The 72089-nt window shown below is 46.1% G+C and overlaps 2 protein-coding genes across 2 annotated transcripts; both read right to left on the bottom strand.

Moving 5' to 3' along the window:
• Positions 1-40691: 40691 nt before the first annotated feature.
• On the bottom strand, positions 40692-41246 carry LOC125518979 (uncharacterized). The gene has a single exon (XM_048683869.2). The coding sequence runs from the start codon at positions 41244-41246 to the stop codon at positions 40692-40694; it is 555 nt and encodes a 184-aa protein (XP_048539826.1).
• Positions 41247-41865: 619 nt separating this feature from the next.
• On the bottom strand, positions 41866-42516 carry LOC147960231 (uncharacterized). The gene is made up of 2 exons (XM_087535440.1): positions 42035-42516; positions 41866-42003 (listed from the first exon to the last, which is right to left on the bottom strand). The coding sequence occupies exons 1-2, from the start codon at positions 42488-42490 to the stop codon at positions 41866-41868; spliced, it is 594 nt and encodes a 197-aa protein (XP_087391566.1). The 5' UTR covers positions 42491-42516.
• Between the last annotated feature and the right edge of the window lie 29573 nt (positions 42517-72089).

A 72089-nucleotide genomic window follows, 5' to 3' on the forward strand; every position in this document is an offset into this window, starting at 1 on the left:
TGATATGCTCAAAATGAATCCTTATGCTAAGTACATGAAAGATATTGTTACAAATAAAAGAAAGATACCAGAAGCTGAAATTTCCACCATGCTTGCTAATTATACTTTTAAGGGTGGAATACCAAAGAAACTAGGAGATCCAGGAGTACCTACTATACCATGCTCCATTAAAAGAAACTATGTTAAAACTGCTTTATGTGATCTTGGAGCCGGTGTTAGTGTTATGCTTCTCTCTTTATATCGTAGACTTGACTTGAATAAGTTGACACCTACTAAAATATCTTTGCAAATGGCTGATAAATCAACTGCTATACCTGTCGGTATTTGTGAGGATGTGCCTGTTGTGGTTGCAAATGTTACTATTTTAACGGACTTTGTTATTCTTGATATTCCCGAGGACGATAGTATGTCTATTATTCTTGGAAGACCTTTTCTCAATACTGCAGGGACTGTTATTGATTGCAACAAAGGCAATGTCACTTTTCATGTTAATGGTAATGAGCATACGGTACACTTTCCGAGGAAACAACCTCAAGTTCATAGCAATTCTATCGGAAAAATTCCATCGATTATATTTGGAGGTTTTGAATTTCCTCTTCCTACTGTCAAGAAGAAATATGATATACTTATTATTGGGGATGTGCATATCCCCGTTGAGGTAACCTAGTGTTATTCGAAATTTCTCCGGTTTCATGTTAATCGGAATGAGTTTGTTAACAAGACTTGATCAACCTTGTTAGTGGATTCCTTTTGATGAGCATGAGATGGATGAAACTAGAAGCACAACCTTCTGTACCCTCTCTATACTTTCTGTTATTTAGTTGAAATAAAGTAAAAATAGTATTTTTCTGTCTGTTTCCTGATTTATCCGTGCAATATAAAAATATCCCGAAAATAAAAGTCCTCAGAATGACATGACAATTTAATATGATTTTTTCAGGAATATTTGAGGATTTATGGTGCAAAAATTACCGCGGGGGGAGCTACCACCTGGCCACGAGGGTGGAGGGCGCGCCCCCTGCCTCATGGGCCCACGGTGGCCCTCCTCCACTTATTCCTGCACCCACACACTTCATCTTCCTCCCACAAACACGAATATCCAGCTCAAGCACGAGTTCTAGCTCACTTTGCTGCCATTTTTGATCTCCTTGCTCAAAGCACCTCTCACAAAACTGCTTGGGGAGATTGTTCCTTGGTATGTGACTCCTCCATTGGTCCAATTAGTTTTTGTTCTAGTGCTTTATTCATTGAAATTTTTTGCTGCTTAGGTGACCCTGTTCTTGAGCTTGCATGTCAAATTTATATGGTCAAAAGTAGTTTTGATGCATGATATAGGCTCTAGGCACTTGTAGGAGCAGTTGCTATCAATATTATTGAGTTTGGTTTACTTTTATTTTGAAGTTACTAAAAATTTCAGAATTTTCCAGAAAATGATGACGAGACTATTGAGGGGCTCATCGAGCCAAAGCTCGACGGAAAAGGCACCGAAGCCTAAGTATAATTTGCCACGCACCGCGGAGGTTCGGGCGTGTGAATGGCCCTCCGATGATTTCTTGAGAGCAGCCGGTATTTATGAAGATTTTCATGAACTAGCTCAAAATGCAGCCCTCACTGCTTTCCTCCACGACCAATGCTATCAGTATCTCTTACTCACAAATACCTTTGTGCAAAACTTTCATTTCTATTCTAGGAACTCGCCACCTACGGTGGAATTTCATTTATATGATGAGCATAAGGAGATGTCATTCTATGATTTATGTCGGGTTTGTTTAGTCCCTTTTGAGGGAAATATAGAAGAACCACATCGTGATGATGTGGAGGGATTTATTGACACTATCACTATAGGGGAAACAAGGAAGGTTTCTGATGCACGAATCACTAGCATACACTTTCCTGTTTTACGTTATTTTGCATTATTTGCTAGTCGTTGCTTAATTGGTCGTGGAAACTGTGGAAACCTGAGTATCCCTGATATTATCATTTTTCACCACGGCTTATACGGTGATAACTCTTTTAGTATGGGCGGCATTATTGCTAAACGGTTAAGTCCGAACCGTACCAACGGCCCCATCTTTGGAGGCATCTATGCTACACGCCTAGCTGCACATTTTAACATACCTATTAGGCATTATGAGAAGGAAGAAAAGGTGCTGCCTCGTGTTTATTTAGATTATAAAAGTATGGTGGCACATGATTTTATTGTTAAGAATAGGGAAGGAGAGCTTAAATATCAATTGTTATTTAATAAACATCATCCTGAGACTATTACCTTGCCTGCTCCTTCTTTGTTTGATTTGACTGTAGGCACGTACCTTGTTCCGTTGGCGGCTATTCACGCGTACCGGAACCCTGCACCAGCCGAGGAGCTAGAGCCGAAACCACAATTTGATCCTTCACGACAGTCTAATTACCAGTGGGATCCGGAGATGATTGTTAGCCAGTGGCAATCGGAGCCTTCCTCATCCACATCACAGTACGACCCTAGCTACACCTACGGGTATCCGCCAGGCTATCCCTGGCAATAAACCAACTTAGGCCAAAAGCCTAAGCTTGGGGGAGTATGTATTTCTCACCAAAATTACATTTATGTTCACACACACTCATTGCTAGATGTCGGTGCTCATACTCTTTCACTGTAATATCCATGCTAGTTTATTTTTCTTTTTCCTGCTTTCTTCTTGTGTGTTTGTTAAACCTTAAGAAAAACCAAAAAAATTAGTAGTAGTTTACTTTTCTGCTGTAGAAGTAATTAAAAAGAAAACCCAAAAATATTTCCCGTTCTTCTTTTGCTTGTTGGGAGCTTTCCCGTGTAAATAGTTTTATTTCTTTTCTTTTCTTTGGGGGTCAGTAGGAGAAGACCATGATTAAATTGTTGAAGTGGCTCTTTTATGCAGTATTGTCAATTTAACCAACAGCCCATATTGCTTGTCTTCTCCTGTTTATTGAATGCTCGCAGATTCCAGCTTAGTCCAACGCACGTGCACTCTTATTATTATTCACATCGTTCGCTCGTGCAAGTGAAAGGCAATTATGATGATATATGATGGGCTGACTGAGATGAGAAAAGCTGGTATGAACTCGACCTCTTTTGTTTTTGTAAATATGATGAGTTCATCGTTCTTGATTCAGCTTGTTATGAATAAACATGTTTGCAATGACAATTAGAGATCATAGTTGCTTGTGCCATGCTTGATTAGCTATGAGTTATAAAGGTTTACCTTGCGTGCCAACATGCTATTGAGATGGTTATGATGTGGTATGATGGGGTGGTATCCTCCTTTGCATGATTTAAGTGACTTGACTTGGCACATGTTCACGCATGTAGTTGAAACAAATCAACATAGCCTTCACGATATTTATGTTCATGGTGGATTATATCCTACTCATGCTTGCATCCAATGTTTATTAATTTTAATGCATGTACATGGCTGTTGTCGCTCTCTAGTTGGTCGCTTCCCAGTATTTTGCTAGCCTTCACCTGTACTAAGCGGGAATACTGCTTGTGCATCCAATCCCTTAAACCCTAAAGTTATTCTAGATGAGTCCACTATACCTTCCTATATGCGGTATCTACCTGCCGTTCCAAGTAAATTTGTATGTGCCAAACTCTAAACCTTCAAATAAACATTCTGTTTTGTATGCTCGAATAGCTCATGTATCAACCAAGGCTGGCCTTATCTTCCATGTTAGGCGGGTTATTCTCAAGAGGAGTGGACTCCGCTCCTCACTCACGAGAAAATGGCTGGTCACCGGGATGCCCAATCCCATGCTTTATGCAAACTAAATCAAAATTAATTGCAAACAAAACTCCCACTGAGACCTAATGTATGTTGGAGGCACTCGTTCTTTCCAGCAAGCCATGGATTGATGCTTGTTGGTGGAGGGGGAGTATAAACTTTACCATTCTGTTTGGGAATTGCCTATAATGTGTGTAGCATGGAAGATATCGCCATCTCTTAGTTTCTATGTTGACAATGAAAGTATACCGCTCAAAATATTAATTATCTCTATTTCAAAACCGAGCTCTGGCACCTCTACAAATCCCTGCTTCCCTCTGCGAAGGGCCTATCTATTTACTTTTATGTTGAGTCATCACCCTCTTATTAAAAGCACTAGCTGGAGAGCGCAGCTGTCATTTGCATTCATCACTGTTAATTTATAGTGGGTGTGACTATGATTGGATCTCTTTCACCATGGATTACAATGTCTAGTCAGTCCTTGATCTGTAAAGGTGCTCTGCATTTATGTTTTGCGGTCTCAGAAAGGGCTAGCGAGATACCATCTTGTTATATCATATTATGATTGTTTTGAGAAAGTGTTGTCATCCGAGATTTATTATTATGGCTTGCTAGTTGATTATGCCATTGATATGGGTAATCATGAGACCTGAGAATTATTGCAAATGTGGTTAGTTATAATATTTGCTGAAAACTTGAATGCTAGCTTGACATATTTATAACAACAAGAGCAAACAGAGTTTGTAAAAGTTTTTCTTCATTTCTTTCAGTTTGTCAACTAAATTGCTTGAGGACAAGCAAGGGTTTAAGCTTGGGGGAGTTGATACATCTCCGTCGTATATACTTTTCCAAACACTTTTGCCCTTGTTTTGGACTCTAACTTGTATGATTTGAATGGAACTAACCCGGACTGACGCAGTTTTCAGCAGAATTGCCATGATGTTGTTTTATGTGCAGAAAACAAAAGTTCTCGGAATGACCTAAAACTCGACAGAATATCTTACAATAAATAATAAAAAATCCTCGCCAAAGATGGGCCCACACCCTGTCCACGAGGGTGGGGGGCGCCCCCCTAGGGCGCACCCCTACCTTGTGGGCCCCCTGGAGACCTTCTGACTCCAACTCCAACTCTATATATTTGCTTTCGGGAAGAAAAAAATAGAGGAGAAGAAATCACCGCGTTTTACGATACGGAGCCGCCGCCAAGCCCTAAAACCTCTCGGGAGGGTTGATCTGGAGTCCGTTCAGGGCTCCGGAGAGGGGGATTCGTCGTCGTCGTCATCATCAACCATCCTCCATCACCAATTTCATGATGCTCACCGCTGTGCGTGAGTAATTCCATCGTAGGCTTGCTGGACGGTGATGGGTTGGATGAGATTTATCATGTAATCGAGTTAGTTTTGTTAGGGTTTGATCCCTAGTATCCACTATGTTCTGAGATTGATGTTGCTATGACTTTGCTATGCTTAATGCTTGTCACTAGGGCCCGAGTGCCATGATTTCAGATCTGAACCTATTATGTTTTCATGAATATATGTGACTTCTTGATCCTATCTTGCAAGTCTATAGTCACCTATTATGTGTAATGATCCGGCAATCCCGAAGTGACAATAATCGGGACCACTCCCGGTGATGACCATAGTTTGAGGAGTTCATGTATTCACTATGTGCTAATGCTTTGTTACGGTTCTCTATTAAAAGGAGGCCTTAATATCCCTTAGTTTCCATTAGGACCCCGCTGCCACGGGAGGGTAGGACAAAAGATGTCATGCAAGTTCTTTTCCATAAGCACGTATGACTATATTCGGAATACATGCCTACATTACATTGATGAATTGGAGCTACTTCTGTCTCACCCTATGTTATGACTGTTACATGATGAACCGCATCCGGCATAATTATCCATCACTGATCCGATGCCTACGAGCTTTCCATATACTGGTTTACGCTTATTTACTTTCCCGTTGCTATTGTTACAATCACTACAAAATACCAAAAATATTACTTTGCTTTCATTACTCTTTTGTTACCGTTACCACCACTATCATATTACTTTGCTACTGAACACTTTGCTGCAGATACTAAGTTTCCAGGTGTGGTTGAATTGACAACTCAGCTGCTAATACTTGAGAATATTCTTTGGCTCCCCTTGTGTCGAATCAATAAATTTGGGTTGAATACTCTACCCTCGAAAGCTATTGCGATCCCCTATACTTGTGGGTTATCAAACAGCTCCGCCGGAGCTCTAGATTGGTTCCACCAAGGTTTCGCCTCGTGGCTGCGGAGTTTTGTCCTGAAAGCTTGCTTATGATTTTTTTCTCGACGAAAGACTCCATATAGCCCAAGATGGGAATCAGATGGCCACCAGGGGGCCCACGAGGCAGGGGGGCGCGCCCCCACCCTCGTGGATGGTGGGTGGCCCCCCTCTGGTACTTCTTTCGCCCAATATTTTTTATATATTCTGAAAATAATTCCCGTGGAGTTTCAGGACTTTTGGAGATGTGCGGAATAGGTCTCTAATATTTGCTCCTTTTCCAACCCAGAATTCCAGCTGCCGACATTCCCTCTCTTCATGTAAACCTTGTAAAATAAGAGAGAAAAGGCATAAGTATTGTGACATAATGTGTAATAACAGCCCAGAATGCAATAAATATCGATATAAAAGCATGATGCAAAATGGACGTATCAACTCCCCCAAGCTTAGACCTCACTTGTCCTCAAGCGAAAGCCGAAATCGAAAAATATGTCCACATGTTTAGAGATAGAGGTGTCGATAAAATAAAATACGGACATGAGGGCATCATGATCATTCTTAGAACAACAACATATATATTGTCATATGATCTCCTATGCTAAAGTAACAATTCAGAGGTCGGACGTATGTACCTTGGAAGTTGTCGCGGAAGGCGTCTTCTAAGTCCTGCCAGCTGATACGTCTCCGTCGTATCTACTTTTCCAAACACTTTTGCCCTTGTTTTGGACTCTAACTTGTATGATTTGAATGGAACTAACCCGGACTGATGCTGTTTTCAGCAGAATTGCCATGATGTTGTTTTATGTGCAAAAAACAAAAGTTCTCGGAATGACCTGAAACTCCACGGAATATCTTACAATAAATAATAAAAAAATCCTCGCCGAAGATGAAGACCAGGGGGCCCACACCCTGTCCACGAGGGTGTGCCCCCCCTAGGGCGCGCCCCCTACCTCGTGGGCCCCCTGGAGACCTTCCGACTCCAACTCTATATATTTGCTTTCGGGGAGAAAAAAATAGAGGAGAAGAAATCACCGCGTTTTACGATACGGAGCCGCCGCCAAGCCCTAAAACCTCTCGGGAGGGTTGATCTGGAGTCCGTTCAGGGCTCCGGAGAGGGGGATTCGTCGCCGTCGTCATCATCAACCATCCTCCATCACCAATTTCATGATGCTCACCGCTGTGCGTGAGTAATTCCATCGTAGGCTTGCTGGACGGTGATGGGTTGGATGAGATTTATCATGTAATCGAGTTAGTTTTGTTAGGGTTTGATCCCTAGTATCCACTATGTTCTGAGATTGATGTTGCTATGACTTTGCTATGCTTAATGCTTGTCACTAGGGCCCGAGTGCCATGATTTCAGATCTGAACCTATTATGTTTTCATGAATATATGTGACTTCTTGATCCTATCTTGCAAGTCTATAGTCACCTATTATGTGTAATGATCCGGCAATCCCGAAGTGACAATAATCGGGACCACTCCCGGTGATGACCATAGTTTGAGGAGTTCATGTATTCACTATGTGCTAATGCTTTGTTACGGTTCTCTATTAAAAGGAGGCCTTAATATCCCTTAGTTTCCATTAGGACCCCGCTGCCACGGGAGGGTAGGACAAAAGATGTCATGCAAGTTCTTTTCCATAAGCACGTATGACTATATTCGGAATACATGCCTACATTACATTGATGAATTGGAGCTACTTCTGTCTCACCCTATGTTATGACTGTTACATGATGAACCGCATCCGGCATAATTATCCATCACTGATCCGATGCCTACGAGCTTTCCATATACTGGTTTACGCTTATTTACTTTCCCGTTGCTATTGTTACAATCACTACAAAATACCAAAAATATTACTTTGCTTTCATTACTCTTTTGTTACCGTTACCACCACTATCATATTACTTTGCTACTGAACACTTTGCTGCAGATACTAAGTTTCCAGGTGTGGTTGAATTGACAACTCAGCTGCTAATACTTGAGAATATTCTTTGGCTCCCCTTGTGTCGAATCAATAAATTTGGGTTGAATACTCTACCCTCGAAAGCTGTTGCGATCCCCTATACTTGTGGGTTATCACCAGCTGCCAATTGAGTTTTCTGGCAGGCTGTTTAACCAGTGCCGAGCTGATCCCTTGAGTTTTAGCGTGAGGTATTTGATAGCATGAAGATCATCGCCGCAGGCCATATGAATATGGAGAATAGAGTCCTCATTCCATACCACAGGATCTGTTGTTCCATCGTATGATTCGATATTCACGGGTTTAAACCCTTCTGGGAATTCGTGCTGCATTACTTCATCAGTGAAGCAGAGGGGGTGTGCGGCGCCTCTATATCAGGCCAAGTCGCGACGTAGCTCAGATGGAGTCCGTCTGCGGTTTTCGGACCGGACGTGGTTATGCTTGTCACGTCCGGCTAGATAGCCATCGTCGCACGTCGGAGCACACCCCCGTGATCCGTAGATCGATCTGTTATGACCTGCTCTCTTTTCCAGGTCTTGCTGCAGGTCATATGTATATCCCCGAGCTGCTGTGTCCCTACCTTTACGGTGAGGTAGTATAGGCTGGTGTTCGGCTTGAGTTTCTGTTTTGTTCCGGCCATGAGGTGGTCGGTCAGCCGCATTACATGCTGATGGTACGGGCCCAAGTGCCTCGTCGTTGAATTGAGGTAGGAGTTTATGCTTTGGGTAACTTTTGGTTGGGCACTCGAGGCCGTATTCCTCGGCTGCCATGACATTACTCCACCTATCGTTAAGTAGGTCTTGATCAGCTTGAAGCTGCTGCCGCTTCTTTTTTCAGGCTCCTTGCAGTGGCAATTAGTCGGCGCTTAAAGCGCTCCTGCTCGAGGGTTCTTCAGGCACGATAAAGTCTTCGTCGCCAAGGCTCAACTCCTCCTCGGAGAGTGGAAGGTAATTACTGTCCCCCGAGTCTTTGTTTACGGCTTGTTCATCAGGGCTAACTTTCCCATCTTCCTGATCGTCCTGTGCGGAGGTTGGCTCGACGGGGTCTTCTTGGTCTTTGGCGTCGTCCGGAGTATTGTTGTCTCTCGTGCCGGTATCGCTGTCTTTTTCACGACGTGATTTAGAGCGGCGCCGCTGACATCGGTGCTTTGGCTGTATCTCAGGAGGTTTATCCTCGACCGGATCTTTATCGTTATCGCTGTTACCCTCTTTGGGTATATCCACCATGTACACGTCATACGAAGAGGTGGCCGTCCAGCGTCTGGTAAACAGCGGGCTTTTGGCCTGCTCTTCTCTGGCATCGTCGTCCATACCGTCGATATCTTCGGAGCCGTAATCGAGCATGTCAGTTAAATCCTCAACAATGGCTATGAAGTGGGTGGTGGGTGGGACGTAAAATTCCTTGCTCTCAGCCCCTGGTCCGGGCTGGGCGTAGTTCGGACGATGCTCCTCTATAATGACGAGGGATCACATCAAGTCCAGAGCCTCGCTTAAAGGCGAGGTTTGGCCAGGGAGAAAAGAGTCCGTGGAGTACGGCGGGAAGGAGACTCCTTGGCCGAGCTCACACGATGCTGACTCCGAGGGTTTGGAACCAGTGTCCGGAGAGGAGTCCTTCTTAATGATAGTTGCCAGCAACACTACTTCCTCCGGCTCTCCCGTATTGGGCTTAGTGGCCGCAGATAGTCCGGTGGGCTCAAGAATCCCGTCTTCGGACCTGACGATGCGCTCCGGATCTAAGGCCAGAGTGGAGGTTGGGGTCATGAACCCTTGGAAGATCAAGTCTCCTTGGATATCAGCAACATAGTCCAGATTTCCAAAACTAATCTGGTGACCTGGGGCGTAGCTATCAATCTTCTCTACATGGCCAAGCGAGTTCGCCCGCAGTGTGAAGCCGCCGAATATGAAGATCTGGACAGGGAGAAAAACCTCCTCTAGGGCAGTATTGTTGTAGATGATTGATGGAGCCATCGAACCTTCTGATGACGACACAACGGAACTCTCAATGAAAGTACCAATGTCGGTGTCAAAACAGACGGATCTCGAGTAGGGGGTCCCGAACTGTGCGTCTAGGGTCGATGGTAACAGGAGACAGGGGGCACGATGTTTACCCAGGTTCGGGCCCTCTTGATGGAGGTAATACCCTACTTCCTTCTTGATTGATCTTGATGAATATGAGGATTACAAGAGTTGATCTACCACGAGATTGTAACGGCTAAACCCTAGATGTCTAGCATGTATGATTGTGATTGCCTCTACGGACTAAACCCTCCGGTTTATATAGACATCGGAGGGGCCTATGGTTGTACAAAGGCGGTTTACAGAGGAAGGAATCTTCATATCTGAATGCCAAGCTTGCCTTCCACGCAAAGGAGAGTCCCATCCGGACACGGGAGGAATTCTTCTGTCTTGTATCTTCACAGCCCATCAGTCCAGCCCTGCGTCACATAGCCTGGGCACCCGAGGACCCCTTAATCCAGGACTCCCTCAATGCCCCGTGACCACATATATAAAGAAGGGGAGGGAAGAGGTGGTCAGCCCTAGGGGGCGCGCCAGTTGTGGGGAATACTACTAGGACTCCCCAGTCCAAGTAGGATTCCCCTCCTCTTTCCTATTCCTAGTAGGAGGAGGGAAGGGGGAAGAGGAGGAGAGAAGGAAAGGGGGCCGCCCCCCCCCCCCAAAACCTAGTCCAATTAGGTTTGGGCTAGGGGGACGCGCGCCACTCCCTGGCCGGCCTCCTCTCTTCCACCACTAGGCGCATGAGGCCCAATAACTTCCCGGGGGGGATCCGGTAACCCCCGGTACTCCGAAACGACCCGAACCATTCCGGTGTCCGAATGTAACCTTCAAATATATGAACATTTATGTCTCGACCATTTCGGTACTCCTCGTCATGTCTGTGATCTCATCCGGGACTCCGAACAACCTTCAGTCATCGAATCACATAACTCATAATACAAATCGTCATCGAACGTTAAGCGTGCGGACCCTATGGGTTTGAGAACTATGTAGACATGACCGAGACACATCTCCGGTCAATAACCAATAGCGGAACCTGGATGCTCATATTGGCTCCTACATATTATACGAAGATCTTTATCGGTCAAACCGCATAACAACATATATTGTTCCCTTTGTCATCGGTATGTTACTTGCCCGAGATTCGATTGCCAGTATCATCATACCTAGTTCAATCTCGTTACCGGCAAGTCTCTTTACTCGTTCTGTAATGCATCATCCCGTAACTAACTCATTAGTCACATTGCTTGCAAGGCTTATAGTGATGAGCATTACCGAGAGGGCCCAGAGATACCTCTCCGACATTCGGAGTGACAAATCCTATCTATGCCAACTCAACAAACACCATCGGAGACACCTGTAGAGCATCTTTATAATCACCCAGTTACGTTGTGACGTTTGATAGCACACTAAGTGTTCCTCCGGTATTCGGGAGTTGCATAATCTTATAGTCATAGGAACATGTATAAGTCATGAAGAAAGCAATAGCAATAAACTAAGTGATCATAGTGCTAAGCTAACGGATGGGTCTTGTCCATCACATCATTCTCTAATGATGTGATCCCATTCATCAAATGACAACACATGTCTATGGCTAGCAAACTTAACCATCTTTGATTAATGAGCTAGTCAAGTAGAGGCACACTAGGGACACTCTGTTTGTCTATGTATTCACACATGTACCAAGTTTCCGTTTAATACAATTCTAGCATGAATAATAAACATTTATCCTGATATAAGGAAATATAAATAACAACTTTATTATTGCCTCCAGGGCATATTTCCTTCAAAAATACCTTCTATGGTCATACACCCAATATAAATGGTTTATTGAATCTCGATCATAGTGATACACATATTCATAATATGGAAGCCAAAAGATGCAAAGCTAATAATGATAGTGCACCTTATTTGTGGCACTGCAGTTTAGGTCATGTTGGTGTAAAGCGCATGAAGAAACTCCTGTTGGGGAACGTTGCAGAAAACAAAAATTTTCCTACGGTTTCACCAAGATCCATGTATGAGTTCATCTAGCAACGAGTGGTTGGATGCATCTACGTACCTTGTAGATCGCGAGCGGAAGCATTCAAAGAACGGGAATGAGGGAGTCGTACTCGACGTGATCCAAATCACCGGAGATCCTAGCGCCGAACGGACGGCACCTCCGCGTTCAACACACGTACGGTCAGCGTAACGTCTCCTCCTTCTTGATCCAGCAAGGGGGAAGGAGAGGTTGAGGAAGATGGCTCCAGCAGCAGCACGACGGTGTGGTGGTGATGGAGCTGCAGTACTCCGGCAGGGCTTCGCCAAGCTCTATGGAAAAGGAGGAGGTGTTGGAGAGGGAGAGGGAGGCACCAATGGCGTAGGGTTAGAGGCCCTCCCTCCCCCCCACTATATATAGGGAGCCTAGGGGGGGCGCCGGCCCTAGGAGATGCAATCTCCTAGGGGGGCGCCGGCCAAGGGGTGGGGGCTTGCCCCCTAAGCAAGGGGGCGCCCCCCTTTAGGGTTTCCCCCACCCTAGGCGCATGGGCCCTAGGGGAAGTGGCGCCCCATCCCACTTTGGGCTGGATCCCTTCCCACTTCAGCCCATGGGGCCCTCCGGGATAGGTGGCCCCACCCGGTGGACCCCCGGGACCCTTCCGGTGGTCCCGGTACAATACCGGTGACCCCGAAATTTGTCCCGATAGCCGAAATAGCACTTCCTATATATAATTCTTTACCTCCGGACCATTCTGGAACTCCTCATGACATCCGGGATCTCATCCGGGACTCCGAACAACATTCGGGTTACTGCATATACATATCCCTACAACCCTAGCGTCACCGAACCTTAAGTGTGTAGACCCTACGGGTTCGGGAGACATGTAGACATGACCGAGATCGCTCTCCGGTCAATAACCAACAGCGGGATCTGGATACCCATGTTGGCTCCCACATGCTCCTCGATGATCTCATCGGATGAACCACGATGTCGAGGATTCAAGCAACCCTATATACAATTCCCTTCGTCAATCGGTATGTTACTTGCCCGAGATTCGATCATCGGTATCCCAATACCTCGTTCAATCTCGTTACCGGCAAGTCACTTTACTCGTACCGTAATGCATGATCCCGTGACCAGACACTTGGTCACTTTGAGCTCATAATGATGATGCATTACCGAGTGGGCCCAGTGATACCTCTCCGTCATACGGAGTGACAAATCCCAGTCTTGATCCGTGTCAACCCAACAGACACTTGCGGAGATACCCGTAGTATACCTTTATGGTCACCCAGTTACGTTGTGACGTTTGGTACACCCAAAGCACTCCTACGGTATCCGGGAGTTACACGATCTCATGGTCTAAGGAAAGGATACTTGACATTGGAAAACTCTAGCAAACGAACTATACGATCTTGTGCTATGTTTAGGATTGGGTCTTGTCCATCACATCATTCTCCTAATGATGTGATCTCGTTATCAATGACGTCCAATGTCCATAGTCAGGAAACCATGACTATCTGTTGATCAACGAGCTAGTCAACTAGAGGCTTACTAGGGACATGTTGGTGTCTATTATTCACACATGTATTACGATTTCCGGATAACACAATTATAGCATGAATAAAAGACAATTATCATGAACAAGGAAATATAATAATAATCCTTTTATTATTGCCTCCAGGGCATATTTCCAACAGTCTCCCACTTGCACCAGAGTCAATAATCTAGTTACATTGTGATGAATCGAACACCCATGGAATTCTGGTGTTGATCATGTTTTGCTCTAGGGAGAGGTTTAGTCAACGGATCTGCTACATTCAGGTCCGTATGTACTTTACAAATATCTATGTCTCCATCTTGAACATTTTCACGAATGGAGTTGAAGCGACGCTTGATGTGCCTTGTCTTCTTGTGAAACCTGGGCTCCTTGGCAAGTGCAATAGCTCCAGTGTTGTCACAGAAGAGCTTGATTGGCCCCGACGCATTGGGTATGACTCCTAGGTCGGTGATGAACTCCTTCACCCAGATTGCTTCATGCGCTGCCTCCGAGGCTGCCATGTACTCCGCTTCACATGTAGATCCCGCCACAACGCTCTGCTTGCAACTGCACCAGCTTACTGCCCCACCATTCAAAATATACACGTATCCGGTTTGTGACTTAGAGTCATCCAGATCTGTGTCGAAGCTAGCGTCGACGTAACCTTTTATGACAAGCTCTTCGTCACCTCCATAAACGAGAAACATTTCCTTAGTCCTTTTCAGGTACTTCAGGATATTCTTGACCGCTGTCCAGTGTTCCTTGCCGGGATTACTTTGGTACCTTCCTACCAAACTTACAGCAAGGTTTACATCAGGTCTGGTACACAGCATGGCATACATAATAGAACCTATGGCTGAGGCATAGGGGATGACACTCATCTCTTCTATATCTTCTGCCATGGTCGGACATTGAGCTGAGCTCAATTTCACACCTTGTAACATGGGTAAGAACCCCTTCTTAGACTGATCCATATTGAACTTCTTCAATATCTTATCAAGGTATGTGCTTTGTGAAAGACCTATGAGGCGTCTCGATCTATCTCTATAGATCTTGATGCCTAATATATAAGCAGCTTCTCCAGGGTCCTTCATTGAAAAACTTTTATTCAAGTAGGCCTTAGTGCTGTCCAAGAGTTCTATATCATTTCCCATCAAAAGTATGTCATCTACATATAATATGAGAAATGCTACAGAGCTCCCACTCACTTTCTTGTAAACGCAGGCTTCTCCATAAGTCTGTGTAAACCCAAACGCTTTGATCATCTCATCAAAGCGAATGTTCCAACTCCGAGATGCTTGCACCAGCCCATAAATCGAGCGTTGGAGCTTGCACACCTTGTCAGCATTCTTAGGATCGACAAAACCTTCCGGCTGCATCATATACAATTCTTCCTTAAGGAAACCATTAAGGAATGCCGTTTTGACGTCCATTTGCCATATCTCATAATCGTAGAATGCGGCAATTGCTAACATGATTCGGACGGACTTTAGCTTCGCTACCAGTGAGAAAGTCTCATCGTAGTCAACCCCTTGAACTTGTCGATAACCCTTAGCGACAAGCCGAGCTTTATAGATGGTCACATTACCATCCGCGTCTGTCTTCTTCTTAAAGATCCATTTATTTTCTATGGCTCTCCGCTCAACGGGCAAGTCAGTCAAAGTCGATACTTCGTTTTCATACATGGATCCTATCTCGGATTTCATGGCTTCCAGCCATTTGTCGGAATCCGGCCCCGCCATCGCTTCTTCATAGTTCGAAGGTTCACCGTTGTCTAACAACATGATTTCCAAGACAGGGTTGCCGTACCACTCTGGTGCGGAACGTGTCCTTGTGGACCTACGAATTTCAGTAGGAGCTTGATCAGAAGTATCTTGATCATCATCATTAACTTCCTCTCTAGTCGGTGCAGGCACCTCAGGAACATTTTCTTAAGTTGCGCCTTTTTCCGGTTCAAGAGGTAATACTTCATCAAGTTCTACTTTCCTCCCACTTACTTCTTTCGAGAGAAACTCTTTCTCTAGAAAGGATCCATTCTTGGCAACAAAGATCTTGCCTTCGGATCTGAGGTAGAAGGTATACCCAATAGTTTCTTTAGGGTATCCTATGAAGACGCATTTTTCCGACTTGGGTTCGAGCTTTTCAGGTTGAAGTTTCTTGACATAAGCATCGCATCCCCAAACTTTTAGAAACGACAGCTTAGGTTTCTTCCCAAACCATAATTCATACGGTGTCGTCTCAACGGATTTCGACGGAGCCCTATTTAAAGTGAATGCGGCAGTCTCTAAAGCATAGCCCCAAAAAGATAGTGGTAAATCGGTAAGAGACATCATAGATCGCACCATATCTAATAGAGTACGATTACGACGTTCGGACACACCATTACGCTGAGGTGTTCCAGGCGGCGTGAGTTGTGAAACTATTCCACATTTTCTTAAGTGTGTGCCAAATTCGTGACTCAGGTATTCTCCTCCACGATCTGATCGTAGGAACTTGATTTTCCTGTCACGTTGATTTTCAACCTCACTCTGAAATTCCTTGAACTTTTCAAAGGTCTCAGACTTGTGTTTCATCAAATAGATATACCCATATCTACTCAAGTCATCAGTGAGGGTGAGAACATAACGATAGCCACCGCGAGCATCAACACTCATTGGACCGCACACATCAGTATGTATGATTTCCAATAAGTTGGTTGCTCGCTCCATTGTTCCTGAGAACGGAGTCTTGGTCATTTTACCCATGAGGCATGGTTCGCACGTGTCAAATGATTCGTAATCAAGAGACTCTAAAAGTCCATCTGCATGGAGCTTCTTCATGCGTTTGACACCTATGTGACCAAGGCGGCAGTGCCACAAGTATGTGGGACTATCATTATCAACCTTACATCTTTTGGTACTCACACTATGAATATGTGTAGCATTATGCTCGAGATTCATTAAGAATAAACCATTCACCATCGGAGCATGACCATAAAACATATCTCTCATATAAATAGAACAACCATTATTCTCGGATTTAAATGAGTAGCCATCTCGTATTAAACGAGATCCCGATACAATGTTCACGCTCAAAGCTGGCACTAAATAACAATTATTGAGGTTTAAAACTAATCCCGTAGGTAAATGTAGAGGTAGCGTGCCGACGGCGATCACATCGACCTTGGAACCATTCCCGATGCGCATCGTCACCTCGTCCTTCGCCAGTCTCCGCTTATTCCGCAGCTCCTGCTTTGAGTTACAAATGTGAGCAACTGCACCGGTATCAAATACCCAAGAGCTACTACGAGTATTGGTAAGGTACACATCAATTACATGTATATCACATATACCTTTTGTGATGCCGACCTTCTTGTCCGCTAAGTATTTGGGGCAGTTCCGCTTCCAGTGACCACTTTCCTTGCAATAAAAACACTCAGTCTCGGGCTTGGGTCCATCCTTTGGCTTCTTCCCGGCAGCTTGCTTGCCAGGCGCGGCAGCTCCCTTGCCCTTTTTGAACTTAGTGGTTTTATTCACCATCAACACTCGATGTTCCTTTTTGACTTCTACCTCTGCTGATTTCAGCATTGCAAACACTTCAGGAATGGTCTTTTCCATCCCCTACATGTTGAAGTTCATCACAAAGCTCTTGTAGCTCGGTGGAAGCGACTGAAGGATTCTGTCAATGACCGCGTCATCCGGGAGATTAACTCCCAGCTGAGTCAAGCGGCTATGCAACCCAGACATAGTGAGTATGTGCTCACTGACAGAACTGTTTTCCTCCATCTTACAGCTGAAGAACTTGTCGGAGACTTGATATCTCTCGACCCGGGCATGAGCTTGGAAAACCATTTTCAGCTCTTCCAACATCTCATATGCTCCGTGTCTCTCAAAACGTTTTTGGAGTCCCAGCTCTAAGCTGTAAAGCATGCCACACTGAACGAGGGAGTAGTCATCGGTACGTGCCTGCCAAGCGTTCATAATGTCTTGTTCTGCAGGGAGAACAGGTGCGTCACCTAGCGGTGCTTGTAGGACATAATCTTTCTTGGCAGCTATGTGACGCCCGGATAATTAGGCTACAGTAATCGCACGTTAATGGTGCCACGTCACACGATTACTGTTGCTAACCTCGCGTTAGTTCGAAACCGATCCAACTTCAAAATTGAATTAAAGGCAAACAACAAAAGTTTTCAGAAACTAAAACTAAAATGTTCAGGTTGTGTCAAATAAATCGTAAGTAGTAATGGTGGAGAAACCACATTTTTATAAAATATTTAAATGCTCTAAGTTAACTAAAACGGCAACTTGAACAATTAATTAAATACCTTTTCAAGTTATAAGGTTACAAACTATTTTAATTAAATGCCAAAATAATATTGGCAGTGGTATATTTGGTAATGCTAGTTTAGGTACTATTTTTATATTTTATAAAAATAAAATAATTAGTAAACAAAATAGGAAACTAATAGACAGTAAAAGAAAAGTAAACAAAAGGTAAAAGGATTTTTTTAAAAGGTAAACAAGCCCCCTGTTCAATGGACCCAAGCCACTAGAGCCGGCCCAGCCCACCCTCCCACACCCGCGGTCGATCCCCTCCTTTCACTGCTCCTCCGACCGGGCGCCTGGACGCGCTCCCACCCGACCGCCTCGCCGGCGACGCTGGGAGGAGGATAAGGCCGCCAGCTCTCCGACGCCTCGGCCCCCTCGCCTCCCACTTGCCTGCTCTGCTCCACTCGCCCCCCACTCCTCTCCCTTCCCCCTCCTCCAGATCCATCGAGCGCTGCCACCGCCGTCGCTCCACCGTGGCCATGGCCAACGCCCTCCCTGGGCCTTGTCGAGCACGCCCACCGAGCCCCCTTCGCCTCGCCGACGTGTTCACGAGCTTCGCCATCGCCCTCCTCGTCTTCTGGTGCCACCTGTTGGAGTTAGGCGCCTCTGCTTCGACCGAATCGGGATCGTCTTCAACCTCTAGTCGCCGGCAATCTTCCTTGATTTGAGCATCCCCTGCTGCTCCTAGTCACTCGCCGGGCCTCCGTGTGCCTCCGAGGTGAGCCCCTCTGCCGATTCCCCGCCTTTCCCCTTCGAATCCCTCGCCGTAGGAGTCCCCACCCGTGCTAGGCCATCACGTCTGGAGCTTCGCACTCCGCGCTCCTGGCCACGCTCCCCCGAGCCCTTGCCGCATCCGTCCGCGTCCCTGCGGCACCCATGAACGCCCGCCCCGCCTGCTGCCATCCAACCACTCCCCTGCCTCGCGCCCGCCCGCCATGGTCGCATAGCACCGCGGCCACGCGCCCACCGGCCCGCACGCTGCTTGCGGCCGCTGCCGTTGCGTGCCTTCGCCTAGCCCCGTGCCTTCTCTGCTGCTGCGTGCTTGCTGCTCACGCACCGCTGCTGCTCTGCTGAATCTGCTGCTGCTTACTACTACTGCCGCCGCTGGTTGCTACTATGATGCTGCTCTGCTACAGTAACATTCAGTTACTGTAGTAGTAGCTAGCTTTTGCGCTGCTATGCTGTTTAGCTCTCTGGACAGCCCCTAAACAACAACTCATCAAGTGCTAACATGAGTAAAAATAATATGAGTAGAAAGTACACATGACAAACTCCATTTTATCCCACTGGACCAAATCCTTTCGATGCCTAGATTAAATCCTATGAAAATTGCAAAATGCTTTGTTGTGTTAACAGGGAACAGAAGTAACCCCTAGCTATGTGTTCCGTGTGTGTGCGTATGTGTATTCTGTGTGTGTGGCCGGCCGTGACTAATTTCCAGCCATGTCCAATTAGTTTAGGATTAATTAGTAGTTAGGTTATCTACTAGTAGATGACATGTGGGACTCCCCCTTGATTAAATTAGTGAGTTGTTTTATTATCATTTGAGACAATGGCATATGGGACCAGCCTACACTATTCATCTTTTGACTATTCAATCTTTGATTAGGTCAACCCACCCCGCTGGCCCCACTGGCATACTCATAGGCTAGAGTAACACTAGGAGGCAAAAATAATTACTGTTATAATTTCGAATTAAATTAAATCCAGTAATTTCTAGAAAATGAATTAAAACTTTAAAAATTAATATAAAATAATCCGTAGCTCGGATGAAAATAATTTATACATGAAAGTTGCTCAGAACGACGAGACGAAACCGAATACGCATCCCGTTCGTCCGCCATGCATCCCTAGCATAGCAAACACGCAACTTTCCCCCTCCGGTTCATCTGTCCGAAAACGCGAAACACCGGGGATACTTTCCCGGACGTTCCCCCCCTTCACCGGTATCACCTCATACCGCGTTAGGGCACCCCTAGCACCGCATATTGTCATGTTATGCCTTGTGATGCTTTGATTGCTTTGTTATTTATTGTATTCCCCCTCCGTTACTTCTTTCCGGTAGACCCCGAGACTGCCGGCGACCCCCCTCCAGTTCGACTACGGTGTTGACGACACGTCCTCCTTGCCAGAGCAACCAGGCAAGCCCCCCCCCCTTGATCACCAGATATCGCCTACTCTTCTCTATACTGCTTGCATTAGAGTAGTGTAGTATGTTACTGCTTTCTGTTATTCCTATCCTGATGCATAGCCTATCCTTGCTACTACTGTTGATACCATTACCTGCTATCCTACTGCTTAGTATAGGATGCTAGTGTTCCATCAGTGGCCTTACACTCTTGTCCGTCTGCCATGCTATACTACTGGGCCGTGATCACTTCGGGAGGTGATCACGGGCATATACAATATACTTTACACAGTTACCTTACCTGTGATACTGTTCGGAGATGGGGGCTGAAGGGGCAGGTGGCTCCATCCCGGTAGAGGTGGGCCTGGGTTCCCGACGGCCCCTGACTGTTACTTTGAGGCGGAGCGACAGGGCAGGTTGAGACCACCTAGGAGAGAGGTGGGCCTGGCCCTGGTCGGCGTTCGCGGACACTTAACACGCTTAACGAGATCTGGGTTTTTGATCTGAGTCTGGCCATTTGGTCTATACGCACTAACCATCTACGCGAGAATAGTTATGGGTATCCCGGCGTCGTGGTATCAGCCGAAGCCTTCATGACGTCAGCGACTGAGCGGCGCGCGCCAGATTGGAACGTAAGCCTACTCTTGTATTAAGGGGGCTAGTTCTGCTTCCGGCCGCGTTCGCAACGTGCAGGTGTGCTAAGGGCGATGGGCCCAGACCCCTGTGCGCTTAGGTTTAGACCGGCGTGCTGACCTCTCTGTTGTGCCTAGGTGGGCTGCGACGTGTTGATCTTTCGCGGCCGGGCATGACCCCGAAAAGTGTGTCCGGCCAAATGGGATCAAGCGTGTTGGGGTATGTGGTGCACCCCTGCAGGGAAGTTAATCTATTCGAATAGCCGTGATCTTCGGTAACAGGACGACTTGGAGTTGTACCTTGACCTTATGACAACTAGAACCGGATACTTAATAAAACACACCCTTCCAAGTGCCAGATACAACCGGTGATCGCTCTCTCACAGGGCGACGAGGGGAGGATCATCGGTTAGAATTATGCTATGCGATGCTACTTGGAGGACTTCAGTCTACTCTCTTCTACATGTTGCAAGACGGAGGCTGCCAGAAGCGTAGTATTCGAAAGGATTAGATATCCCCCTCTTATTCTGGCATTCTGCAGTTCAGTCCACATATGATACCCCTTACTCCATTTGATACCCATGCATATGTAGTGTAGCTCCTTGCTTGCGAGTACTTTGGATGAGTACTCACGGTTGCTTTCTCCCCCTTTTCCCCCTTTTCCTTCCATTCTGGTTGTCGCAACCAGATGCTGGAGTCCAGGAGCCATACGCCACCGTCGACGACGACTCCTACTACACCGGAGGTGCCTACTACTACGTGATGCCCGCTGACGACGACCAGGAGTAGTTAGGAGGATCCCAGGCAGGAGGCCTGCGCCTCTTTCGATCTGTATCCCAGTTTGTGCTATCCTTCTTAAGGAAAACTTGTTTAGCTTATGTCTGTACTCAGATATTGTTGCTTCCGCTGACTCGTCTATGATCGAGCTCTTGTATTCGAGCCCTCGAGGCCCCTGGCTTGTAATATGATGCTTGTATGACTTATTTTATTTGTAGAGTTGTGTTGTGATATCTTCCCGTGAGTCCCTGATCTTGATCGTACACGTTTGCGTGTATGATTAGTGTACGATTAAATTGGGGGCGTCACAAGTTGGTATCAGAGCCGACTGCCTGTAGGAATCCCCCTTCCATACTCCTTGGCCGAAGTCGAGTCTAGACCTTGCAAAACTTTTACTAACATGGCTGTGCGGCCCATGGGCCCACGTCGCCATTGGGTGGTATTAGGATCTTTTACTTCTCGATCCTTACTCTGGGATTCTGAATTCTCTTCTATTCGGGTTAAACGATTTTTACTAAAATCTAACTTTAGGTTCTCGAAAATACTTTCTCCCGGAGAGCCCCTTCAGTCCAGATGATCGCTGGCTGCACTAGAAGATTTCGAAGATACTCTCCGATATTCTGTTGAAACCTTATGCCATTGCTTTTGCAAGTCCCTACCACCGAAATATCCCTATGGATAAGTATTTAGACCTGACGTGCTTACTTTTATTCCAAGTCGATCTTGTTATTATAAGATACGCCGAGAATACTTTGTGCCTACTGCCTTGCAGTTCTTTGCCACATGCATACCACTACGGATAATTACTCGCATTTATCGAGTATCCGCTCATCCCCAGATATTCATGCAGTTCACAAAATTCTTCGAAATACCATTCGTTCTTCCGAAAATCTTGAGCGACCTATTGCTCCTGAAATTCTTGCTTGCTTGCATTATGGTTAATCCCATAAGTATAGTAATCTTATTGGCAACCTTTGTCAATATCATTTTGAGTCCATTGACTCAATATGTTGCGAATTCTCGCAATCCTCACTCAGATCATAGAATTCATCCTTCCAGCTCAGATGTCATTTAAAACGTGAGCTGGTCCTCGGCCAATCAGATTGCCATCGATTGTACCCCTAAGTCTATTCAACTTGTCCGTCCTTGATCAGAGCGTTTGCTCCTGATCCCTTGATTTGAAAATCATAATTCCTTTGTTATTTAAACGTTGAATTATTCAGATGTCCTGTAAAACGATGCATTTGCATTCTTTCTTCCTCTGATTGGGTATCGATACTCACATCAGCTCCATTGTGGATCACCATATCCACTGTTGGATTATTATCCGACAATGTCCCTCATAATTAATCACCTTGTGAGTTCTTTCTCCAATACATAATGCCTTCGGTAATTTGTATCCTCTCCTTTTGCCAACCATGCTCTGCTTTCGAGCAGGTAATATTTACTCTCAAAGCTTGTGGTATATGTTTCCACGATACCCTGACGGGTTGAACCTATGCCTTCTTTAATTTGTGTGACCTCGAAATTTATGCGGGTTATACCCTGCTGACGCTTCGTCAAATAATTTTTCAACACTACAACTTCGAAAAGGGGAGGTAAATGTAAGGTTATGCATTGAAGAAGTGGGAATCGACCTTGAACTTTGTGTTCATGCCCATGGACACGATGTAGATCTTATCGTTGAAGCTTCTCTTAAATTAATTACTCCCTTGGTATAAGTTCATATTATATCTGGGATCTGGCCTTTGGCAATCGTGGTTTCGACCATGTTCTCTTTTAGGTACCGTTGCTCGTGCAAGTTTAAGCACTTGTCTTCTGCAGAGCAATACCCCAGTCCAACCTCTACTTTGATCTGTCGTCGAGTATTACCCCCTGGTATCTCGAGGATACCACGGGATACATAACTTCTTATGAGTTCTTCATCAACTAATATTCTTGCCGATTCCATTTTTCCGACGGGTTCTCAGTTGTTAGAACCCCTCAAGGACACCGACAACTGAATTGAGTCCGCACTATGATTCAACAACTCTTGGTAACCTTCATTACTTACGAGTCTGAACTCGATCATGTCATTCCAAGCCTACTCGGCTATATCATTATCGTGCCAAATTTTAACTGTGCTACCTGGTCCTTCTTTCCGGAGCACAATTTCAACGATGGGCTAAGCTTACGTCGATCTTCCTTGTCTTATTGTTTCACCTCAAACAAAAAACTTGATTTCAAGTTTGTGTCGCACCCATGGTTCCAATAACCTTTCGCTTCATCATTCGTTTGACTTGATGTCATCGCCGACCGATTACATCTCCATGAAACCTCTCGACAGAAATTGTCATGATCATCATCAACATTTCGAGCTCCTCAAGGATATCAATTGAATTCCTGATGAGAAATACCATCCTTGCCCTCGATGATTTTGTGTTATCATCGACCACTCGATTGCCTTCCGTTCAACACAAACTTGTTCGTGTTTTGTGTTATACCTTGAGATCCTTGATATCCAGCATTTGTTCTCCTTTACCTTGGAGTATTACCATCTTTTATGTCAAGAATGTTGTGAGAATTTCACCACCTCTTGAGAATTCTTGGTATGGTGATACTTCTCACCATCACCATTCTTTCTTGGTCCTCGTGTTGATTCCAACCGGGGTACCAACAAGTGAACGGTGTTGTTTGGATTCTGCACTTCTAGCAACCCTATTGCTTTGAAGTTAATGGTCGGCCGTTCATTCTTAGACTATTGATTATTGAATCACCATTCTGACATTGGTCGTGCAACCCAACCCATATTTTGGGCGCACCTTTCAACCAAAGTTTAATTGTGTATGTTTTCCTCAAGCATACATCAATATATCATTTGATCCGACAAATGTTATCTCCTTGTTCTCATAATTGTGGGAATCCGACTTTTTGGAAATCTCGAGGAATTGTCGCTGAGTCCATCAGCCACCTTCTCATCCTCTCCTTGGTTTAATAATGAACTCTTGTTTCGGAACTCGCTTCCGTAGATTAATTCCTGAGAATCTTACAATGTCATCGCGACAAATTGTGTTGCACCTTTCTTCTTAGGCATCCCGAGTCTGAGGTATCCTGACACCAATCAAATCTAAATCTCGGTCAGATATGATGTTTGGAACATATTTCCAAGAGTTATAACGTTGGTCTTTATATGACCCGGTAAGGTGGTGTCATGCCTAACAAACATGACCGAAGGACCTATTGTTATAATTTTCCTTTTAGCAATGCTATCCATTCTTCCATGAGGAAATTGTAAGACTTATTCTACAAGTTATTACTGATGGATCCTTTGTGTTTCCAAAGCCTGACCTTTGCTTGAAGACCATGCCAATGCTACCTCGAAGCATGTCTGTGGTACTCCGATTTTCAATAAGAGCATTTGAAGAACAATGCTAAAAATTCTTTATTAATCATCCAAACACCGTTGTATGGGTAATGTCATCAAATTTCTCTCCCTTTCCCTAAAGGGTTTTCTACGATATATCCTGTCATGGATATCTTACTCTGCTTGTCCTTGGGAAGGATATACCCTTGAAATATGTGTCTAAACACATTTTTCTTTCCATTGTTCTGTTTAATCTGATAATCATATTTTCCTTTTCATTGGTTGGTTTAATGTTTCTTGTGATCTATATGATCTAAGCAGTAATATTCTCCTGCTTATGTAAACACCTCGGTGTACAATTCTGTCAGCAAGACCCTGTTTCTACTGTTGATGACTTCTGGTAACCGCCGATGGACGAGAACTTTGCCTATTGGTCTGCCTCGTTCAACGAGCAGGAAAATGGTTCTCTTCATCCCTTGCCCTTCGTACCGATGTTGTTGCCGACATAACTGACATGCTACTCTCTGACATGCCTTGCTATCATGATCGTGCAAGATGTCACCGCTCCTATTTTTAACCCACATGGTGGGTCCATAACCCATAGTTCCACAGGATCGAAACCTGACTCTCCTGTACACCACATGTTCCCAAGGTTGTTCCTCGCGCTTGACTTCGTATGTAATTCACAGACCACCTGTCTAGTGATCTATTCTGGTATGAGGCGCAATACCTATTCTCGTTGCTCTGAACCCCTTTCACCTTCTGATTAGGCCATTGAACGATTGCCTGCCCATTGGAAACTTCTCATGGTACCTTCTTACTTTACTCTCGATATTTTCTTAAGTTTAAATTCGAGAGTTACTTCCGACACCTCCCTCGATGTTATCGACCAGATAGTTGACCTTGCAGAGGTCTGTTCTCCCGGAATACCCACCCTTTATTCTCTCGTAAGTACGATGGAGTTCCTGAAGAAAGGATGCCGACTGCATTATCATGACCTGAAACAGAGAAATGAAGACATCAATGTATTGGACCGGCCTCTTTGAGAAGAGCAAGGCAGAATGAGAAGACCCGCTAGATTCGTTACCAAACCTTCCCCCTTTCACTACCTCTTAAATCTCGGGACGAGATTTCTTGTAGTGGAGGAGAATGGTGACGCCCGGATAATTAGGCTACAGTAATCGCACGTTAATGGTGCCATGTCACACGATTACTGTTGCTAACCTCGCGTTAGTTCGAAACCGATCCAACTTCAAAATTGAATTAAAGGCAAACAACAAAAGTTTTCAGAAACTAAAACTAAAATGTTCAGGTTGTGTCATATAAATCGTAAGTAGTGGTGGTGGAGAAACCACATTTTTATAAAATATTTAAATGCTCTAAATTAACTAAAACAGCAACTTGAACAATTAATTAAATACCTTTTCAAGTTATAAGGTTACAAACTATTTTAATTAAATGCCAAAATAATATTGGCAGTGGTATATTTGGTAATGCTAGTTTAGGTACTATTTTTATATTTTATAAAAATAAAATAATTAGTAAAAAAAATAGGAAACTAATAGACAGTAAAATAAAAGTAAACCAAAGGTAAAAGGATTTTTTTAAAAGGTAAACAAGCCCCCTGTTCACTGGACCCAAGCCACTAGAGCCGGCCCAGCCCACCCTCCCACACCCGCGGTCGATCCCCTCCTTTCACTGCTCCTCCGACCGAGCGCCTGGACGCGCTCCCACCCGACCGCCTCGCCAGCGACGCTGGGAGGAGGATAAGGCCGCCAGCTCTCCGATGCCTCGGCCCCCTCGCCTCCCACTTGCTTGCTCTGCTCCACTCGCCCCCCACTCCTCTCCTTTCCCCCTCCTCCAGATCCATCGAGCGCTGCCACCGCCGTCGCTCCACCGTGGCCATGGCCAACGCCCTCCCTGGGCCTTGTCGAGCACGCCCACGCGGCCACCGAGCCCCCTTCGCCTCGCCGACGTGTTCACGAGCTTCGCCATCGCCCTCCTCGTCATCTGGTGCCACCCGTTGGAGTTAGGCGCCTCTGCTTTGACCGGATCGGGATCGTCTTCAACCTCTAGTCGCCGGCAATCTTCCTTGATTTGAGCATCCCCTGCTGCTCCTAGTCACTCGCCGGGCCTCCGTGTGCCTCCGCGGTGAGCCCCTCTGCCGATTCCCCGCCTTTCCCCTTCGAATCCCTCGCCGTAGGAGTCCCCACCCGTGCTAGGCCATCACGTCCGGAGCTTCGCACTCCGCGCTCCTGGCCACGCTCCCCGGAGCCCTTGCCGCATCCGTCCGCGTCCCTGCGGCACCCATGAACGCCCGCCCCGCCTGCTGCCGTCCAGCCGCTCCCCTGCCTCGCGCCCGCGCGCCATGGTCGCATAGCACCGCGGCCACGCGCCCACCGACCCGCACGCTGCTTGCGGCCGCTGCCGTTGCGTGCCTTCGCCTAGCCCCGTGCCTTCTCTGCTGCTGCGTGCTTGCTGCTCACGCACCGCTGCTGCTCTGCTGAATCTGCTGCTGCTTACTACTACTGCCGCCGCTGGTTGCTACTATGATGCTGCTCTGCTACAGTAACATTCAGTTACTGTAGTAGTAGCTAGCTTTTGCGCTGCTATGCTGTTTAGCTCTCTGGACAGCCCCTAAACAACAACTCATCAAGTGCTAACATGAGTAAAAATAATATGAGTAGAAAGTACACATGACAAACTCCATTTTATCCCACTGGACCAAATCCTTTCGATGCCTAGATTAAATCCTATGAAAATTGCAAAATGCTTTGTTGTGTTAATAGGGAACAGAAGTAACCCCTAGCTATGTGTTCCGTGTGTGTGCGTATGTGTATTCTGTGTGTGTGGCCGGCCGTGACTAATTTCCAGCCATGTCCAATTAGTTTAGGATTAATTAGTAGTTAGGTTATCTACTAGTAGATGACATGTGGGACTCCCCCTTGATTAAATTAGTGAGTTGTTTTATTATCATTTGAGACAATGGCATATGGGACCAGCCTACACTATTCATCTTTTGACTATTCAATCTTTGATTAGGTCAACCCACCCCGCTGGCCCCACTGGCATACTCATAGGCTAGAGTAACACTAGGAGGCAAAAATAATTACTGTTATAATTTCGAATTAAATTAAATCCAGTAATTTCTAGAAAATGAATTAAAACTTTAAAAATTAATATAAAATAATCCGTAGCTCGGATGAAAATAATTTATACATGAAAGTTGCTCAGAACGACGAGACGAAACCGAATACGCATCCCTTTCGTCCGCCATGCATCCCTAGCATAGCAAACACGCAACTTTCCCCCTCCGGTTCATCTGTCCGAAAACACGAAACACCGGGGATACTTTCCCAGACGTTCCCCCCCTTCACCGGTATCACCTCATACCGCATTAGGGCACCCCTAGCACCGCATATTGTCATGTTATGCCTTGTGATGCTTTGATTGCTTTGTTATTTATTGTATTCCCCCTCCGTTACTTCTTTCCGATAGACCCCGAGACTGCCGGCGACCCCCCTCCAGTTCGACTACGGTGTTGACGACACGTCCTCCTTGCCAGAGCAACCAGGCAAGCCCCCCCCCCTTGATCACCAGATATCGCCTACTCTTCTCTATACTGCTTGCATTAGAGTAGTGTAGTATGTTACTGCTTTCTGTTATTCCTATCCTGATGCATAGCCTATCCTTGCTACTACTGTTGATACCATTACCTGCTATCCTACTGCTTAGTATAGGATGCTAGTGTTCCATCAGTGGCCTTACACTCTTGTCCGTCTGCCATGCTATACTACTGGGCCGTGATCACTTCGGGAGGTGATCACGGGCATATACAATATACTTTACACAGTTACCTTACCTGTGATACTGTTCGGAGATGGGGGCTGAAGGGGCAGGTGGCTCCATCCCGGTAGAGGTGGGCCTGGGTTCCCGACGGCCCCTGACTGTTACTTTGAGGCGGAGCGACAGGGCAGGTTGAGACCACCTAGGAGAGAGGTGGGCCTGGCCCTGGTCGGCGTTCGCGGACACTTAACACGCTTAACGAGATCTGGGTTTTTGATCTGAGTCTGGCCATTTGGTCTATACGCACTAACCATCTACGCGGGAATAGTTATGGGTATCCCGGCGTCGTGGTATCAGCCGAAGCCTTCATGACGTCAGCGACTGAGCGGCGCGCGCCAGATTGGAACGTAAGCCTACTCTTGTATTAAGGGGGCTAGTTCTGCTTCCGGCCGCGTTCGCAACGTGCAGGTGTGCTAAGGGCGATGGGCCCAGACCCCTGTGCGCTTAGGTTTAGACCGGCGTGCTGACCTCTCTGTTGTGCCTAGGTGGGGCTGCGACGTGTTGATCTTTCGCGGCCGGGCATGACCCCGAAAAGTGTGTCCGGCCAAATGGGATCAAGCGTGTTGGGGTATGTGGTGCACCCCTGCAGGGAAGTTAATCTATTCGAATAGCCGTGATCTTCGGTAACAGGACGACTTGGAGTTGTACCTTGACCTTATGACAACTAGAACCGGATACTTAATAAAACACACCCTTCCAAGTGCCAGATACAACCGGTGATCGCTCTCTCACAGGGCGACGAGGGGAGGATCATCGGTTAGAATTATGCTATGCGATGCTACTTGGAGGACTTCAGTCTACTCTCTTCTACATGTTGCAAGACGGAGGCTGCCAGAAGCGTAGTATTCGAAAGGATTAGATATCCCCCTCTTATTCTGGCATTCTGCAGTTCAGTCCACATATGATACCCCTTACTCCATTTGATACCCATGCATATGTAGTGTAGCTCCTTGCTTGCGAGTACTTTGGATGAGTACTCACGGTTGCTTTCTCCCCCTTTTCCCCCTTTTCCTTTCATTCTGGTTGTCGCAACCAGATGCTGGAGTCCAGGAGCCAGACGCCACCGTCGACGACGACTCCTACTACACCGGAGGTGCCTACTACTACGTGATGCCCGCTGACGACGACCAGGAGTAGTTAGGAGGATCCCAGGCAGGAGGCCTGCGCCTCTTTCGATCTGTATCCCAGTTTGTGCTAGCCTTCTTAAGGAAAACTTGTTTAGCTTATGTCTGTACTCAGATATTGTTGCTTCCGCTGACTCGTCTATGATCGAGCTCTTGTATTCGAGCCCTCGAGGCCCCTGGCTTGTAATATGATGCTTGTATGACTTATTTTATTTGTAGAGTTGTGTTGTGATATCTTCCCGTGAGTCCCTAATCTTGATCGTACACGTTTGCGTGTATGATTAGTGTACGATTAAATTGGGGGCGTCACAAGCTATGAGGATGATCCTCAGGTTCCGGACCCAGTCCATGTAGTTGCTGCCATCGTCTTTCAGCTTGGTTTTCTCTAGGAACGCGTTGAAGTTGAGGACTACGTTGGCCATTTGATCTACAAGACATATTGTAAATATTTTAGACTAAGTTCATGATAATTAAGTTCATCTAATCAAATTATTTAATGAACTCCCACTTAGATAGACATCCCTCCAGTCATCTAAGTATAACATGATCCGAGTTAACTAGGCCGTGTCCGATCATCACGTGAGACGGACTAGTCAACATCGGTGAACATCTTCATGTTGATCGTATCTTCTATATGACTCATGCTCGACCTTTCGGTCTTCTGTGTTCCAAGGCCATGTCTGTACATGCTAGGCTCGTCAAGTCAACCTAAGTGTTTGCATGTGTAAATCTGTATTACACCTGTTGTATGTGAACGTTAGAATCTATCACACCCGATCATCACGTGGTGCTTCGAAACAACGAACTGTCGCAACGGTGCACAGTTAGGGGGAACACTTTCTTGAAATTATTATGAGGGATCATCTTATTTACTACCGTCGTTCTAAGTAAACAAGATGCAAAAACATGATAAACATCACATGCAATCAAATAATAAAAGTGACATGATATGGCCAATATCACATAGCTCCTTTGATCTCCATCTTGGGGCTCCATGATCATCTTGTCACCGGCATGACACCATGATCTCCATCATCATGATCTCCATCATCGTGTCTCCATGAAGTTGCTCGCCAACTATTACTTCTACTACTATGGCTAACGCGTTTAGCAATAAAGTAAAGTAATTTACATGGCGTTTCTCAATGACACGCAGGTCATACAAAAAAATAAAGACAACTCCTATGGCTCCTGCCGGTTGTCATACTCATCGACATGCAAGTCGTGATTCCTATTACAATAGCATGAACATCTCATACATCACATATATATCATTCATCATTCATCACAACTTTGGCCATATCACATCACAAAACACTTGCTGCAAAAACAAGTTAGACGTCCTCTAATTGTTGTTGCAAGTTTTACGTGGCTGCAAGAGGGTTCTAGCAAGAACGTTTTCTTACCTACGTGAAAGCCACAACGTGATTTGTTAACTTCTATTTACCCTTCATAAGGACCCTTTTCATCGAATCCGCTCCAACTAAAGTGGGAGAGACAGACACCCGCCAGCCACCTTATGCAACTAGTGCATGTCAGTCGGTGGAACCGGTCTCACGTAAGCGTACGTGTAAGGTTGGTCCGGGCCGCTTCATCCCACAATACCGTTGAAGCGAGATAAGACTAGTAGCGGCAAGAAAGTTGACAACATCAACACCCACAACAAATTGTGTTCTACTCGTGCATAGCGAACTACGCATAGACCTAGCTATGATACCACTGTTGGGGAACGTTGCAGAAAACAAAAATTTTCCTACGGTTTCACCAAGATCCATCTATGAGTTCATCTAGCAATGAGTGGTTGGATGCATCTACGTACCTTGTAGATCGCGAGCGGAAGCGTTCAAAGAACGGGGATGAGGGAGTCGTACTCGACGTGATCCAAATCACCGGAGATCCAAGCGCCGAACGGACGGCACCTCCGCGTTCAAAACATGTACGGTCAGCGTAACGTCTCCTCCTTCTTGATCCAGCAAGGGGGAAGGAGAGGTTGAGGAAGATGGCTCCAGCAGTAGCACGACGGCGTGGTGGTGATGGAGCTGTAGTACTCCGGCAGGGCTTCGCCAAGCTCTATGGAGAAGGAGGAGGTGTTGGAGAGGGAGAGGGAGGCACCAATGGCGTACGGTTAGAGGCCCTCCCTCCCCCCCCCACTATATATAGGGAGCCTAGGGGCGGCGCCGGCCCTAGGAGATGCAATCTCCTAGGGGGCGGCGGCCAAGGGGTGGGGGGCTTGCCCCCCAAGCAAGGGGGCGCCCCCCTTTAGGGTTTCCCCCACCCTAGGCGCATGGGCCCTAGGGGAAGTGGCGCCCCAGCCCACTTTGGGCTGGATCCCTTCCCACTTCAGCCCATGGGGCCCTCCGGGATAGGTGGCCCCACCCGGTGGACCCCCGGGACCCTTCCGGTGGTCCCGGTACAATACCGGTGACCCCGAAATTTGTCCCGATAGCCCAAATAACACTTCCTATATATAATTCTTTACCTCCGGACAATTCCGGAACTCCTCGTGACATCCGGGATCTCATCTGGGACTCCGAACAACATTCGGGTTACTGCATATACATATCCCTACAACCCTAGCGTCACCGAACCTTAAGTGTGTAGACCCTACGGGTTCGGGAGACATGTAGACATGACCGAGATCGCTCTCCGGTCAATAACCAATAGCGGGATCTGGATACCCATGTTGGCTCCCACATGCTCCTCGATGATCTCATCGGATGAACCACGATGTCGAGGATTCAAGCAACCCCGTATACAATTCCCTTCGTCAATCGGTATGTTACTTGCCCGAGATTCGATCGTCGGTATCCCAATACCTCGTTCAATCTCGTTACCGGGAAGTCACTTTACTCATACCGTAATGCATGATCCCGTGACCAGACACTTGGTCACTTTGAGCTCATAATGATGATGCATTACCGAGTGGGCCCAGTGATACCTCTCCGTCATACGGAGTGACAAATCCCAGTCTTGATCCGTGTCAACCCAACAGACACTTTCGGAGATACCCGTAGTATACCTTTATGGTCACCCAGTTACATTGTGACGTTTGGTACACCCAAAGCACTCCTACGGTATCCGGGAGTTACATGATCTCATGGTCTAAGGAAAGGATACTTGATATTGGAAAACTCTAGCAAACGAACTATACGATCTTGTGCTATGTTTAGGATTGGGTCTTGTCCATCACATCATTCTCCTAATGATGTGATCTCGTTATCAATGACATCCAATGTCCATAGTCAGGAAACCATGACTATCTGTTGATCAACGAGCTAGTCAACTAGAGGCTTACTAGGGACATGTTGGTGTCTATTATTCACACATGTATTGCGATTTCCGGATAACACAATTATAGCATGAATAAAAGACAATTATCATGAACAAGGAAATATAATAATAATCCTTTTATTATTGCCTCTAGGGCATATTTCCAACAACTCCATGATGATGGGCCTTTTGAATCACTTGATGCTTGCGAACCATGCCTCATGGGCAAGATGACTAAGACTCCGTTCTCCGGAACAATGGAGCGAGCAACTGACTTATTGGACATAATACATACTGATGTATGTGGTCCGACGAGTGTTGAGGCTCGCGGCAGGTATCGTTATTTTCTGACCTTCACAGATGATTTGAGTAGATATGGATATATCTACTTAATGAAACATAAGTCTGAAACATTTGAAAAGTTCAAAGAAATTCAGAGTGAAGTGGAAAATCATCATAACAAGAAAATAAAATTTCTACGATATGATCGTGGAGGTGAATATTAGAGTTACGAGTTTGGTCTTTATTTGAAACAATGTGGAATAGTTTCACAACTCACGCCACCTGGAACATCACAGCGTAATGGTGCGTCCGAACGTCGTAACCGTACTTTATTAGATATGGTGCGATCTATGATGTCTCTTACCGATTTACCACTATCATTTTGGGGTTATGCATCAGAGACAGCTGCATTCACGTTAAAAAGGGCACCATCTAAATCCGTTGAGATGACACCGTGGTTTATCAAGAAACCTAAGCTGTCGTTTCTTAAAGTTTGGGGTTGCGACGCTTATGTGAAAAAGTTTAAAATTGATAAGCTCGAACCCAAATCGGAGAAGTGCGTCTTCATAGGATACCCAAAAGAAACTATTGGGTACACCTTCTATCACAGATCCAAAGGCAAGATATTTGTTGCTAAGAATGGATCCTTTCTAGAGAAGGAGATTCTCTCAAAAGAAGTGAGTGGGAGGAAAGTAGAACTTGATGAGGTAATTGTACCTTCTCCTGAATTGGAAAGTAGTTCCAGTGATTCCTACACCAATTAGTGAGGAATTTAATGACGATGATCATGAAACTTCAGATCAAGTTACTGAAGAAAATATGCCCTATAGGCAATAATAAAGTTGTTATTTATATTTATTTATATCATGATAAATGTTTATTATTCTTGCAAGAATTGTATTAACCGGAAACTTAGTACATGTGTGAATACATAGACAAACAGAGTGTCACTAGTATGCCTCTACTTGACTAGCTCGTTAATCAAAGATGGTTAAGTTTCCTAGCCATGGACAAGCGTTGTCATTTGATGAAAGGGATCACATAATTAGAGAATGATGTGATTGACTTGACCCATCCGTTAGCTTAGCACTATGATCGTTTAGTTTGTTGCTATTGCTTTCTTCATAACTTATACATGTTCCCATGACTATGAGATTATACAACTCCCAAATACTGGAGGAACACTTAGTGTGCTATCAAATGTCACAATGTAACTGGGTGATTATAAAGATGCTCTACAGGCGTCTCCGATGGTGTTTGTTGAGTTGGCATAGATCGAGATTTGGATTTGTCACTCCGATCGTCGGAGAGGTATCTCTGGGCCCTCTCGATAATGCACATCACTATAAGCCTTGCAAGCAATGTGACTAATGAGTTAGCTGTGGGATGATGCATTACGGAATGAGTATAGAGACTTGCCGGTAACGATATTGAACTAGGTATTGAGATACCGATGATCGAATCTCGGGCAAGTAACATACCGATGACAAAGGGAACAACGTATGTTCTTATGCGGTTTGACCGATAAAGATCTTCATAGAATATGTAGGAGCCAATATGAGTATCCAGGCTCCGCTATTGGTTATTGACCGGAAGTGAGTCTCGGTCATGTCTACATAGTTCTCGAACCCATAGGGTCCGCACGCTTAACGTTTGATGACGATCGGTATTATGAGTTTATGTGTTTTGATGTATCCAAGGTTGTTCGGAGTCCCGGATGTGATCACGGATGACGAGGAGTCTCGAAATGGTCGAGACATAAAGATTGATATATTGGATAACTATATTCGGACACCGGATGAGTTCCGGAGGTCACCGGATATATATCGGAGTGCCGAAAGGGTTATCGGAACCACCGGAGAAGTAATGGGCCTTATTGGGCCTAGGGGAAAGAGAGAGGAGCTGCCAAGGCTGGCCGTGCCCACCCCCATGGGCCTAGTCCGAATTGGACTAGGGGGAGGGGCGGCGCCCCCTCCTTCCTTCTCTTCCCCCATCCTTCCTTCTTCTCCTAGTAGGACTGGAAAAGGGGCGAGTCCTACTCCTACTTGGAGGAGATTTCCTCCCCCCTTAGCACACCTATGAGGGCCGGCCGGTCTCCCCCTTGCTCCTTTATATACGGGGGCAGGGGGCACCCTAGAACACAAAAGTTGATTGTTTAGCCGTGTGCGGTGCCCCCTCCACAGAATTCCACCTCGGTCATCTTGTTGTAGTGCTTAGGCGAAGCCCTGCGTTGGTAACTTCATCATCACCATCATCACGCCGTCGTGCTGACAAAAATCTCCCTCGGCCTCAGCTGGATCAAGAGTACGAGGGACGTCACCGAGCTGAACGTGTGGAGATCGCGGAGGTGCCGTGCATTCGGTACTTGATCGGTTGAATCATGAAGACATTCGACTACATCAACCGCATTTCATAACGCTTCTACTTTTAGTCTATGAGGGTATGTAAACATACTCTCCCCCTCTCGTTGCTATGCATCTCCTAGATAGATCTTGCGTGATCATAGGAATTATTTTGAAATACTGCATTCCCCAACAGTTACTACCAAACCTCGTAGGTCAACCAGAGTATGATCCGCACCAGAGTGGTACGGTAATCCTGTTCTGGAGGTTAAGTTACTTGACCATGACGAACCTACGAACTATGAGGAAACGATGATGAGCCCAGATTCCGCGAAATGACTTGAAGTCATGAAATCTGAGATGGGATCCATGTATGAGAACAAAGTGTGGACTTTGGTTGACTTGCCTGATGATTGGCAAGCCATAGAGAATAAATGGATCTTCAAGAGGAAGATGGACGCTGATAGTAGTGTTACTATCTACAAAGCTCGACTTGTCGAAAAGGGTTTTTGACAAGTTCAAGGTGTTGACTACGATGAGATTTTCTCACTCGTATCGATGCTTAAAGTCTGTCGGAATCATGTTAGCAATTGCCACATTTTATGAAATTGACAAATGGATGTCAAAATTGTATTCCTTAATGGATTTATTAAAGAAGAGTTGTATATGATACAACGAGAAGGTTTTGTCAATCCTAAAGGTGCTAACAAAATGCGCAAGCTCCAGCGATCCATCTATGGACTGGTGCAAGCATCTCAGAGTTGGAATATACGCTTTGATGAGTTGATCAAAGCATGTAGTTTTATACAGACTTGCGGTGAAGCCTGTATTTATAAGAAAGTGAGTGGGAGCACTACAACCTTTCTGATAAGTATATGTGAATGACATATTTTTGATCAGAAATGATTTAGAATTTTCTGGAAAGCATAAAGGAGTGTTTGAAAGGAGTTTTTCGAAGAAAAACCTTGGTGAAGTTGCTTACATATTGGGCATCAAGATCTATAGAGATAGATCAAGACGCTTGATAAGATTTTTCAATGAGTACATACCTTGACAAGATTTTGAAGTAGTTCAAAATGGAACAATCAAAGAAGGAGTTCTTGCCTGTATTGCACGGTGTAAAGTTGAGTAAGACTCAAAACACGACCACGTCAGAAAATAGAAAGAGAATGAAAGTCATTCCCTATGACTCAGCCATAGGTTCTATAAAGTATGCTATGTTGTGTACCAAACCTATTGTGTACCTTGCCATGAGTTTGGCAAGGGGGTACGATATTGATCCAGGAGTGGATCACTGGACAGCGGTCAAAAATATCCTTAGAAGATTAAGGAGATATTTCTCTGTTATGGAGGTGATAAAGAGTTCGTCGTAAAGAGTTACTCGATGCAAGCTTTTACACCGATATGGATGACTCTGAGTCTCAATCTGGATACATATTGAAAGTGGAAGCAATTAGTTAGGGTAGCTCCATGCAGAGCATTGTCGACATAGAAAATTTGCAAAATACATACGGCTCTGAATGTGACAGATCCATTGACTAAAGCTTCTCTCACAAGCAAAACATGATCACACCTTAGTAATCTTTGGGTGTTAATCACATAGCGATGTGAACTAGATTATTGACTCTAGTAAAACCCTTTGGGTATTAGTCACATGCATGGCAATGTGAACTAATCACATAAAGATGTGAACTATTGGTGTTAAATCACATGACGATGTGAACTAGATTATTGACTCTAGTGCAAGTGGGAGACTGAAGGAAATATGCCCTAGAGGCAATAATAAAGTTGTTATTTATTTTTCCTTATATCATGATAAATGTTTATTATTCATGCTAGAATTGTATTAACTGAAAACTTGATACATGTGTGGATACATAGACAAAACAAAGTGTCCCTGGTATGCCTCTACTTGACTAGCTCGTTAATCAAAGATGGTTAAGTTTCCTGACCATAGACATGTGTTGTCATTTGATGAACAGGATCACATCATTAGAAGAATGATGTGATGGACAAGACCCATCCGTTAGCTTAGCATAATGATCATTAAGTTTTCTTGCTATTGCTTTCTTCATAACTTATACATATTCCTATGACTATGAGATTATGCAACTCCCGAATACCCTAGAAACACCTTGTGTGCTATCAAACGTCACAACATAACTGGGTGATTATAAAGATGCTCTACAGGTGTCCCCGAAGGTGTTTGTTGGGTTGGCATATATCAAGATTAGGATTTGTCGCTCCGAGTATCGGAGAGGTATGTCTGGGCCCTCTCGGTAATGCACATCACTATAAGCCTTGCAAGCAATGTGACTAAAGAGTTATTTACGGGATGATGCATTATGGAACGAGTAAAGAGACTTGCCGGTAACGAGATTAAACTAGGTATGATGATACCGACGATCGATTTAACATACCGATGACAAAGGGAATAACATATGTTGTTATGCGGTTTGACCGAAAAGATCTTCATAGAATATGTAGGAACCAATATGAGCATCTAGGTTCCGCTATTGGTTATTGACCGGAGATGTGTCTCGGTCATGTATACATAGTTCTCGAACCCGTAGGGTCCGCACGCTTAATGTTTGATGACGATCTGTATTATGAGTTATGTGTTTTGGTGACCAATGTTTGTTCGGAGCCCCGGATGAGATCACGGACATGACAAGGAGTCTCGAAATGGTCGAGAGGTAAATATTGATATATTTGAAGGTAGTATTCGGACACCGGAAGGGTTACAAAGTGTATCGGGTACATACCGGAGTACCGGAGGGGTTACCGGAACCACCCCCCCCCCCTGGGGAAAGATATGGGCCATAGGAGGGAGGCTAACCAGCCCACAAGGGGTTGGTGCGCCCCCCACAAGGGAGGAGGCCTAATTGGAGTAGGGAAGGGGGCATCACCCCCCTTTCCTTCTCGTACTCCCTCTCCTTTCCACCCTCCGTGAGAAGGAAAATAAGGGGGGTGGGGGGCAAATCCTACTAGGACTGAGAGTCCTAGTAGGACTCCCCCCTTATGGTGCGCCCCTAGGGCCGGCCTCCTCCCTCTCCCTCCTTTATATACGTGGGCAGGGCACCTCTTGGAGACACAACAATTGTTTCAAGCCGTGTGCGGTGTCTCTCTCCGCAGTTTGCTCCTCCGGTCATAGCGTCGTGGTGCTTAGGCGAAGCCCTGCGCGGATCACATCACCTTCACCGTCACTACGCCGTCGTGCTGACAGAACTCTTCCTCGACCCTCTGCTGGATCAAGAGTTCGAGGGACGTAATCGAGTTGAACGTGTGCAAAACTCAGAGGTGCCGTACGTTCGGTACTTGGATCAGTTGGATCGTGAAGACGCTCGATTACATCAACCGCATTATTAAACGCTTCCGCTTTCGGTCTACGAGGGTACGTGGACACACTATTCCATCTCGTTGCTATACATCTCCTAGATAGATCTTGCGTGATCGTAGGAATTTTTTTAAAATACTGCGTTTCCCAACAGGTTCGATTTTTGTAACATGTCTATGGGTTGGTAGTTGGTTCGATTTTTGTAGCCTGTCTATGGGATTGGTCGCTACTTATTTTTATGGGCCACTCATTTTCTTTTCTTGCTTGGTTGGGCTAGATTTCTATTAGCTATGTATTGCATACAACAAAGAAAAAAGCTTTCTAGATTGGCTTGTCATCATGTGATTTTGGGCCGAAATACGGAGACGCATTGAGAAGGCAAAATTAACCATAAACGACAGTGAGTAGTAACAATATTTTAGAGAGAGAGAGAGAGAGATAAAAGATGATTAAAAAAAGTGTGACCCAACCTGAAACATGCAGTTGCGATCTCATTTAAAAATTTATAGTTGCGACCCCACTTATAAACTTAAAGTTACGACCCATTTGTAAACTTGTAGTTGCGATCCTATTTCAAAACATGCAGTTGCGACCTTACTTGAAAACTTACACTTGCGGCCCATTTAAAAACTTATTGTTCCGGCCCAACTTGAAAATTTGTAGTTGCGACCCCATTTAAAAACTTGTAGTTGCACCCCATTTGAAAACTTGAAATTGCGGCTCCCACTTGAAAAAAATGAAGTTAGGACCCGACTTAAAAACTTTCAATTGTGACCCGACTTGAAAATTTGCATTTATGACCATTTTTGAATACATGCAGTTGTGACCCCATTTAAAAACGTGCAGTTACAACCACAACTAGAAAGCTTGCACTTGCGGCCACATTTGAAAACCTGCCATTGCAATTCATTTTTGAAATCTCACGGTTGTGACACCATTTGAGAACTTATAGTTGCAAATCAGACTTGAAAGATTGCGGTTATGACCCCATTTGAAAACTTGTAGTTGTGACCGAATTAAAACTTTGGCCACACAAATTTTCTGTGACTAAAAAACTCATGGGAAAAACATTTCCACCAAAGAGAAGACTTGGCTTTTGATGTCATTACAATAAAAAAGGGCATGCAAAAACAAGGCTAGGTAAAACAAGGAATTAAAAAATAGAAAACAAAAATGAAAAAATGGAAGAGAAAAACAAAAAATAGTGAAAAGGAACCAAAAGGCAAAGGGTCAACTTTTTTTTAGGGGTAGGCAAAGGATCAACTAAACGCTAAAAAAAGAACAATGAAGAAAAACTATATGGTCCGATACAATTAGTAGCTCAACGAGCTAAAAGAGACAAGCCTGCACTTATAGGGGTTCATCGATTAGGGTTTCTCGTCTTTTTGGATGGATGACTCAAGACACTTTTAAAAACCGTTATTGGTAATGTTTATGCGGGTGAAAAAAGAGACATCATCATTGCTCCAGTTCAATTGCAGTCTCTTTATTAAAGTCTTTTGAGTATTTCTTCTAGCAGGGATTTTTTTAGCTACTTTCTAGCAGAGATTGATACCGTGAATAAGGTGTTTACAAGAGATTTTATGGTAATTCTTAGTCATAGGAGTTGTTTTGTATTTCTTTTTATCTTAGATTCAAATCAATATACCTGTAATTCTTATGATCATGAATAAAGTTACAGGCATTTCTAAAAATAAAATAAAAGAGACAGGCAGAGTTGCTCACCTATAAAAAAAAAGGCAACAGCGCTACATATATACACTTACCAAATCTTCACCGTAGCCCGTACGTAAGCCTCTCGTCGGAAAAAAGATTAAACGGGAGGTAGCCTAGCGCCGTCCATGGGGTCGGCGTCCGAGCGGCAGAGTGGGCACGTTGAGTGCGCGTCCAGCCACGGGTCGATGCACTCCACGTGGTACAGGTGCATGCACGCCGGCAACAGCCGCACCGCCTCCCCTGGCTGGAACACGCCGAGGCACACCGAGCACGTAGCCGCTTCCTCTCCTCCACCCGTCATGTTGTGCTTCACGGACTGGTTGTACTTGAACGCCGGGAGGCGGGCCGTCGGGTTTGTAGGGCGGACCACGGCCAGCTGCACCTCATCGAGTTGCCGGAGGGATTCCAGCCGCGGTAGCGGCCGGGCGGCAGCGGCTGCCTCTGCCTCAGCGTGAGATTGCGTGCTGCGGCAACCCTTTAAAGCGACTCCGAGAATGCAGACTGCGAAGAAGACGACGAGCGATACCGTGACTTTCCATTCATCATCTGAAGATGGCGGAGGCGGTGGCGGATACCAGGGACGTATCGCCGGGAATTCATACGACGGTGGGTCTAAATTATAATGCCACGGTGGCGGAGGAGCAAACTCCATGGACTTCGTTGATGGTGGCAACTGCTACTGCAAACTAATGAAGAGCTAATGACGTACTATATTTGTTTGCAGGCTTGCAGCGTCGTGCTATACACAGAGAGAATTTATATGTGGATTAACGGAGACTAGCATGAAGCCGGCTATCTCCAATGACGAGAGGGTTAGTCTCGAATGGTGATTTATGGCCAAATGTATGTAATGAAGACAAAATCAGGACGGAGCATGCACGGTTCTCTTTGTCTATGCGCGATAAACAACCCACATCGCAAGATAAGGTTATATTGACAGGGTCGTTCGTGCACCAGAGATAGCAATTAAGAGCATCTCCAACAGCCGCGCAACACGCGGCGCGTTAAAAGTCAGAATACAACGCTGGGTGAGCTAGCTTTTACGTGCAGCGGTGCGCTGGCTTCAACGGCCGCCGCAAAATAAAGCACGCCCGAGCCGCTCCAGCAGGCGTGCTATATTTCATCTATTTTTTTCTATTATGTGAACTCGATTTGATACATATTTGGTTTCAATGGTACAAATATGAAGATAATTGATACAAAATAGTGCGTAGATAGTTCATAGTTTTCTCCTACAATAAATAGTTCATAGTTCATCACATAGTCTGCTTCTACGATACAAAATAAAACGAAAAACTATTACTACTCTTCATTCTTTGACTCGGACTCTGCTTTGGTGATGTCCTTCTCCGACGTCTGAGCGTAGGCGTCAAGGAACCGCTCGTCGCCGAAGTCCCAGGAGGACGCATCTCCTAGCGCGATGTTGTATTTAGCGACTGCCTTCCGCGTTCGCTTGTCCTCACGATAGGCAGCTCGCTCCTCCCTCCTCTTCGCCCTTTCCGCCCTCCTCTCGGCGAAAAATTGTTCCTCGTTGACGATGCCTTGCGCGAAGCGATGGCTCCATAACGCCATGGCTTCCTCGTCCATCTCGGCCAGGCTGAGACGGCACTCCCGTCTCCGGTTCTTGCGACGATCCTCGTCGGTGAGAAGCCGTGGGAAAGGCGCCAACTCCTGTGCCCGCTCCCGCGTCGCCACATCGGCGAAGTTCATGTCCTGACGGGGCCGCCGGAGGCGCCACGCCGCAGCGTCGTACGCGAGGGCACCCTCTTGGGCAGTGTCGAAGGTTCTGAGGCGGAGGCGCATGCCCCCGCCCGACCGAATCTCGGCGGAGTAGGTGCCGGACGGACGCACGCGGACGCCGTGGTAGCCCGAAGCTTCCCAGCGACGAGGCGCCATGGTGGCGCGGTGGTGTCGTGTCGGCGGCGAGGAGAAAAAACGATAGAGGGAGCGATGAGAGAGCGGCAGAGGGCCCTGCAATTTTATATGCGCGCCCGACGCGGGGCGCCAAATCTAGCGCGCGAGCTGCCGCCTTTTCCTACGCACGCTAGTTTTCCGCCACCACTGGAGCGTGCGAAAATATCCCGCGCGCGCTAAAAAGCTAGTTTACCGCGCACACGTCTTTTGGCCCGGCTGTTGAAGATGCTCTAAGGAAAGTTAGGATCATCGCTAAGGGTGGTGCTATATTAACAAAACTAGAAGTGTGACCCACGCATTTGCGCGGCTAGATTCAACATATTAAGATACATGCTACTTAATATATAGATAGGGTCTTTTGTCAAATGATGTATCAATATTTTCCATGTGAATATTATGCTATATTATTATAAACATTAGTATTTAAGTATTTACTTAACACTTTTACTTGGCAATCTCAGCTGATGTTAGGAATTTGACAAAACACATTCTTCTTAGTCAATTATTTATTATTTATTTATTACTTACTTTCATGGTTAATTATTATTGCTTTGATGCTAATTATTATTCAATTATATCCATCTTTGCATGTGCTTTTCCATACATCAATATATTGATGAAGTATATCAAAATTATATTCCATGAAAAATCCTAATTAGATTTATAGAAGCGTTTTTGGTCTTTAGTTGGAAGCACTACTTTTTAATATTCTTATAGTATATTCCACATTTTATTATTTCTTTAGATCTGATTGCTTGATTTCATATAGATTTCTACATGAGTATAGCTACTTTTTGCCTCCACACTGTTTTCTGGGTACAATTCTAATAGCTACTTTCCGTATAATTGCATTCCAAATTTATCTATTTGTACACTTATATATAGTTCAGATGAAAACAATATGGACAATTTCTTTTTTACTTTTACCAAATTCTATTTCAATTTTCAGCTACTTATGGACGTAGTATACAATTTGTTCGGAAGCTAAATCGGTATTTTACTTTTCCATGGGGATAATTTCATATATGTCCAGTGCAATTGCGCGGCTAAATTTATTAAATAATATATTTTATATATTTCTTTTCCGGTCAGTTAGTTGCCGCACTAGCAGTTGATATTATCATTAATTCCCTTTTAAATATTTACTTCTTTCTTAAGAAATATATAGGACATAGTTATTACCAAAGTACATCATTAAGAGAGATCGCGACTTCTGTGTGTCACAATTGAAGAGTTAATGCATTTATAATATTCCCCTTTTTCACTCTACAGATTTTCTCCTTTTGTCATTTTTGTTTTCACCAGTAGTGTTGGAGGAACTTTGCACTATGAATTAAACTCAAACATATTACATATTTGCATGAATTTTTTGCTCCAAAACATTATTATACCTATTTTGAATAGCACACTCACATATACACATACCACATTGCTTATGGATCTTTCGACTGTTCTGTCTCGGTGTCCTGACTACATTATAAATGCCCATTAACATCTACGTACTCTTTGATTTCTCCCGATATAGTGCGGCTTCTCCGTCTCTTTGGGGCACTCTGTACTCCGCTAGTATCTGCTAAATCTTGCATTTCTCAACTCTTTGATATGATGCATCGTGATAGGATGCATGTTGGTTAGTAAAAAAAATTGCAGGTGTCTTTGTTAGTAGTTCAGAAAGAAAAATAATTCTAGCGTGTATATACACAATGATTTGGCTTTATTATTTCTTGAGGTGTGTCATGTATATGGTCGGTGGTGCGTTGGGTTGCATATCTAATATGGGCTCGTTTTCTTGGCTGAGCCGTATACCTCTCGAATTAATTGTCCAATCAGATTTCCATGCGGCAACTGGCAATTTTCTGGAAAAAAAAGTTGACTCAATTTTTCCTTTTTCTGTAGCTTTTCTTGTAAAAGTAAGTTGACTCTATTTTTCCTTTTCCTATATTTTTTTGCAAAAAAAAATGTTGACTTTATTTTCCTTCTGATATAACTCATATGTATCAATCAATTTGTAGCTTCTTGTGTCCCTATGATATAGGAGGACATGAGAATGAATATACTTTCCCGGCAAAAAAGAAGAGAATGAATATACGTATCAATTGTTGTGGGTTAAACCCCAGCTTAATAATCATGAAAACATGACAAACCTTCACATTGATTGATGACATGAGCCATGAGGCGGTAAAAAAAATGACATGAGCCATGATGTCATTTCTTGCCCTTTTGGTGCTAATATGAAACGGACTGTACCAGGCCACGCTCTTGCCTAGGAGCGTATGCCAACCGGACTGCTCCACTTTTTTTTAACTTAACCGGACTGCTCCAGTTTATTTACTAGTCCATCGTGTTTGGCTTTTGCCAGAACATATATCTATTTGTGTGTGACGTGCTGACTTTTTTGTGCATGGCTATATTATTTTGTATGTAATGTATACATTTTTAAAACTTAGCTGTATATATCTAAAGTTAACGGGTAAGGTAATTTAATATGTGTGGACAAACATGATGGCTTGTTTGCCTATTGTTTTATAAGTATATATAATCTTTATCTTTACCTAATAATAAAGCAAATTGGGTTTCTTTCGTCCGTCATGGTATTTTTCAGAAAAGTCTCTCTATTTTAGAGAAATTCAACCCGCAGTCCTGTTTTAAGTTAAAACGAATCATTATTTTCGTATTTTACACAAAAGTTCCTGTCTTTTCTTGAAATCAACCCGCCGTCCGGATTTAAGTCATACCTGAACCGTTATTTTACATTTTCTGAAAACCCCCCTAATGTTTTAGGTAATTCATCCGCGGATCATATTTAAGTCAAACAAATGCTTTTTAAAGCATCCATATCTTTTAAACCGTAACTCCGATTTGAACATGTTACATATGAAATTTGATTAGAAAAATATGTAGAATATGAATATGAGATTATTTTTACCTGTTAAGTATTTTTAAATATTATTTTAGAATATATTTGAGTCAAACCAAATAATTTTCTAAATTATCTATATCTTTTAAACCGTAACTTCGATTTTAACATATTATATATGAAATTTTATTAGAAAAATGTGTAGAATCTAAATATGATGTTAATTTTACCTGTTAAATATTTTTAAAATATTGTTATGAAAGAAAACTTATAAATTATAGCGCAAGCTCCGTTTTTTTCCATACCGGCGGCGATCCAGATTACAAATAAACACCCCACTATAACCATATATGGAAAAGAAAACATTGATAAATACACATGCATACCTCTGAAAAATGTCGCAGGGGAAAACAACAGATTTCTCATCGCGAGAGTGTGAGAAAGCGAACGAGAGAGAGAGACGTCTTAGGATTAACCATATTCAACACACGTTTTTTGTTGTTTTGTGTGAACACCGAAGCCATCACCGGCGAGGGTGAGAAGGAGTATAAGCGGCAACACAAATATGATGCCTCACAAAAATAAAGGAGATGGACCTATTGTGGTCTTGAGTGATGGTTGTTGATTTAAGAGCGTGTGTTATATTTTCTCTCCCGTTGCAACGCACGGGCTCTTTTGCTAGTAGATAGATTAAGACAAACCTGTATATACCGCGTGAACATTTGCTGGCGGGACAGGATACGCATGCCCTTTGGACTTGGCCGGGCTAAGCCCGTGTAGATCCGGTGGTAGCGGGCTCCCTGGCACCGTGGTGCCAATATATAGTCCTTGAGTGGGATGATCGATTGACGGGTGGACTGAGGGGTGCTCCTCCACCCGTGTCACTAGGCCCAGTGGCGGTGGGAGGGCGGTGGTGTTCGCGGCTGTGTGTACATGTACTTGTGTGCTTCCCCACAGCCCTCCTCTTCAGGGATGGGTTGCTGCCCAGATCCATGGAGGAGGCGTGGTGAACGCTTCATGGGCGCCCGAGGGGATGGCGGCCAATACGGCGGCGGGATCAGCTATGGCATTGGCGGTGGGCTACCTCCAGTGGCCGCGAGGCCTCCTTCGGGTCGATCTTGTCCGACAGCAATCTAGATAGGCAAGTCTGGATCTGGTGGTCGAGACAACTCCAGGGGAAAACAATGATCGCATCGGGATAGAGCAATGGTGATGCTTCTGTGTCGGAGTCCCCTCTCGAGGGCATAGTCTCTGGATTTTCTCCGGTTGGAGGGACCAGCGGTGGCGGTTCCAAGGTGGCGGTGGCCTCATTTTCTTCGGGCCAACGGGCCTTTAGAGCAAGATCTACAACGACTTGCGGCGGAGAGGTGGTTGTTGTTGCGTGGCAGCTCAATAGCCTACAACCTGTCTGGTGGCGGCATTCTGGCCGCATTCTTGCTCGCTATGGCATTGTCTGATGGCACTGCGGGAGTTGGGTGATGGGGCGGTGGCCCGACTTCTTTGATGGTGGAGGCCTCCGTGGTGGGGGTCGGGCCTCGCAGTGGTGAAGGCCTCGATGACGCTAGCACGACATGGGACGCCTCTTCCACCAACAGGTCAGGTTCGGTGCAGCTCGGCAGGTGACACATGCACCAGTTTCGGAGTTGTTGGGCGGTGCTTGTCATGGAGAGGTGAAGCCTCCGGCGGATGCGCTGTCGGCGGATGCTACACACAAGGTCTCATGCGGAAGCGTCAAGTCATTCTTGCTACCGGCACGTGCTACACGGTGGCTCTGGCAGAGGTGTCATGTCTAGCTTGTTGTTGCTAGATCGAATGTGGTATGATCGTGGTGACCGGGAGTGAGGGAGTCCTGGATTAGGGGTCTCCGGACAGCCGGACTGTTGGACTATAAAGATACAAGATTGAAGACTTCGTCCCGTGTCCGGATGGGACTTTCCTTGGCGTGGAAGGCAAGCTTGGCAATACGGATACGTAGATCTCCTCCCTTGTAACCGACTTTGTGTAACCCTAGCCCCCTCCAGTGTCTATATAAACCGGAGGGTTTAGTCCATAGGACAACATACAATCATACCATAGGCTAGCTTATAGGGTTAAGCCTCTACAATCTCGTGGTAGATCAACTCTTGTAATACTCATATCATCAAGAACAATCAAGCAGGATGTAGGGTATTACCTCCATCAAGAGGGCCCGAACCTGGGTAAACATCGTGTCCCCTGCCTCCTGTTACCATCCGCCTTAGACGCACAGTTCGGGACCCCCTACCCGAGATCCGCCGGTTTTGACATCGAGATTGGTGCTTTCATTGAGAGTTCCACTGTCCCGTCACCATAAGGCTCGATGCCCCCTTCGATCATCGGTAATGATGTGGTCCAGGGTGAGGTTTTCCTCCCCGCACAGATCTTCGTATTCGGCGCCTCGCACTGCGGGCCAATTCGCTTGGCCATCTGGAGCAGATCGAGAGCTACGCCCCTGGCCATCAGGTCAGATTCGGAAACTTAAACTATACTGCCGACATCCACGGAGACTTAATCTTCGATGGGTTCGAGCCCATGTCAGGTGCGCCGCACAATCATGACGAGCATGACGTAACTCTGCCGTCGGACAGTGTTCGGGAGATCGCATCTGCAACTACTCCGGCCTTCAATCCGGAGCAAATTGCGCCATCCGACGACGGAGGGATGGACCCCGCCATGGAGGCCGCACTCTCAGTGGCGATGGAGCCGGATACTGACTTCACCCCTTACGAGAGTCGTGTTGCTGAACCACTGGAATCGTCTCCGGCCACGGACTCCGAGCCTCCTGCATCCGTGCCTATAGAATCCGATTGGACGCCGATCATGGAGTTCATCTCCGCGGATATCTTTCAGCAGTCGCCTTTCGACGATGTGCTAAATTCATTAAAGTCTCTCTCCTTGTCAGGAGAACCTTGGCCGAACTATGTCCGGCTAGAATGGGATGCAGACGACGAAGAAATTTGCTGCCCACCCACCACCCACTTAGTAGCCTTTGTCGATGATTTAACCGACAGGCTCGATTTCGACTCCGCAGACATCGATGGCATGGACGAGGATGCAGGAGAGGAACAGGAACTAGTGCCCACAGGGCACTGGACAGCCACTTCATCACATGACATATATATGGTGGATACACCCAAAGAAAACGATGACGAGGAACGGGAGGAGACAGCGGAGGACGACCCCTCCAAGAAGCATACAAAGCATCGGCGTAGGCGCCGCTCCAAATCCTGCCTCGGCAAAAACAACGATAATAGCGCAAGAGAAAATAACACTCCAGTCGACTCCAGAGGAAACGACGACCACATTGCCCCGACGGCAAAGCAGAATGAAGCTGCAAACGGCGAACACAGTACGGATCCGACGTCCGAACACGGCGATGCCAAGGATAAACCTCGTCAAACCCCTTCTGGGGAGGTAAACAGTCCGGACAAAGATGCACACATCATCCGGGAAACGAACTTGGAGCAAGAGAACCTCCGCAGAAGGCTTATTGCCACAGCAAGGAGTCTAAAGAAGCAGAAGCAAAGGCTTAAGGCCGAACAGAATACGCTCAACAGCAGGTGGAACAAAGTGCTCGACAACGAAGAAAAGTATGGTGGAGGTTACCACACAAAGAGCTATCCAAAGCGTAAGCTATTACCCGAATTCAACGACGAGGCCTTAGAGCCCATACAGCCGAAAAATAAAATGCCCAACCGGCCAGATCAACCACCGTGTGACCGCGATAGAGCGGCTAACAAGGTCGCACATAAGTCAACACACGATCTATGTGAGGACTTGCGCCAAAAATCCAGTATGACCAGATCCATCTATGGATCTAGGAAGCGCGCTCCGGCACAAAATCAAAATCGAATACTACAACCGTCCGAACGCCATGATACATCCAAATACAGGGGTGCCGCACACCCCCTATGTTTCACCGATGACGTGCTGGATCACGAATTCCCAGAAGGATTCAAACCAGTGAACATAGAGGCATACGACGGGACCACAGACCCTGGGGTCTGGATTGAGGACTTTATCCTCCACATCCATATGGCTCGTGGAGACGATCTCCATGCCATCAAATACTTGCCCCTCAAGCTTAAAGGACCAGCTCGGCACTGGCTGAAAAGCCTCCCCGAAAAATCAATTGGAAGTTGGGAGGAGCTCGAGGATGCTTTTCGGGCTAATTTTCAAGGGACCTATGTCCGACCTCCGGATGCAGACGATTTAAGTCATATAATTCAACAGCCCGAAGAGTCAGCCCAAAAGCTTTGGAACAGGTTTCTCACTAAGAAGAACCAAATCGTCGACTGTCCGGACGCCGAAGCCTTAGCAGCTTTCAAGCACAGCGTCCGAGACGAATAGCTCGCCAGACACCTCGGCCAAGAAAAACCGAGAACAATGGCAGCCCCGACATGCCTCATGACCCGCTTTTGCGCGGGCGAAGATAGCCGGTTAGCCCGCAGTAGCACCAGCGACCCAAGCACATCCGAAGTCAGGGATGGCAATGGAAAACCACGACGTAGTAAAAACAAGCGTCGAAATAAAGAAGACAACCCAGATAATACGGCGGTCAACACCGGATTCAGAGGCTCTCGGCCAGGTCAGCGGAAAAAGCCTTTCAAAGGCAGCAGAGATGGACCGTCTAGCCTAAACAAGATTCGTGACAAACTATGTCAGATTCATGGCACCCCCGACAAACCTGCAAATCACACCCACAGAGAATGTTGGGTCTTCAAGCAGGCCGGTAAGCTAAACACTGAACACAAGGGGGGAGACACCAAGCGAAGACGAGGACGAACCTCGCCAGCAAAGCACTGGAGGACAGAAAAAATTCCTACCAAAGGTTAAAATAGTAAACATGATCCACGTGACGAAGAGGAGAAGCAAACATGCACTCCGAGACATACGCGCCATAGAGCCCGTCACCCCTAAGTTCAACCCCTGGTTGGCCTGCCCGATCACTTTTGATCGCGGGGATCACGCGACAAGCATCCGGCATGAAGGATTGGCTGCCTTGGTGTTAGACCCAATAATAAACGGATACCACCTGACACGAGTCCTTATGGACGGTGGCAGTGGTCTAAATCTGATATATCAGGACACGGTCCGCAAAATGGGGATAGACCTGACAAAAATAAGCCACAGTAATACTACCTTCAAGGGAGTAATACCAGGCCCAGAGGCCCGCTGTACGGGCTCTCTATTCCTAGAGGTTGTATTCGTTTCTCCCAACAACTTCCGAAGTGAAAAGTTAACTTTCTACATCACTCCATTCCGAAGTGGCTATCAAACACTACTCGGAAGAGCGGCTTCCGCTCGTCTTAATGCAGTACCGCATTACGCTTCTCTCAAGCTTAAGATGCCCGGTCCACGCGGCACCATCACAGTTAGTGGAAATATTGAGCGTTCTCTACGCGCGGAAGAATGTGCGGCGGCATTAACAGCCGAGCACTAGACGGCCTCACCAACCAGAATAAATGACAGGTCATCAAGACCACGGACACGGTTAGACGAGTCCGGCGCATCACTACATATACATGAGATTGGTTTGATGGTTAAACCCTCATCGACGGTACCAGGGGCTTCCCGCATGTAATCAGGGCTAGTTCGGCTCAACTTGACTTACCTTGAATTTCAATGGTTTATTGATAATAACCACTTTTCTGGCACGACAACTTTTACCTAAGTTCTTATTTTTTATAGATGACAATCGTGCTATACCCGTCCAGGACACGGCACAATGAAGACACAGGCGCAGACGTGCAGCAGGGACCCGCTCAAAGGTTTCTTTTCAGATTAAGACCCTGCGTAAACCTTTTTTTACTGTCTCTTGTTGTTCACATCCTTCGGATACTCAATAGAACCGAGAAGGATGCTGACGTTATTGGCATGTGGCCACGTCAGGATATTGCACGTACCTGGACACTCGGGGTTTATTATTAAGGGCATTGTTCAGCCCGGCATATATTATAAAGACCGAATACTTTAGGGAGTGTTCGGCGTCGCGAGTTTGGCCTTATATGCATCAGCTCCGAATCATGTCTTTGGTCAAATGTTGGGTTTGCCCGGCTCCCGTGTTTTGCTACCTTACGTTCCGCTCTATCGGCTAAGGCGGCACCGGGAGAACTACTGCGATTGTGCCCTGGTTCATCCGGATGAGCACCTCAGTAGAGAAAGCCAAAAATTGACTGTCATGATAAAGCGCGAGACTGGTCAACCACTCGATGAGTTAGCAGAATCTTCGGGATTCCTCTGCATTAATGAAGGGCCGTTTCCCGGTCATGTACGTACGCGCCCCGTATTCAGACGAGCGCGGAAGTACCAGGGGCTATATAGTAGTCCCACCGTCAAACTCGTATGACTAAGTGAAAGTGTTAAAGCAATATAGTCCGATTGCCTCGTTCGCTGCGCTACCACCTCCTTCATGGACCAAGATGTTGGATCAAGTGTGAATACACGTTTTTTGCGAACACCCCCGCATTATATGCATGGGGGCTGAAGCCGACGACTGCAATCCTTCAGGTTATATACATATATATACATAAACGGCCGCACAGGAAGCATCATAATACTTTCAGGCAAAAGTATAAACACAACCTTCATAATTCAATAAAATACTGTTTTTACAATAGGAATACATGTCACTAGAACATAATATTCTTCGAGCACTGCGCCTCTATCGAACGAGCGCCTTCAAGGACCTCTTCAAAGTAGTGCTCGGCAGCTACTCGGCCCAGCGCCGAACCCTGTGTTGCAATAGTGGTGGCCTCCATCTCTGCCCAGTATGTCTTGACACGGGCAAGTGTCATCCGCGCACCCTCTATGCACGCCGACCTCTTCATAGCGTCAATATGCGGCACAGCACCAAGGAATTATTGCACTAAACTAAAGTAACTACTCGGCCTTGGGCCTTCCGGCCACAGATGATCCACAACAGACCTCATGGCAAGTCCGGACAACCTATGGAGTTCGGCCCACTCAGCCATTCGTTCATTCAACAGCAGCGGACGCACTGGAGCATGGAACTGTGACCAGAACAGCTTTTCTACTTCACGATCTTTTTGATCCTTAAAGAACTCGGACACTTGCTGCCAAATCCACATATGCGTCTGCAGAACTCCATAGTTGATCAAGAGGAGCATACTTCGAATCTCCGAACTTAGTCCGCAACAAAAAGGGCTTCCCAACCGCAATATCTGCAGCTTGACGCAGCTCCTCCTTCGTCGCTCTGATTTTGGAGTGGGCTTCCTTGGCTGCTACCATGGCCTTCTCCAGGTCTGTCGCCTTCGCTCGGCTTTCTTTTTCAAGAAGCTGGTAACGGTCAGCGGCATCTTTCAACTCAACGACCATCTTGGCTATTCTTTCCTTGCTCTAGCAATGCGCGGCCTATTCGGCCCTCAGCTCTTCGACCGCCTTTAGAGCGGCCGCATCGCTATTCCTTGCTTGTTCCTTGGCTCGGGCAAGTTCCGCCCGAAGGGTCTCCACGGTGGCAGCTCCATCTGCAGCCACAACATATTAAAGATACTGGCATCATGCTCCTCTTACTATGTGTTTATCAGCGGAGAAATCACTTACCCTGTGCCTCGTCAAGCCGCTTGTTGACAAGCACAATGATGGCATCTGCCGCATCAAGCTGTCGCTTTAGCTCGGCAAACTCATTAGTCCGGCTAGTCATCGGACCTTCAGCCACCTGCACATAAAGGCGGTCTGGTTATTACCTGGGAATATGATCCTCTGTTTGCCGCCGTTTTCGATGGCAACCAGAGTCTCAGGGGTTACTATCTGCATAGGGCACACCTAACATGTGCGGCACTATCAAAAAACATACACTATTTCACGTATCTCAAAGCCTTTCAGCAGACTCATAAAAAGCTTCATGCAACCCGCTTTCGGCGGGTGAAATCCTTTCAATCACTGTAGGATCTAGAAGTAGGTGTGTCTAGAGGGGGGGTGATTAGACACTTAATGCTAAAGTTGCAATTTTTAAGCTTTTTCGGTTGAAGTGGAGTTTTAGGCACAATTTCAACAATACATATCAAGCAAGTATGCAAAGAGTGTATAGGCAGCGGAAAGTAAAGCATGCAACTTGCAAGAATATAAGGGAAGGATTTGAAGAATTCAAACGCAATTGGAGACATGGATGTTTTTCCCGTGGTTCGGATAGGTGGTGCTATCCTACATCCACGTTGATGGAGACTTCAACCCACGAAGGGTAACGGTTGCGCGAGTCCATGGAGGGCTCCACCAACAAAGGGTAATGGTTGCGCGAGTCCACGGAGGGCTCCACCCACGAAGGGTCCACGAAGAAGCAACCACCCACGAAGGGTCCACGAAGAAGCAACCTTGTCTATCCCACCATGGCCATCGCCCACGAAGGACTTGCCTCACTAGCGGTAGATCTTCACGAAGTAGGCGATCTCCTTGCCCTTACAAACTCCTTGGTTCAACTCCACAATCTTGTCGGAGGCTCCCAAGTGACACCTAGCCAATCTAGGAGACACCACTCCCCAAGAAGTAACAAATGGTGTGTTGATGATGAACTCCTTGCTCTTGTGCTTCAAATGATAGTCTCCCCAACACTCAACTCTCTCTCATAGGATTTGGATCTGGTGGAAAGAAGATTTGAGTGGAAAGCAACTTGGGGAAGGCTAGAGATCAAGATTCATATGGTAGGAATGGAATATCTTGATCTCAACACATGAGTAGGTAGTTCTCTCTCAGAAATAGGATGCTGGAAGTGCAGGCTTAGTCTGATGGCTCTCTCTCTCGAATGAAGAGGAGGTGGAGGGGTATTTATAGCCTCCACACGAAATCCAACCGTTACACACAATTTACCAATCTCGGTGGGACCGAATCAGAAAACTCGGTCGGACCGGAATAGTAAACCTAGTGACCGTTAGTGATTCTCGGTGGGACCGACTGGAACAACTCGGTGGGACCGATGTGCTAGGGTTAGGGAAAATCCAAAACTCGGTTTGACCGATTACTCAAACTCGGTGGGACCGATTTGGGTAATAAGCGAAACAGAGAGTTGGCCAAGCAAACTCGGTGGGACCGATTGCATATCTCGGTGGGACCGATGATATTGCAACAGGTAACAGAGAGTTTGCAAGCCCATCTCGGTGAGACCGAATTGATTAGGGTTTGGCAGTGGCTAAGTGACAAGTGAAACTCGGTGGCGCCAGATAGAAAGAATCGGTAGGTCCGAGTTTGGCTTTGGGTTTAGGTCATATGTGGAAGTGGGAAAGTAGCTGAGGATTTTGGAGCATATCATTAAGCACTTTGAGCAAGAGGCTCATTATCAACACCTCATCCCTCCTTGATAGTATTGGCTTTTCCTATGGACTCAGTGTGATCTTGGATCACTAAAAGTGTAAAATGAAGAGTCCTGAGCTTGAAGCTTTAGCCAATCCTTTATCCTTAGCATCTTGAAGGAGTTCCCACACCCTTTAGTCCATGCCACTCTATTGTTGAACTTATCTGAAATATACTAGATAAAAGTATTAGTCCAACAAAAGATATGTTGTCATTAATTACCAAAACCACCTAGGGAGCACTTGTGCTTTCAATCTCCCCCTTTTTGGTAATTGATGGCAACATACATCAAAGCTTTAGATAAAGATATAAAGAACAGCAAGTAAAGCTTTGGAAGGACATGTAACAAGCATAGGCTCCCCCTACATGTATGCACTCATGTGAATATGAAATATAGAGGCATGTGAGAGCATAACCATGACAAAGTGGGCAATGTGTTACATGTATCTTGGCCATATGCATCAGAGCAAAAGATTGTTAAGGAAAATACCTTCATGCTCATGAGTCCTTCTTGCAAACAGTATGTACATAAGCAAGAACTCCTCATACTCATGATTTTGATGCATACACTTACCTTGTAGTCTTTGGTTGGCTTAGGATGGAATGAACCTGCACAAACAAGGTTAGATAACACAGGTACATCCACTAGCCAGAGCAAACTAAAGAAACCACAAGAATACCAAGACTGGGATGACATGTAGAGAGTAAGTACTAGGTACTACATTGAATTCAACATGTCCCCAAGAGTAAAGATATGCAATGAATTTGACTGATTTCTTTCCCATAGGTGTCTTGCTCCCCCGGAATCTTACATGGGATATTGGGAGAAGATAGGGAACAGAAAATCAGAGCTGAAAGATACAAATGAACATGTCTTTCCCCCTAAAAAGACATGTGACATCTCTCCTCTTGAACATCAAGCATCTGGGATCCTAGAGTATTGTCTCTCCCCCTAGAGATCTCTTTCTCCCCCTTAATACTTTATCTGGGACATCTGGGATCCTTGAGACTTTCTCTCCCCCTTTAGTGTGTTCTCTCTCTCCCACAAGCTTTGATGTGATCTCTCTCTCCCCCTTTGACATCAATTTCCAAGAAGGGTTTTATGGAATCCGTCATATAGGTTTGGTCCTTGAGATTCAGCACAAAGCAATGGATAAAATTGGGATGCTTGCAGAGGACAAGATTCATTGAGTGGAGCTGGATCAAAAGAAATATAGAATATGTGACAAACTGTTTTTCCTGTTGCTAAATCGGTGGCACCAAGTGGTATGTTTCGGTGGTACCGAAGGAATTCGGTTGAACCGAAAATTACAATTCGGTGAAATCGAGTTCATTACAGAGAAAAACACTTGTCACCTCAGCTCACTGGTCAAATAGGATCTCACAAAGATTTGCAATGAATTACCTGAAGGATTTGCAAGGAATAAAAAAATCAAAAAAGGAAAGAAACTGAAAGATCTAGATGAAGTAGAAGGAAACAAATAAACAAGCATGAGACAAATGCAATAACACAGAAAGGAGCACAAGAGAACTTCATCTAGAGTTGGGCGGTGACATAGTCACCTATGTTAGAGTATATTGACTTAGGAGTCAAGTGAGAGCACTTGATCATAGGTCATACTCATCGTTTAAGCTCAAAATGGGGTTACCATTTTTCGTTTAAGCATCTTGATGTATTCACATCTTGTTGAGTTGCTTTGACTCATGTCTTGGAGTAAAGCTTCTCTAAGATGGAATAACATACCTTGGGTGGTGGAGTGGTTCTTGCTCATGTAGTTGAACTTGTGTGGGTGCTCATGGTTGATGTAGCCCATCAAGAATTTGGAGCACCACTTGGAGTTTGAGTTCATCTACCTACATGGGTTAGTTCTTGCAAGGAAGAGCACTTGTGTATCCAAAAATGACAGTCATGAAGCTCAACATAGAATTTGTCAAAGGATATGTTTGAACGGTTTTGTGCTTCCTTGTCTTCAACCACCATTGTGTAGAGACTTGGTGATGTAGAGATTGCTCAAGATGTGAGTGAGTCGCAATCTCATGGAATTAGTTTCAACCAAGCACCTACATGGGTTAGACAACATGCAAGGTACAAATATATCCAAGACATAAGATAGTCATCATAAGAGATATATCATGGATTAGTCAAAAGTTCATGTCTTGCATGTATCCAATGGAGTTCCTACTCCACGTTTGAAGCATCAATGATGTTCAATTCTCCTCTCAACCTGCAAAACACTTTCTCATCAAGTGGTTTAGTGAATATATCCGCTAATTGCTTATCAATGCGAACATGCTTAAGATTAATATCACCCTTAGCAACATGATCTCGAATGAAATGATGACGAACTTCAATATGCTTAGTTCGAGAATGTTGTACAGGATTATGACCAATTTTGATAGCACTTTCATTGTCACAAAGCAGTGGAACATGTTTCACATAAATCCCATAATCTTTAAGAGTTTGGGTCATCCAAAGTAATTGAGCACAACATGAACCAGCGGCAATGTATTCCGCTTCGGCGGTGGATAAGGATACCGAGTTTTGTTTCTTAGAAGACCAAGACACAAGAGATCTACCAAGAAATTGACAAGTACCCGAAGTGGACTTTCTATCAACCTTGTCTCCGGCATAATCCGAGTCGGAATAGCCAACAAGATCAAAAGAAGACCTCTTAGGATACCAAATGCCAAAGTTTGGTGTATGAATTAAGTATCTCACTATCCTTTTCACGGCCTTAAGATGACATTCTTTAGGAGCAGCTTGATATCGTGCACACATGCACACACTTAGCATAATATCGGGACGTGAAGCACATAGGTATAGCAATGAACCAATCATAGAGCGATAAACCTTTTGATCAACCGGTTCACCATCTTTGGTCAAATCATTATGTCCACTAGTGGGCATGGGTGTATACATACCTTTGCACTCTTGCATATTGAACTTCTTGAATAAGTCCTTGGTGTACTTCGTTTGAGAGACAAATGTACCTTCCTTAGTTTGCTTGATTTGCAAATCGAGAAAGAATTTGAGTTCACTCATCATAGACATCTCAAACTTCTCTGACATTAGCTTTCCAAACTTTTCACTAAAGAGAGGGTTAGTTGAACCAAATATGATATCATCAACATAAATTTGGCATACAAATAGTTCTCCATTAACTCTGTTAGTAAAAAGTTTAGAATCAATTTTACCAATTTCAAAACCACTTGCAATAAGGAACTTGGTCAAGCATTTATACCATGCTCTAGGAGCTTGTTTAAGACCATAAAGAGCTTTGTGAAGTTTGTAAACATGATTTGGTTTCTTAGGATTGATAAAGCCAGGAGGTTGTTTAACATAAACTTCCTCTTCTATTTCGCCATTTAGAAAAGCACTTTTAATGTCCATTTGGTACAAGGTGATATTATGGTGATTAGCATAGGCAAGTAAGATGCGAATGGACTCAAGTCTAGCAACGGGAGCATATGTCTCACCATAGTCCATACCTTCGACTTGTGTGTACCCTTGGGTGACGAGACGTGCTTTGTTGCGAACTACTTGTCCATCTTCATATTGCTTGTTACGAAACACCCATTTTGTACCAATGATATTGTGGTTGTTGTCGGGCTTCTCAACCAATGTCCAAACTTGGTTTCTCTCAAAATTGTGTAGCTCTTCATGCATAGCGTTTATCCAATCCGGATCTTCCAATGCTTCTTCAACCTTCATAGGTTCAATGCTAGAGATGAATGAATAGTTTTCACAAAAGTTAGCTAAACGAGTTTTTGAGCGAGTGATTCTCCCGGTTTGTATATCATTGAGGATTTTCTCGACGGGATGATCTTTGGCAGTTCTTGCTCGAACTCGTGAGAGCTTTTGCTTGGGTCTTTGTTGAGCATCTTCTTCATCTTGTTCTTCTTCTTGGCCTTCTTCATTGTTGACGTTGTCATTCTCTTGTCGTGGTGGAGAAGGGGGTTGTTGATGTTCGTCTTGATGTACTTCCTCGTCTTCTTCATCTTGGCGTGTCCCACTTGTGGATGCTTCCATATCAATTCTTGGTTCACCTTGTTGTGAAGTAGAGGCTTCCACTTGGACGGACGAGGTACTCTCCTTCACCTCCGTTGGAAGGATTTTGCCAATGGACAAGTCTTGGATTGCTTCTGAAGGGTCTTTTTCTCCTACATCAATTGGCAATTGCTCTACTTGCGAGCCATTAGATTCATCAAACTTCACATCTACCGTCTCTTCAACCTTTTGGGTGAAATTGTTGTAGACACGGTAAGTGTGAGAGTTTGAGCCATAACCAAGTAGAAAACCTTCATGAGATTTAGGAGCAAACTTTGAACAACGATGCTTATCAAGAATGTAGCACTTTGAGCCGAATACTCGAAAGTATCCAACTTGGGGTTTGTTACCGGTGAGGAGCTCGTATGCCGTCTTGCCGAGTAGCTTGTGAAGATACAAGCGATTTGTTGCGTGACAAGCTGTCTCAACCGCTTCTGCCCAAAAGTGCTTCGGTGTCTTGTATTCATCAAGCATCGTTCTTGCCATTTCGATGAGCATCCGGTTCTTCCTCTCAACAACTCCGTTTTGTTGAGGTGTGTACGTAGCCGAGAACTCGTGTGAAATCCCTTCCTCATCAAGAAAGGTATCCACATTTGCGTTCTTGAACTCCGTTCCATTGTCACTCCGAACCTTCTTGATCTTCACGTCAAACTGATTTTGGGCCTTCCTAGCGAAGTTTTTGAAGATCTTCTGGACCTGCGACTTGTCACTAAGAAAGAACACCCACGTAAATCTTGAAAAATCATCAACTATAACTAGACCAAAAGAATTTCCACCGAGACTCTTGTAGGCGTTGGGACCAAAAAGATCCATATGAAGTAGCTCGAGTGGCCTCCTTGTGGTCATGATGTTCTTCACGGGATGCCTTCCTCCAACCTGTTTACCTGCTTGACAAGCACTGCAAAGTCTATCCTTATCAAATATGACATCGTTAACTCCAAGGATATGATTTCCTTTAATAAGCTTGTCAAGGTTTCTCATACCAACGTGACCTAGTCGTCTATGCCACAACCAACCTTTTGAGGATTTAGCAATAAAGCAAGTTTTAGGTTGTGCCTTTTTAGAGAAATCGACAATGTAAAGATCACCTCTACGCATACCGGTAAAGACCATTTTATGATTGTCTCGACGAAACACTTGGCAATCTACCTCAGTAAATAGAACATTCAAACCAAAATCAGCAAGTCTAGATACTAAAAGTAAGTTGTAGCCGAGAGATTCAACGAGCATGACATTTTGAATGGAACTATCATGTGAGATGGCCACCTTACCAAGGCCAACCACTTTACCCTTTGAATTATTACCAAAGGTGACATATTTTCGAGGGCCGTCATTTTCAGCAAGCTCACGGAACATCTCTTCATCTCCGGTCATATGATCGGTACATCCACTATCAAGAACCCATTCCTTTCCACCTGACGCATATCCCCGAAGATTTGCCGTAAGACCAAAATGTCTCATTGCATCATCAAGATCGAAGTCACTATCATCATCATCATAGTATCCATGTTCATCATGATCTTGTGACTCATCATTTCCTAGAGAGGGTAATTCATTAGATAAATGGTCATCAAAGTGGTCACTTTTATGAATTCTTATAGCTTCAAATATAATATCACTAATGATTCCAGCATCTCCTTTAGCGTGCTTGAGATTGGTAAGCTCAAATAGACAATCACCAAACTTAGGATCACTAGAGTTCATCTTACTCAATGCAATAGATTTATGGAGAATTTCATCCAGATTTTTTAAGGAATGATCGGGAAATCGTTCCTCAAAAAATTTCCATATAGTATAGGCACAATTAAGAGTAGGCAAATTTGCAATCAAATTCTTGGGCAATCCTCTAATGATGAGCTCAATGGTTCTAAGATTGCGAATTATGTCAATATCTTCATCTAGGGTAGGATGCAAAGGATCAATATGAGGTGCACAAGGGCTAGCAATATACTTGTTTAAATGATATTGATTGAAAATTACAAGCATCTCATTTTTCCACTCATGAAAATACTCTCCATCAAGAATAGGCACTCTATGTCTAAGACTCCCTAAAGTAGACACATCCATCTTCCTCCAATGGTGATTAAACCAAGGTAATGGAGACCAAAGCTCTGATGCCACTTGTAGGATCTAGAAGTAGGTGTGTCTAGAGGGGGGTGATTAGACACTTAATGCTAAAGTTGCAATTTTTAAGCTTTTTCAGTTGAAGTGGAGTTTTAGGCACAATTTCAACAATACATATCAAGCAAGTATGCAAAGAGTGTATAGGCAGCGGAAAGTAAAGCATGCAACTTGCAAGAATGTAAGGGAAGGGTTTGAAGAATTCAAACGCAATTGGAGACACGGATGTTTTTCCCGTGGTTCGGATAGGTGGTGCTATCCTACATCCACGTTGATGGAGACTTCAACCCACGAAGGGTAACGGTTGCGCGAGTCCACGGAGGGCTCCACCCACAAAGGGTAATGGTTGCGCGAGTCCACGGAGGGCTCCACCCACGAAGGGTCCACGAAGAAGCAACCACCCACGAAGGGTCCACGAAGAAGCAACCTTGTCTATCCCACCATGGCCATCGCCCACGAAGGACTTGCCTCACTAGCGGTAGATCTTCACGAAGTAGGCGATCTCCTTGCCCTTACAAACTCCTTGGTTCAACTCCACAATCTTGTCGGAGGCTCCCAAGTGACACCTAGCCAATCTAGGAGACACCACTCTCCAAGAAGTAACAGATGGTGTGTTGATGATGAACTCCTTGCTCTTGTGCTTCAAATGATAGTCTCCCCAACACTCAACTCTCTCTCATAGGATTTGGATCTGGTGGAAAGAAGATTTGAGTGGAAAGCAACTTGGGGAAGGCTAGAGATCAAGATTCATATGGTAGGAATGGAATATCTTGATCTCAACACATGAGTAGGTAGTTCTCTCTCAGAAATAGGATGCTAGAAGTGTAGGCTTAGTCTGATGGCTCTCTCTCGAATGAAGAGGAGGTGGAGGGGTATTTATAGCCTCCACACGAAATCCAACCGTTACACACAATTTACCAATCTCGGTGGGACCGAATCAGAAAACTTAGTCGGACCGGAATAGTAAACCTAGTGACCGTTAGTGATTCTCGGTGGGACCGACTGGAACAACTCGGTGGGACCGATGTGCTAGGGTTAGGGAAAATCCAAAACTCGGTTTGACCGATTACTCAAACTCGGTGGGACCGATTTGGGTAATAAGCGAAACAGAGAGTTGGCCAAGCAAACTCGGTGGGACCGATTGCATATCTCGGTGGGACCGATGATATTGCAACAGGTAACAGAGAGTTTGCAAGCCCATCTCGGTGAGACCGAGATCCCATCGGTGAGACCGAATTGATTAGGGTTTGGCAGTGGCTAAGTGACAAGTGAAACTCGATGGCTCCGGATAGAAAGAATCGGTAGGTCCGAGTTTGGCTTTGGGTTTAGGTCATATGTGGAAGTGGGAAAGTAGGTGAGGATTTTGGAGCATATCATTAAGCACTTTGAGCAAGAGGCTCATTATCAACACCTCATCCCTCCTTGATAGTATTGGCTTTTCCTATGGACTCAATGTGATCTTGGATCACTAAAAGTGTAAAATGAAGAGTCCTGAGCTTGAAGCTTTAGCCAATCCTTTATCCTTAGCATCTTGAAGGAGTTCCCACAACCTTTAGTCCATGCCACTCTATTGTTGAACTTATCTGAAATATACTAGATAAAAGTATTAGTCCAACAAGAGATATGTTGTCATTAATTACCAAAACCACCTAGGGAGCACTTGTGCTTTCAATCACCGTACCCATTAGCGTACAATGCGCTTCCGAGATGGCCGCTTGCTCCAGAAGATCCTTCAGTGCGTCCGACCGCACACTGTATGGTTTCGGACTCTTTCTATTGCTCTCTTTAGGAGCCGAACACTGGGACTTTGGGTGGCCAAAGGATTACCCTTTGGCATTGGCAGATCAGGAGAAACCCTCCGCGACGACACTTCAGGGTCGCCATTTCATGAGGCGGGGTGGCAGGGGGAGGTGTTTCGCTCTCCATCATCTCCGGAAGAAGATCCCCCGAAGACGAACTCTGTCGAGAAGGGCTACGATCCGAACTACAAGACATATGCTTCGGTTATTATCTTCAGAAGTAATGTAAGATTTTTTACTGTTAAGTACTTTTTATTACTTACAGCTCGGTAGAGGGTTGATCCCCTTACGGACACTGTGCGGCAAGAGTACCCTCCGAGGCAGGACCCTCTGGCGGAGATTTCTTCCCCCATTTGGAAACCTTTGTTTCCGGGTCTTCCGAGGTGGTCCTCTTCCTTCCTTGGGGAGAGGGAATTTCAGATTCTTCTCCCTGGCTATCCTCCTTCGCGGAGGCGCTAACTCCCCCGGTTTGGACGAATAGTGAGTGAGGCCCGCTTTCAGCCTCTTTGTTCCCCCCTTTATCTTCCTTTGAGGGCGCCTGATAAGGCGTCGGCTTGAGCATTCTGTCTAGTACTGGATTGGCCAAGCCTTCGGGAAGGGGGGCCGAACACCTGATCATCTTCGCCTTTGTTATCCAATCCTGGTCAAAGAGCGACTTTTCATAATAATGTTATGATAAATAGAAAGACGGCATGTTCGGCCATGGGATTACTTACTTGGGTATCGGGGCGATTACAGCTCAGACCCGCATCCTCGGTGGTGTCCGGACACTCTATTTGGGGTCCGAAGAACAATTTGTACATCCCTTCGAGCGTCATGCCGAGGAAGTGCTAAATAGTTCGCGGTCCTTCCGGGTTGAATTCCCACATGCGGAGGGGTCAATGTTTGCAAGGCTGGACTCGATGAACTAGCATGACTTGCATTACCTTGACCACTTGACCAGGCTGACATCTCTCTCGAGGAGATCTCGGATGCGACTCTGCAATATCAGCACATCATTTACTGGCCCCCAGTTCAGCCCCTTGTTGATCCATGACGTCAGTTGTGGTGGAGGGCCCGAGCGAAAGGCACGGGCGGCTACCCACTTGGCACTTCGGGGAACTGTGATATAAAACCACTCCCGTTGCCATAAACTGGACACCTCTGGGAAGGAGCCCTCTGGCCACGGAACATCAGCACTTTTGCTTATTGCGGCACCTCCGCACTCTGCGTGACGCCCCTCGATCATCTTCGGCTTCACATTGAAAGTCTTGAGCCACAGGCCAAAGTGTGGGGTAACGCGGAGGAAGGACTCACACACGACGATGAACAACGAGATGTGAAGGAGGGAATCCGGGGCCAAATCATGGAAATCCAGTCCATAATAGAACATGAGCCCCCTAACAAAGGGACCCAGAGCGAGGCCTAGCCCTCGGAGGAAGTGAGAGATGAACACAACACTCTCGTTGGGTTCGGGAGTGGGGATGACCTGCCCTCGGGCAGGCAGCCTGTGCGAGATTTCGGCGGTCAGATACCTGGCCTCTCTCAGCTTCTTGATGTCTTCCTCTGTGACAGAGGAAAGCATCCACCGACCTTGGAGGTTGGATCCAGACATGGTTAAAGGTCCGAAGCGCCTGACCTGAGCCTTGGGTGTTGGAACTCGAGGCGGGGGAATGATTCGATTGAGCACGAGAGAAAAAAGTACAGGCCTTGACCTCTTTATAAAGAGGATGAATATCAAGCATCCTCCTCGTGGCCGTTTGGGACTTGCCTAAAATCGAGGAGTCATACTAACAGGCACGATTGGGTTACCCATGTCCGTATTGATGAGAATCCCGTAATAAGGGGGACACGATCTCTGCTTTGACAAGACGTGTTAGGAAAACCGCCTCGCGATATGTGCAGGTGCTGGTTGGGAAAAACGGTTTGAATAAAGACCGGGACATGACATGATGTCATGCTGTCAAAACGTGTCAGCAGATTAGATTTGTGGAAATATTACTCTCTCTACGGTAGTATGTGGAACTTGTTTTGCAGAGCCGGACACTATCCTTGTGTTCAAAATCTTCCGAGTATTCGGAGGAGGAACCCGCCTTGCAATGCCGAAGACGAAACTGCGCGCTGGTCTCATCGTCATTGAAGCCTGGTTCAGGGGCTACTGAGGGAGTCCTGGATTAGGGGTCTCCAGACAGCCGGACTATATCCTTTGGCCGGACTGTTGGACTATGAAGATACAAGATTGAAGACTTCGTCCCATGTCCGGATGGGACTTTCCTTGGCGTGGAAGGCAATCTTGGCAATACGGATATGTAGATCTCCTTCCTTGTAACCGACTTTGTGTAACCCTAGCCCCCTCCAGTGTCTATATAAACCGGAGGGTTTAGTCCATAGGACAACATACAATCATACCATATGCTAGCTTCTAGGGTTTAGCCTCTACGATCTCGTGGTAGATCAACTCTTGTAATACTCATATCATCAAGAACAATCAAGCAGGACGTAGGGTATTACCTCCATCAAGAGGGCCTGAACCTGGGTAAACATCGCGTCCCCTGCCTCCTATTACCATCCGCCTTAGACGCACAGTTCGGCACCCCCTACCCGAGATCCGCCGGTTTTGACACTGATAGGGAGGCAGGGGCATGGGATGCCTATCTTGTGTTGTCTTCTCTAATGGTATCCGGTTATCAAGGCGTCGGTAGACGGATTAGGGATGATGGTACATATGGCTTCAACGACGAATCTATGCACTCAAGTGGAAACACAAGATCTTTGATCAGCCTATGTCGATATGTGCTTGCGCCGTGACCTGGCTGAAGGTGGTGCATTGAAGCTTGGTTTTTTCGTGAATGTGTATGGTTGCTTATCATTCCATTGATAGATAGGGAGAAAAAATTGGTTACAAGAGTACAGGGGTAATGTCCCGCGACATAGACACGGAAGAGAGCATCGAGACATTACATGAGCATAGAGGAAGGGTTGCTCAGCCCCGGGAACAACAACTATAACTAGGCAATAGTGTTGACGTATAATGTGCTGACTAGTCTCTTTCATCAGAGCTGTCTTTTGGTTGCATTGGCTAGAGCATGCACTTCTACATGGTATGAGAGCCAAGAGGCCTCGAGTTCAAGACCCGGCTAGCGCAATTAAATTGCAGCCCACTTTCGGTCCACGTTTAGGCCTGAGGAAGCCACACGTGAGGAGGAGTGTTGACGTATAATGTGCTGACTAGTCTCTTCCATCAGATCGGTTTTTTGGTTGCATTGGCTAGAGCATGCACTTCTACAAATAGAGCAATCAAGCCCCGCGCTCCGGCCTTGGTCCAAGAACACCCTTCATCGTTGATGGACTATAGCAAAACAACATGGATGCCTAGGCATTGTCGAAAATGCACGCGTTATCGCGCCTCGAAATGGACCATGCAATGATGAGTATAAGGGAAGCAAGCCCTTTGCGCATAGTCGTAAGCTCCGCTATCATAGTGGAAGCCCACCACCCCTGGAAGGTCTCGTCGTCAAGCGGAAGAGCAGATGGCGCATGAGTCCAGGGAAAGATCTGGTGCCAGATCACCCAAGAGAAAGGGCAGTGCAGCAACAAGTGTTGCAAGGTTTCCATCACATGGTCACAGAGCGCACGGTAGCCGTCGTAAGGTAGCCCATGACGTGCCAAGCACGGCGCCGTCCAGCATCGATCCTAGTTAGCTAGCCAGGCGAAGAAATGGATCCCGAGAGGCGGCCTGGTTATCAGTGCGGCAGTGCGATTGAACCAAGCCTTTGGGGATGATATCCAGAGTTCAATCCTGTGTTTGACTCGCCATTATCGTCGCACGTGCGGTAATTCCTTCTTGAAGACGTAGCCTCGGAGTTGTGTATTTTTCGTTTTGATGTCGTCTTTTAACATAGGATTAGCGGCTATCTGATGGAGGTACTATCGCGAGGAATGCGGTCTCGGGTTCTCTTTTTTGCTTTATTTCCGGGTAGATGTTTTTCAGCTACTGGAATTTGCATTCTTAATAATACCCAAATGATAAGTGCCACACGTCAGGTGTGTGGCACTCCGGCCTGAACGGTTTTTGATGGTAATCCAGTCACGTAAGGATGACAAATTGACACATAACAAATTACTATCAAAAATAAACTGAAGCATGAAAGTTGTCATGTTTGACAAACTAAAGTTGTCATCCTCGCGTCATTAAAATTGTCATAAAAAATGTTCGGACTTGTCATATGCTTGTGCCACACGGTAGGTACTTATTAGGGCCCACATTTTCTTGTTGCAGATGCCGTATTATCCTCCTTTTAAAAGAAAACACTACCAAATGTTTACAGGCCCGTATGTAAACCTCCCGCCAGGAAAAAGATTAAACGGGAGGTGGGCGAGCGTCGTTCATCGTCGGGTCGGCGTCCGAGCGGCAGATCGGGCACGTCGAGTGCGCGTCCAGCCACGGGTCGATGCACTCCACGTGGTACAGGTGCATGCACGCCGGCAACAGCCGCACCGTCTCACCTAGCTGGAACACGCCGAGGCACACGGAGCACGTCGCCACTTCTTCTCCTCCACCCGTCACGTTGTGCTTCACGGACCGGTTGTACGTGAACGCCGGGAGGCGGGCCGTCGGGTTTGTAGCGCGGGCCCCCGGGTTGGTAGCACGGGTTCTCGGCAGCCGCACCTCATCATGTTGCCAGAGGGATTCTAGCCCCGGCAACTGCCGCGGCCACGGCAACTCTCGAGTTCGAGCGGCAGCGGCAGCGGCTGCTTCTGCCGCTGCCTCGGTGTGAGCTTGCTTGCTGCGGTAAACCTTTAAAACGACTCCGATCATGCAGACTACGAAGACGAAGACGAGCAATACCGCGAGTACCCATCCATTATCTGAATCTGAAGACGGCGGCGGTGGCGGATACCAGGTACGTATCGGTGGTGATTCATACCCCGGTGGGTCATAATCATCCCACGGTAGCCGTAGCGGAGGAGCAAAGTCGATGGAGCCCGTCGATGGTGGAACCATTGGTGCAACTGCAACTGCAAACTAACTAAGAGCTAATGGTGTTTGCAGGCTTGCAGCGTCGTGCTATACACTAGTGTTGAGAGAATTCATACGTGAATCAACGGAGACTAGCATGAAGGTCATCCTGTGGGCGGGAGGGTTAATCTCAAATGGTGATTTATTGCCAAATGCATGTAATGAAGACAAAATCATGGACGGAGCATGCATGGCTCTCCTTGTCTATGCGCGATAAACAACCCACCGCAAGGTAAGTTTACATTGCCAGGGTCGTTCGTGCGTCAGAGATAGCAACTAAGGAAAGTTCATGTCATGTCTAAGGTTGATGCTATACTAACAACTTAGACAAACCTCCAACTAAATAAAAAACTTGGAGAAACCCAGTATATCCCGCGCGAATGATTGCTGGCGTGCGCTCATTGTGATGTTCCGTTGACGTGAAGGATGTTAATTGCGTCGTCACACTGTTCTGACATCCTAGAAAAATCGTGATGACTAGGAACTAAGTTTAAACAACGCCCGTCAAAGTCGACCTGCTGATGTAGGATTGACGTCCAAGACAAATCGTGACTATACTAAACAAATACAATGTTCACCTCAAATTCACCCTAAAATATACCCCTCAAAGTGGACCTACGTACTGTTAGAAGGGATAGAGAGGATTGGTGGAATAGTTGTTGTATTGCTTAGCCTCATGGGCATATATATATAAGAGTACATGATCTACTTGGAGTATAAGGCAAGCCAGAATATTTCTTAGTCTAACCTATGTTTCCTAATACAATCACGTTACTCAACACCCCCCCGCAGTCACGATGGTAGCGACGCAGACGATGTGACTGGAGAAGAATCCGAAGGCAAGCTGGAGTGGAAACCGACGAGGTTGCTCAAGCAGGCGGTAGCCCTTTGTGCCGTTTGTCGATGTAGCCAAGAGCGTGGGTGGTGGAGCCGTGGTCGAGGTAGCCGTGCGAAGAATGTCGTGGTTGATGTCGAGTCGGGGTGGCCGGTGTCGAGGAAGTCGCCGTGGAGCCGCAAGCGCAAGGGGGCGCCGAGTTAGCATGGGCGCAGTGGTGTCGAAGTAGTGGTGCGCCGGGAAGAAGATGTGGTTGACGACGCGTCGCGGCGGGTTTGCCAAGCCCGAGAACATATCGTGGACGAAGGCACGTACCGGTGTTACGAGCATCGGGCATGCGTAGACGGACGAAGACAAAGTTGACGAAGCGCCGACCAAGCTTGCCAGGCCCGGGGACACGTCGTGGATGAAGGCACGCAACGATGTTGCCAGCACCGGGCATGCGTAGATGAGGGACCTGCACGGGCTGTACGCCATGTTGGAGAAGTCAGAGGGAGCAGCAGAAAAGAACTCAACGACGATTGCGGCGTCCATCGGCGCGGTGCCGATGTCACCAACGGTGGTCGGAGTAGACGAAGTGGTCGGGGTAGATGACGGCGACGCTGGCGACGGGCTGGTGCTGGACAAAGACGAACGGGGTGGACGGGCGGCCGCGGCAGCTACGGAGGTAGCCGCGGCGGCGGCTAGGTTAGAAGTGCAGCGGCGGTGCTCGAAGTAGGCGAAGAATCCTGACAGCGTGACGAAGACCGGCGCGGACGGTGGCGTACCCGTGCCAAGGAAGACGGCGCGGTGCATACCACGAGAGGTCGACGCGCGGTGACGGCGGAGCTGACCGCGGCCGCGGCGCTACGGCCCGAAGAGGCGACACAGCGGCGCCAGGCGGGTCGGGGAGACGGCGGGAAGACCTCGAGACGGCGACGGGGACCGCGCGCCGTGACGTTGCGGCCCGAAGGGGCGACGCAACGGCGGTGCGCGAGTCGGTGCAGCCGCAGGGACGGCCTCGGGGCGGCGGCGGGGACCGCGTATCGCGGCACTACGGCCCGAAGGGGCGACACACGAGTCGATGCAGCTGCGAGGAGAACCACGGGGCAGCGGCGCTACAGCCCGACAGGGCGACGCAGCGGCAGCCCGATGCTTGATCGCCGGAGAGGCGCGCTAAACTCGGGGACGATCTTCACGGGACCTGCGGAGGCGCGCATAGCCGACGGGCCAGGTCGGTCACGCGGCGTAGATGAGGCGGAACGCGGCGACGAGCGGGTGATCAAGCCGATCGCGCGCGAGGTCGGGGACGCCGCTCAGTGGAGGCATGGTGGCGGCGGAGTCCGAGATGAAGCCGGCGACGACTGACGCCGTGGGACGTCGCGGACGAGCTTGTCAGCACCGGCACCCGGGCTGCCAAAGCAGCGCCGGCGCCCGGGCAGCGAGGCCCGAACGACCAACGGAGCAACGGCGTCCGAGTTGAGGCAGCCGACGAGCCTGACGTAGCCGTCCCGACGCAGCCGAAAACGAGGCCGGCGAGGTAGACCGCCGGGCCGCTGTGCAAACGCGGAGAAGGCGGGTGACGTGGATCGATGGGCGGGCCGGCGCGCGAGCGACGGCTATGATTGGCCGTCGCATGGCGCGAGGCCGCTGGGTCGGGGCGGTGCAGGTGTCCCGGTCGGAGCTGGGCGGTGACGGCCGGCGTAGGGCAACGGGCGGACCGACGCGCGGACGGCGGCTGGCCCAGACGGGTCGCCTCGACGCGCGTGGCCGCTGGGTCGAAGGAGAGGCCAGCTGGTCGCGCCGGGGTCGGAGTAGAGACGTACGAAGGTCGACGACGGCGGCGGGCGACGCAAACCGATCAAGATTAAATCGGAAAACCAAAAAGAAAAAACACCGATCAAAATGATCAGCGAGAGAGCGAAAAAAAATCCGGATTAAGACTCGGAAAAAGACTCTTTAGGGCAGCCGGCCAACATGATCGGCGGATGAATCCTAGATACAGACGGCACGGCCCCCGGCGGCGGTCATAGAGGCCGACCGCCTCGGGGCGGCGCGTGAGTGCGGAAGCGGTGGCGGCTAGGATTTAAGATCGACTTGCGATAAATACCATGTTAGAAGAAATAAAGATGATTGATGGAATAGTTGTTGTATTGCTTGAGCCACATGAACATATATATAAGAATACATAATCTATTTGAAATACAAGTCAAATCAAAATATTTTTTAATATAATCACGTTACTCAACACGTACAGATATAAGCTTGGTAGATATGCCGGCCGTATGATTATTTGATTTGGCTAAGTAAACCGAACTTACAACGCCTTCACAGCAATACTTTACTCCGCAAAGTGAAAATCCACGTCAATGCGCTTTGTGTGCGCATGGAACACCAGATTACAAGTAGGTTGCTCTTCAACTCATCAGTATTCAAGTCTTAGATTTGGCATACCTTATTTTTTAGATTTATCCAGTCTTTTTATGATGTTCATTCAATGAGAAAAGACTGTATCATCAACTACAAAGACGTCTATAATGACTTTATCAATCTTAAGATATTGTCTCAGCCTAGTATCTCAAAGGTGCTTATAAAAAGAAAGTGTATGTATATGCATTCATAGAGGTCATTATATGTACATGCATGTGAGCATCCGCCTTTATACTATGTTAACAAAAAAATTAAGATAGGTACATAGTATAAAGTACATATACTCCCAACTATGCGCAGCAACATCTCAACCGTCGCGCAAACTGCATGTCCATCGGCCACATGCAACTAAATTTACGTATTTTCTAAAAAAATGTAAAAAAAAAGGAGAAGCAACAAAAAAAGGAATAAGAAATAAAAATGGGATAAAAATAAAAAAACAATTATATATTGATGTTAGTTGAATGAGATTTAGTTAATTTTCATCTAAATGAGTGCTAGCCACATCCATAAAGATAGCGGAGTTGGTTTGCTTTTAAAAAACAAAGTAACAATAGATGAAAAATCTAATTTTATGAACATGCATTGTGCAAATTTCTATTCTTAATATCTTTTTTTGTTGTTGTTTTTTGAGTCAATTACATTAGTGGTGCTAGAACTTGGCATGAATGGTCACTTTAGTGCTAGAACTTGCGGTATACATCGAACTGATGTAAAAAGTTGGCTCATTTGTGCAAATACGGTGCATTTGCCATACATACCGCTGACTTGGCACTGTATTTCCGTATGCAACTGTATACTCTGCCTACGTGGCATAAGGTGGGTCACTTGGCCCCGAGCGGGTCCCACATGTCAGTGAGACATTCTATTTTATTATAGTTGAACAAAAATGAGTCGCCGGAGGATCTCGAACAGCCGACATGCGTGCTGCATGCCGAGCGGGTCCCACATGTCAGTGAGACATTCTGTTTTATTATAGTTGAATAAAAATGAGTCGCCGGAGGATCTCGAACAGCCGACATGCGTGCTGCATGCTTGCCTTGCTAGCCAACTCATCCCAACTACCTTCGGATCTGCTAATGATACGTATGTTTTATATTCTTTTCACTAGCAACTTGAATTAAAAACAATGATCAGAAATTGTGTTTGAAAAAACATGTGCGCTAGTGGTTTGAACAGGAGTACAGGACAC

Source organism: Triticum urartu, chromosome 7A (assembly GCF_056163025.1).
Source record: "Triticum urartu cultivar PI428250 chromosome 7A, HENAU_Tu73, whole genome shotgun sequence".
Lineage (NCBI taxonomy): Eukaryota > Viridiplantae > Streptophyta > Magnoliopsida > Poales > Poaceae > Triticum > Triticum urartu.

Coding starts and splice junctions, on each gene's coding strand:
- LOC125518979 (XM_048683869.2), bottom strand. CDS start 41,246: ATGGAGTTTGCTCCTCCGCCACCGTGGCATTATAATTTAGACCCACCG.
- LOC147960231 (XM_087535440.1), bottom strand. CDS start 42,490: ATGGCGCCTCGTCGCTGGGAAGCTTCGGGCTACCACGGCGTCCGCGTG. Junction 42,004..42,034: donor AGGACAAGCGAACGCGGAAG/GCAGTCGCTAAA, acceptor TCGCGCTAGGAG/ATGCGTCCTCCTGGGACTTC.